Source organism: Macrobrachium nipponense, chromosome 33 (assembly GCF_015104395.2).
Source record: "Macrobrachium nipponense isolate FS-2020 chromosome 33, ASM1510439v2, whole genome shotgun sequence".
Taxonomy (NCBI): domain Eukaryota; kingdom Metazoa; phylum Arthropoda; class Malacostraca; order Decapoda; family Palaemonidae; genus Macrobrachium; species Macrobrachium nipponense.
Window position 1 is genome coordinate 26,911,670 of NC_087219.1, and position 72,089 is coordinate 26,983,758.

The window sequence follows — 72,089 nt, forward strand, 5'->3', positions numbered from 1 at the left end:
TGTGCACTAACAATAACTGACAGTAATGAATAAAATGCCAGATAAATTGGTTATTTATGATTTTTGTTAAAAGTTAACGTTTGTTTTAGATCCAGGCTTGTGCTGGCACGGGCTCTTGCAGCTTAGAGTAGCCCGTAATCAGCACAGAAGGGGACACCCGTAGATAAAATGTAAATATCAATTGAATGTGATGGTATTAAATTTACACAAATGAAAAATTAAGTTTCTACACCGAACGCAAAGTATTTTATCTTAAATTTCGTATTTTTATTTTAAAGTATCATAGTATTCTACGGACGTTACGTATGAAGGGAACAAGCTGATCGGATCATTTGTTAACATTATGGAACTTGTAAAATACATAGTTTGTATTTGTGTAGGATGAAATTATGTACTGCCTATCTTTCCGATAAGGCATAATAAAACTTATAATATTATTTAGTACACAGAAACGTTAGCTCAGTAAAAGAACTGTGCACTTCCATAGCTCAACTAGTTTTGCTGCCTGTGCAGTGTGCATACCTCGGGCCATACCTATAAATTTAGACAACTTTTCGTTATAAGGAAACAACAAAAATACCATTTTATTATGACCATCGCATTTGTATTCTTTAAGAATTGGCTTTATAGGAAAATAAATTACATCATTGGTTAAGGGACGTTTACCAAATTACCAATCGAATTTTGTTTTAATAATAAAAAACTAAATTTGGAGTATCTATTGATGACACGAAATTGAATTGAAAATTTAATGGGGAATAATACCTCTACAGGTTACCGTTTCTGTAATATATCATAGTGCATGATACCTTCAAGAATAAGAACAGGATCGAAAATTATTGACTAGATTTTAGCCACCAACTGGGTCTCTTTTATATGTTATATGTTCCTAGTAACTGGGTGGTTCCTGGGTGGCGAACGACTGTTGTTTCTGCGACAACTGCCACTTTGACAACCTTTGCTGGGAGAGATGAGGACCAAACGATCCAGGGACAGCCATTAATTAAGAAGATCCCACCGTTTGGCTAACAGATGCGGCGAAATAGCCATTATACATGACCGCTATATTCGCGACAATTCGATGGCTTCCTGGACTGTCACAGAAAAATGATAATAATAATAATTTGTCTAATTTAAGAAAAAAAAAAAAAAAAAAAAAAAAAAACTTTTTTTCATTTGGCTGAAGACGACCGTTGTGCAAAACGGTCCAAAGCTACTTCTTCAACCTTTTTGTATTTTTGGAGAAATACAGCATCTTATACATTATTGTGACTTCTAACTCATTATCTCCGGTCACGGTATAGTGATACACTAGATAATTTGTGAGTTTTCGGCCATTTTTTGATGGTGAAATGCCTTTTACTGCAACCTGACAGTGCTCTGTAAAGGTGAAACAAACTACACAGTACTATGTACACGCTGCAACTTGGAACAACTTGCGTCCATCGGTAGTCGTAAGAATATATTTCTAAAGTCTATCGCTCAGAAACAATTTTATCAATATGTGGTAAGGTATAAGGTTTTGTATATTACGAGAATTTTTTTGTGTAATCCGTGCATTTGTGGTAAAATACTATAATAGTCTGTGATTTTTCGATATGAATAAAAATTTATTACTCGGTCGCGCACGACCGTCCGATCGTTGACCAAGGTTTTTATATTCGTGTATGAACAAATAATTCTGAATTGCCTTATTTTATAAGGCATGATCTGATACCCAATTTGAAAACAAAACAATGCAAGGAAAGTAAATTATGTCTTGATTACAGGGTTCCTAGACATACGGTAAATTGACCCTCTTTACGATAACGTGCGTACGATATATATACGGCAATTCCCGATATATTTAAGATAATTACTGTAAATATACGATAATTTGAATCTTTTCGTCAACTTATAAGAATTTAGAACACTCAAGGCTATAAGGTATCAAAGGCCATTCACCGCTTGAAAATAAGTAAAGCTCAAAAGAGTAGATGGCAAATAAGAAGAGTTGGAAATGTAACAGACAAATATGTAATCTCTCTCTCTCTCTCTCTCTCTCTCTCTCTCTCTCTCTCTCTCTCTCTCTCTCTCTCTCTCTCTCTCTCTCTCTCTCTCTCTCTCGTTCGAAACGTTTTGGAGTGCAGCCATGTTTCTGTCAATTTTGTTTCACATTGCGAACACGTCCCATAGGATGGCTAATTGTTCCGATTTGTTTTAAGGCCAGTCATTGAATGTATTTAGTGGCGAAAAGAATTGATCAGTAAATCCAGGCGATTCTGCAAAGGGCAAAAGTTAAGTAAAAGTTTTCACTTGTTATAAAGACCCTATTCAAGTAGGCTTAGTGCAAATTATAATCTGGTCGAGAAGGATGTAAATGAATGATCAAATTATATATTAATTGTTTTCACATAGGGAATTGTCTATGAAGTTGGGATAATTTTGGGGCTCGTTTGCAATAGACAAAGCTGTTTGACAGCATTGAATATATAATAATTATTACAGGTTAGATAGCTTTTATGTCTTAATCATTGTCATTGCGCATAGCCTGTCTTATCTTGGTTTTCGCTTTAAGGATTTAGCAGATTTGTAAAGTCTGGCTCCTCCATCGGTAAAACAAACTTTTTTTTCTTCTTCTTCTTTTTACATTGCAATAAGCGTCTGTACCTTTATTTGATTTGAACTCCAGTCATCGTCTAAAGTTTCCACTTTGCATATTTGTCTGAGTTTAAAGATAAGTTCCTTAGACCATTGATGAAAAAAATTACATCTCTTCACTTAATTGTTTCTTACAGGTTTCACTAAATTAGCCTACTTAGGCCTAGGTCTATTAAATAGATTCGGGACAATCATGCCTGACACCAGTGATAGGGAATCAAAGTTTTCGGATTCTAATTAAAGTAAAAGGAGAAAAGTGAGCAAAGGGGGGAAAAGGATCAAAACAAAGTAAACCAAAATCAGCAAGACGAGTGTAAGATCCTACGGGATCTTAGTTGGACTTGAGAGGTTCTGGGCTGCCAGAACCCACTTGTCAGCTACAACCTCTGTGTGGGGTGAATTAACCATTAGCGCCCATGGCCCATTTCCTTACATTTAATACTCTTCACAAGGCCTCTTGTGACTATCCTGACAACAGCTTCACATCAAAATTCCTACTGCAAACAGACAGTAAACACAAACGTGTAAGTAAATTACTCTCAAGAAAATGACTATTACACAAACAGTAGGCTACGGGCCTTGATATGTGGTAGTCTTTAAACTGGCAAGATGTGCAAAGAATAGCAAAACAACAGTACAAAAGATAGAGTGGTGAAAATTCTTACCAGTCTAATGTTGTAAATGAGTATTCATTAATTTGCACCATGGTAGCGTACATGACAAAGTACATTTCCTCACTATGAACATGAAATTTCTCCTTTCGCAAATATACTGTACTGAGTTTTATGTTAAAACAAGTGGCCTCAGGTAGAACAGCAAAATAAGAGTCACCAAATGATGTTGAAATTCTATCATTAAACAAAATTAAACTAAATCATAAAAAAGCGTAAAATCACAAGTTCTTAGTAATTTGTATTTTTCCTATCTATACTCAGCCCAAACTACTACCGTAGGGGACTTATTCCTTAGGAGGCAGGAGTATCGAGGGAAGGAGGGCCTGGTCAATGGCTAGGAGGGCACCCGTCCAGAGGAGGGCCCAGCCCTGCCGGATGAGCTGAAGGGATGGGCCATACAAGGGGGTGCCCATAGGGGAGGGAGGAATAACTCGCCCGAGACACATAAAGCAATGGTCTGTATTCCACAAGATGCACACCCTCAAGGTCTTACCTGCCCAGTTGAGGGATCCTGATGAGTATGCCGAAGGCCCAGGAAGGGAGAATGGGGGCGGGGGGAAGGGATGGATGGTAACACACTTTACTCACCCCACCACTCATACCTCACGAATTATCTATGGTGGGCTAGACTTTCTGTTGGCCTGCCACCACCGGACCGATCTCAAATGAGTCGAGGGACTGTAAAGGTGGACTGCCTGTTCCACACTCCGGCCCGTAGGACCTGACTGACCACCAAGTTCTTCGAGAACGACGACATACGTACCTATACCCCTGATATCGCCAGAAGGAGATGGTATTCGTGTAAAACTTCACCTCTTGGCGTTCACCTAAAAGAATGTGACTTTCACAAGTGCCTTGGACTATTAGGTCTGTAACATCCGTACAAACGAATGTACATGCCTCTCGACCGGGTGAGTGATCTCTCGGTTAAACTGCTTGCATATTCAAATTCCTTTCTCACGTAAGCTGCCCCTTACAGTTCAGCCTGTCTCCAAGCGAGAAGTGATATGTGACTTCACTTAACATTACATTGGCACTTTAAACATATTATTAATCATTTTCCCTCTTTTCATCTGACATATATATGATAGATTTTTGCTGCCCAAAAGACAAGCAGCCTACATATTTAGTGTATATTTTTTTGTTTTTTGAGCTGGCCCTAAGTGAACTTTTCTTATCTGTATAAACTGTTCCTGAACAAAGGCATGCAATAGTAGGTGGGCCAAACTCCTATTAATTACACGCTTGGCAGGTTGTAGGGTACGACAAAGAGTGGGGTAGAAACAGTACTAACTTTATTACAGGTAAACACAGGTTATAAACAGGTGTGCGGACGAATATGTAGTTGCTGATGAACACTGACACAAAAATTACTGTATCTGACCTGGATCTGTGTTTCTTGACAGACCTATTTACAGGAATATTATTTGCTACAAATGGCTAACATAAGAATGATATATTGACAGCAAGGCCGAGAGGTGCTTAATACAATGATGTGAGGTACAATGCGGACAGAAAAACACTGTACATAAAATTCAGGAAAAGGCGTTGTCCTTGCAATGTCTTTTTTGTCCGCATTTATACAGCTGCTTGAACTGATTAAGCTGACTAATTGCTAGTCTTTGAAAAATAGCTCTTCATAGCCAGCAGTTTTATGATGGCATTAACATTCCTTGCACCTAGAAAGAGTGAGTTTGTTTGCAGCCTGAGAATGGAAATTTAGGGTTTCTATAGACATTAACTTTGCTCAAAGAAATACCTTAACTGTGGCATGATTGGTGCATGAAGACAGCACGTTACCCTGCATGACTGGATCTGGATGATTAAGTGATGGTAATGTGTGTATGGTAGTGTAAGGACAACGCTTATTCATAATTTTCTCTGTATATAATTCATCATTCGCGTTGTTCTTTCTTCCCCCTGAGAGAGCATTCAGCGGGCTTTCCGTCAGTGTATAAAGCTTGTATAACCACATATTGTGTACTTTTATATTTTGTATTTTATGTCTCTCAAGAAACACAAATCGGGTCTCGCCGACCCACTTTTACTCTCTCGCGGGTCGGTGACCACATTTCCGTCCGCATGCTGTATATTTATATTTCCCTTGACTGTAATAAAAATCAGTACACTTCTACCTGCCTCTTTGTCCACCTCTCACAACTGGTGACCCCGGAGTGACGGTGACCCAAGCGGTTTTGGCTCAGCCATTAAGGGACTCACTACCGCCGCTCACCTTCAGAGATCTTTAACGGACTCATACGGCGCCTCAGTATAGATCTCTGAAAGCTCCTACCGTGGAAATAACCAACGCCTCTAACGGACTAAATACGGCATACCTGCCCAAGGTGTGTTCAGGCGTTTCCTCAAACGGTTTGGCCCGCCATTCACGACCCAACGCAAGAGATCGGCGCCGTATCCCAAGGGAAGTCCTCCCACACGCAGCGAGGTGAAAACTCCTGGTGCCGCTTCCACCGGAGGTTCGGGAGATTCGCCAGGAGGTGCGAAATCCCTTGCACCTTCCAACAGTCAAAAAACGGCGACGGCAAACAAAACCAAGGCCGCCCGTGGCAACGGCCGCGTCGGAACCACACACCGTAGGGTTCTACGTCCGCGACGCGATCTCCGGCCGGAGGATGTTGGTGGATACGGGGCAATGCACTCGATATTCCCGCCGTCAGGAAAAGACCGTAGCCGCGAGCCCGACAAAACAACCTCCCTCGTCGCCGCAAACGGGACCCCCATCCGTTCCTACGGCACGAAGCCCCTCGAGATATCCATCTTGGGGCGAAACTACGTCTGGGAATTCACAATCGCGGACGTCAGGATCCCGCTACTGGGGGCAGACTTCCTGGCGCAGAACGGCCTCCTGGTTGGGACGTGGGCCGCAACGCCTCCTCGACACGGGGACATGCCTTTCCCTTCCACTGGCAGCAGGCCCGGGCGCCCCTACAATTTGTACCATCGCCCCCCACAAATACGGCAACCTCCTGCAGGAGTTCCCCGAAGTCTTCAAGCCGGAAACTTCGTCAGGCGGCGGAGGACGCCGCCCAAGCACGGGATATTCCACCACATAGCCACCACAGGCCCCCCGACACACGCGAAGTTCCGACGACTCCCTCCAGGCCGCTCCAGGAGGCGAAGCAGGCGTTCTCGGAGATGGAACGAATGGGCATCTGCAAGAAAGCATCGAGGCCCTTGGGCGTCGCCCCTGCACATGGTACAGAAACCTGACGGCACCTGGAGGCCCTGCGGAGACTACAGAAGACTCAACAACCTCGCTACAATCCCCGACCAATACCCCTTGGCCAAACATGCACGGATTTGACAGGGGCCCTTCATGGGGCGAAGGTCTTCACAAAAATGGACCTCTTAAAATCCTATTTCCAGGTTCCAGTGCACCCCGAGGATGTCCCCAAGACTGCCATCATCACGCCTTTTGGCTCCTTCGTTTTCCATTACTCAACCTTCGGCCTGAGGAATGCAGGGGCCACCTTCCAGCGCCTGATGGACAGCATCCTGGGGGACCTGCCCTTCTGCGTCTGCTACGTCGAACGATATCTTGATTTTTTCCAGGTCCTTGGAGGAGCACCTACATCACGTCCGAGTGGTCCTGAAGCGCCTGCAGGAAAACGGGCTGGTCGTCCGTTTCGACAAATCGCACTTTCGGCGCCGAGAAGGTGGACTTCCTCGGACACGATCTCCGCGACGGGCGTGCGCCCCTGGCCTCGAAGGTAGGCGTGGTGCAGAAGTTCCCAACACCAACCACGGTCAAGTCCCTGCAGGAGTTCATCGGAATGGTCAATTACTACCGCCGATTCATCCCCGCCGCCGCCCGCACCATGTCTCCTCTAACACAGGTCCTGAAGGGAAACCAAAGGCCCTAACGTGGGAGGCCGAACAAGAGAAGGCTTTCAACGAGACGAAGAGGGCCCTCGCCAGAGCGGCGACATTATGCCACCAAGACCCTGCTGCACCTTTACGCCTCTACCACCGACGCCAGCAACGTCGCCTGCGGGGCTGTCCTCGAGCAGGTGGTCCAGGGCGAGCCCAGCCACTCGCCTTCTACAGCAAAAAACTATCAGCCGCCGAGACGAGGTACAGCACGTTCGACCGCGAACTCCTTGCAGTGTACCAAGCAGTGCGACATTTCCGCTACCTCCTCGAGGGCTCCCCCTTTACGATCAGGACGGACCACCTCCCTTTGGTACACGCCTTCACCAAGGCGGGCGACGCTTGGTCAGCGAGACAACAGAGGCACCTAGCAGCCATCGCAGAGTTTCGGTTGCACCATCCAGTACGTGCCTGGCGAGAAGAACCCCGTGGCAGACGCCCTATCGAGGATAGAAATCAAACACCGTGCGTCTCGGGGTCGACTACGAAGACCTCGCCCGGGAACAGGCTGCCGACCCGGAGACTGCCGCATACCGCACTGCTATCACCGCCCTCAAGTGGGAAGACGTGCCTTTCGGACCCGCAGGCATGGACGCTCCCTCTGCGACATCAGCACGGGCCGCCCGCGCCCGCTGATCCCAGCCTCCCGAAGGAAAGCCGTGTTCGACGTCATACACGGACTCTCGCACCCCTCGGGCCGGACGACGGTGTGCCTCCTGACGGAGAAGTTCGTCTGGCATGGAATTCGGAAGGACTCCCTCAGGTGGGCCAGGACCTGCGTGCCTTGCCAAACTAGCAAAATCAGTCGGCACACGGAATCAGGCGTGGGGAAATTTCCGCAGCCGAAACGAAGATTCGGCCACATCCACATAGACGTCGTTGGCCCCCTGCCCCCGTCGGAAGGCGCCAGGTACCTCCTGACGGTAATCGATCGCTCCACCAGATGGCCCGAGGCAACGCCGATGTCGGAGGCGACCACGAAAGCATGTGCCGAAGCTCCTCGCCAGCTGGATCAGTCGATTCGGAGTGCCAGACGAAATCACGACAGACCGCGGACCAGTTTTCCTGTCGGAGTTGTGGACTGCCCTGGCCCGCCTAATGGGAACGTCGCTACATGCCACCACCGCCTACAACCCAGCAGCTAACGGCATGGTGGAGAGAGTCCACCGTTCGATCAAGGCTTCCCTGATGGCGCGCTGCACCGACGAAAATTGGAAGAGCCAACTACCGTGGGTCCTCCTCGGTCTCAGGACTGGCCCCGCCCGGGGCCAAACGGCGAGGCATCACCCGCGGAGAAGGTATACGGGGAGCCATTAACAGTCCCTGGCAAGTTCTTCCCAACCAATGCCGACGACGCTGACGTCTCCATCGCCAGGCTTCGGGAATCCGCCGGGAAGTTCACGCCCTGCGTCAAAACCTTCTCCGACAGAACCAAACGTTTCCTCCCGAAGGCCCTATCATCGTGCAAGGCACGTCTTCCGTCAGGGTACGACGCCCGCCGCCCGCCTCTAACGAGACCCTACCGCGGTCCCTTCCGCGTCCTACGACGCACTGACAAGGCATATCTCTTATCCATCAACGGTCGCGAGGACTGGGTCACAATCGATCGCCTGAAACCAGCCTTCATCATGGACGAGGACCTCGCAGACGCGGATCCCACAGGGCGCCTCAATCTTCCTCGGAAAAAAGCGACTCCTTCGATCGCCAAACCTCCTAGCCGTAGCCCGCGGCCACCCTCGAAAGACGGTCGAACCCCCCGAGGATCACCTCAGGGGAGGCATCCCGTCCCCGGAAAACCCCACCCCGAGGATCTACCACAACAACTAATATCACGCACCCGAGGGCGCCTCCGCCGTCCAGCTCGCTTCCGCGAGTGACTACCCGAAGTACAAAGAAGTCAGCCAACAATCATACCTAATTATTGTCTTAGGGGGGGAGTATTTGTAAGGACAACGCTTATTCATAATTTTCTCTGTATATAATTCATCATTCGCGTTGTTCTTTCTTCCCCCTGAGAGAGCATTCAGCGGGCTTTCCGTCAGTGTATAAAGCTTGTATAACCACATATTGTGTACTTTTATATTTTGTATTTTATGTCTCTCAAGAAACACAAATCGGGTCTCGCCGACCCACTTTTACTCTCTCGCGGGTCGGTGACCACATTTCCGTCCGCATGCTGTATATTTATATTTCCCTTGACTGTAATAAAAATCAGTACACTTCTACCTGCCTCTTTGTCCACCTCTCACAGTAGAATCTCCAGCATGACATGGTATTTTCTCTCAGGTGTCACAGGCATGTGTACATACAGGGGTGTTTGTCACCATGCGTCTTCTGGAAGAGAAAATTTGACATTCACGATTGATCTTTTGTGAAAAGCACATTTGAGCGTGCGACCTTAACATGTCTTTTAGTACCATTTCAGTGAATATCTTTATGGTGTGTCTTATGTGATGCGCATAATTTCAAGTCAAATTTTTGGTACTAGAATTTAATAGATGTTTCTACCTCTTCCCCAGGAATTCTTAATGGTCCTATGAGGGACTTTGGTGTGAAGACCATTCGGAATGGTGCATTTTACAGTACATTGATAATGACAGTTTTATGTGACTGAATTGTTTTAATAGATATGATTTTTGGTGGGAACTTGAGTGTGACCATATTTTTCAGTCCTAGAATATGGTGACGCCGTTTCCTTTTACCTATTTTTCAGTCAAACTTTGTGGCTCATATTTCTTGACTTCAACCAGTAATGCAATCGTTATATTTCAATTAATAAAGCTGTTTTTGTTTCCCTGCACTAGATTTAATTACCCAGGTAGCTTTAGTTGTGAACTTTAGAGACAGTACATAATCTGTACTTCTAGGCTTACATTACATTTGTTATTAAATTGCACTTTAGATCATGCCTTACTAGTAATTCAGGCAATTCAGAATTTTTGTTCATACACGAATATAAAACCTTGGTCGGTGTCTCAACTGTCATCCGCGACCAAGTAATAAATCTTTATTCATGTCGAAAACTCACAGTATATTATAGTATTTTCCCACAAATACATATATTACAAAAAACTCGGAATATACAAAATGTTATACCTAAATAAATATATTGATAAAACTGTTTCTAAATGATAAATTTAAGTAGAAATTTACTCGGTACAGACTACTGATAGACTCAAGGTCTGGCAGGCACCTGTAAGTTGCTAAAGGCTGCAGCATGTTTACAGTGCATTGTTTCCTTTTCATAGAGCACTGTCACGTTGCAGCAAATGGCATCCACCTTCGTAAAAATTGACTGAAAAATCACGTTCCCAAAATTAGCCACAGTGGCCTCAATTTGTAGTTGAGACAATTTAGTATATATCTTTTTTTTTCAGTTAATATCAGTTCACTTGAATTAGACTTCTAAAATGATAAAACTCCCTGCTCAGTAACGTGGTTTATAATAGATGCTGTGCTAGCTATAATTCAAGGAAAGAAAAATAAAGAGTAAAGATAAGTCACGTCAATATGGAGTTCATTATGATGAATTGACTAGATTTCTTGAGATTTTTCTGTTAAAGAATAAAATGGCAGAAGACGTTGCTATTGCACTTTTCCAAGGTTTCATCTGTCGTTATGGTATTCTGGAGGTACTTATTACAGATAATGGTAGAGAATATGTGCATAGGACTTAGAGTGCCTGGCTGAAATTATAAGGATATAGACAGTAACTATTATTCTGTATAGACCAGAAACCAATGAGTTATGTGAACGAGCCAATAGGAAAGTGAAGCTCTAGCTCAGAGTCACCGTAGGTGGTTAGAGGTCAAAATGAGACAGAACTGAACACTAACTGATTTATTATGTTGTTTTAGATTTTGCTGGCCTTATGTTGGCACAGGCTCTTGCTCCTAGAGCAGCCTGTAAGATTTATTACCTGGGTATGCGGTCTACATAGCAGTGTGCGGACGGAAACGGAGTGCCCAACACCCGAGTCTCGCGACCCGCACACAGGCAGAGGAGAATTTGTTTCTTAGCAGTTAATAAAATAGCAATAACAAAAGACAATGGACGTACATTGATGAATTACATATCAGCAGAAAGGCCAGGAAGTTCTACGTACAAACACGTATATATGTGATTCTCGCTGCTTAGCTAGATGAGATACAAGAACGTGATTAGTGGGTAAAGAAGGTTTTTACAAGTACTCCCCCTCCCCAAGACAGTTATCAATGATTAATAATGAATAATTAAATATGCATAATTAATAATTAATAATTTGAAGATTTGTACGGTTAATCATGATATCTTGTTGTTATCAGGAGCCGTCCCCAAGTTCTTGATATTTGTGGTTGTGGGGTAGTCTCGACTGTTGAGTTGTCCGGTGGGTTTACCAGGATGTCATACTTCATCTTGCCCCTGGGACGACCTCGACCACGTCTTGGGACGTCGGTTCCTTCGCATGAGGTCTTGATTTGTAGAGGAATTCTCGGATGTCTACCAATCTCCTTCCAGGTCTCGTTATCCATCAGGAAGGCTGGCTTTAATCTGCCGACGGATACCCACTTTTCCCACTCGTGGATGTTGACGAGGTAGGCCTTGGCGTTTCTTGTGATGACATGGTATGGGCCTCTGTATGGTCTGGACAGGGTTGGGCGGCGGGTGTCGTCCCTCAGGAAGATGTGTGTGGACGTTCCTAGGCCTTCTGGTTTGTAGTTGTGTCCTGTCCGTGAAAGTCTTCTGGCAGGGCACGAACTCTGCTATTTCCCTCAGTCTTCCAAGGGGAGTATCTCGGTCATCTTGTTCTATGGGAAAGAATTCGCCCAGTACTGCCAGTTCTTCCCAGTAGACTTTTTCTTCAGGAGATTCTTCACCATTTGGTTTTGGTGCTGTTTGAAGTCCTAGCAGGACCCAGGGCAGCTGTGCCTTCTGGATTTTGTCGGTATGCCATACCATCAGTGCTGCTTTTAACGAACAGTGGGCCCTTTCCACTATTCTGTTGGCATAGGCGTTATATGCCGTCGTGCTGTGGAGTGTTGTCCCCCTAGGCGTGCCAGGGAGACCAAGAGTTCTGACAGGAATGCCAAGCCCCTGTCAGTAGTTGTGTCGTCCGGCCCACTGAAACAACTTCTCCAACTTGATAGTAGGGCTTCCACGCAGGCGCTTGTCGATGCTTCAGCCATCGGGGTTGCTTTCAGCCATCTTGGGCAGTAGGTGGTAAAACTTAAAACTTGGCATATGTCGGTGGGCCCGTGGTGGTAGATGCCGTGCTTGGCCTTTATTCCCGGCACTTGGCATAGTTCTGGCTTGAAGACGTCTGGGAATTTGTGCAGGAGGGCGCTGTATTTGGATGACACAGCAGCACATACAGCGGGCATTCCCGGGCCGGCAGCGAGCAGGCAGGAGTGCCAGGTTCCGGTTTTTAGAAGGTGTTTACGGCAAATATCCACTAGCAGACCATGTAGGGGGAACCTGATGTCCGCGATAACGAAGGGCCAGTCGTACTTATGACCCAGAATGGATATCTGCAGGTCTGGGTTCTATAGCAGCGAATGGGGCTTCCGTTTGCTACTACTAGTGTGGCCGTGATGTTGGGTGGGCAGTTGCAGTCCTCCCTCGATGGCGGAAGGACCAACTGCATGGCTTCCGTGTCTACCAGCATTCGGCGCCCCGAGATCACGTATTGGATCAAGAATCCCACTGGGTGGGATTCCCTGTGGTTTGCGGCCACTGCTGTTATGGGTGGCTGCCCTGTGCTGTTTTGGGAACGCACAGGAAGCGCTGCAGTTTCTGGCGTTCTTTATGAATCTTCAGTGGAAATAACACCAGGCTGGATTCGTCCATGTCCTCTGCTGCTGCAGCGTCACTTTTTTTTTCTGTATGTTGTGTTGTGTATCCCCCTCCTCGACCTTTTCTTCTATCAGGCTGCATGCTGCGGGTGCTTCGGCGTGCTTGGTGGCCTTGTGGAGTTTATGCGCGATGCTCACCAATCTCTCCATTGGAAGTATTTCTGCCTTCATAATTTGCACCCTCACCTCCTCAGGAAGGTGCCACAGGAATATTTCTCATGATAGGCTTCTCCATTCTTTTGTCGAATTCGTCACAGTCCAGCAGTATCAGGATACCTCATAGTTCATCCCTCGATATAAAAACAACAGGTAGTCCACGCGCAGGTCCAGTGTATTTTTTATGTAACTGACCGTGCATAATCTGTGATGTCACTAAAACCTGTCGAAGTGACATTTTACATATGTAAACAAAGGTATAAAAGCAAATCCGCTTTAAAACAACTGGTAACTACGTCCCAATTGCACAAAACGACAAGACAGGGAAGTTTCAAGAAACTGTCAGTCTCTAGAAAGCTTCAGAAAAAAAAATCTTATTTGTGCAACATTTCCCCTATTCGATTTTTCCAATATCAACATTCACATGAACTGCAATATTTCATTTGTCCAAAATTGCATTCATCACTTAAATCTATGGAAAGATATTTATTCAATCTTATTTCAAAGAGCAAAAAAGGCAATTATCCCTATGTTCACATCAGTAAATTGTTGCTTCGATTGGTTTGAGTGATGTCACAAAATCACATGCGCAAATGAGTTCCAAATTCGTCACTAGAGTGGGACTACCTTGTCATTACTACATCGTGGTTCGTTCCAGGCGTCCTTGGGTGATGCGTCCCCCAGGGACTGGCTCATTAGGTCCAGGGCACGTTGAGGTCTCTGGGACGGGCATGGAGTATATCTTGATGAGCTTCCTGCAGAGGTCTTTGTATTTGATCTTTTCGTTTTCCGTCTGCACATCTAGCCAAGGTGTAATTTTATTAAACACTTCCTCGGGCAGCGTTGTCAATTTGATATTTGCTTTGGTTTCTTCGTCCGTGACCTTGGCTACAGGGAAATGTACGTCGGCCTGCAGGAACCATTAATTGTTACTATCTATATCCTCATAATTTCAGCCAGGCTCTATAAGTGTATCACATATTCTCTACCATTATCTGTACCTCCAGAATACCATACAACAGATGAAACCTTGGACAAATGCAATATCAACGTCTTATTTCGTTTTATTCTTTAACGGAAAAATCTCAACAAATCTAGTCAATTCATCATCATTTAGACCTAATGAACTCCATATTACTGTGGCTTCCTTGAATTATAGTTAACATAGCATCTATTATAAACCACATTACTGAGCAGAGAGTTATTTGTCATTTTAGAAGTCTGATGTCATTTTGTTGCCTAATTCAAGTGAACTGATATTTACTTAAAAATTTTTTTTTAAATAACTTTACCGGGCCAGTTGCTCCCTACTTTGTTTGTTGTTGTTTTGGTATCGCGACACCCAAATCCATCCGCCACGGTAAGTAGCCTTACTGTAACCCCTGTGGTTAGCGCGCGCAGCGCAACATTACCTCTTGCCAGAACATGCCGTGCCTGCCAAGAATCTTTAAATTTGCGGATAAGGCGCGAAGCGCCGTTCCGCCACGGCCTTTCTGACAGCACACATAAATCGATCGTCGCGGATATGTAGTAGCTCCCTACTTTGTTTGTTGTTGTTTTGGTATCGCCGCCATATTGGTTTTGGTGTTCTTCCGCCGATTTCGGTCGGCGGTCGAGTGGGCCCGCTAATCTGTAAGTGCTCCAACTACGTGAAAACGCCAAAGAACCAAAAAATCTGATGCATTTAATTTATTTCTGTAAGTGTAGCAAGAAATCAACTGGTTAATTGGTTTTGTGAATTATTAAATGAATTGTGAAATATTAAGACAAAAAAGTTTATTGGAAATTTTAAAATTGGATTTTAAAGTACATTCGAAAAAGGACAGTAACACTGCTGTAATTTTAATTTGTGAATATGTGTAACTACAGAAAAATATTACCATTAAAATACATAGATTATTTTCAAAATGTACAAGATAAAATTTTGGTTAAATTCTGGTAATTTTAAGTCAACTCTGATGCAATTCTGCATGTAATACTGTTAAAATTGTAAAATATCGTATATTTTCTCTAATATCAGATAAAAAAAAAACTAGAAATTGAGGCCGTGGCTAATTTTGGGAACTGGTGATTTTTCAGTCAATTTTTACGAAGGTGACTGAGTGCCATTTGCTGCAACGTGACAGTGCTCTACGAAAAGGAAACAATGCACTGTAAAGATGCTGCAGCCTTTAGCAACTTACAGGTGCGTGTCAGACCTTGAGTCTATCAGTAGTCTGTATAGAGTAAATTTCTACTCAACTTTTCGCTTAGAAACAGTTTTATCGATATATTTATTTGGGTATAACATTTTGTATATACCGAGAAGTTTTTGTGTCATTTATGTATTTGTAGGAAAATACTATAATAACCTGTGAGTTTTTAATATGAATAAAGATTGACTACTTGGTCGCGCACGACAGTAAGACACCGACCAAGGTTTTTATATTCGTATATGAACAATAATTCTGAATTGCCTGAATTAGTAAGGCATGATCTAATGCTCATTATAGTAACAAATGGAATTTTATCCTAGGAAAATAAGTTATCATTAGTTATGTACTCCTTTAAGTTCATAACTAAAGCTACCTGGGTGATGATTTTAAATCAAGTGCAGAGAAACAAAACTAGCTTTAGTAATTGGAAATATAACAGCTGTATTACTGGTTCAAGTCAAGAAATATGAGCCACAAAGTTTGACTGAAAAATAGTTTAAAGGAAACGGCGTCACCAGATTCCAAGACTGAAAAATATGGTCACACTTGAGTTCCCACCAAAAATTATATCTATGAAAACAAGTCAGTCACATAAAACTGTCATTATCATTGTACTGTAAAATGCACCATTTCGACTAGTCTTCACACCTGAACATTCTTCTCCAAAGTCCATCATAGGACCATTAAAAATTTTTGGGAAAGAGGTAGAAACATCTCTATTAAATTCTAGTACCAAACATGAATGCGAGACTTAAAATTATGCGCATCACATGAGACACACCATAAAGGTATTCACTGAAATGGTGCTAAAAGACATGTTAAGAGGGTCGCACTGCTCAAATGAGCTTTTCACAAAAGATCAATCGTGAATTTCAAATTTTCTCTTCCAGAAGATGCATGGTGACAAACACCCCTGTATACATGCCTGTGACATCTGAGAGGAAAATCTCATGATGTCATGCTAGAGATTCTGCCGCACCCACCATACCATCACTTGATCATCCAGATCCAGTCATGCAGGGTAACGTGCTGTCTTCATGCACCAATCATGCCACAATTAAGGCATTTCTTTGAGCGAGGTTAATGTCCATAGAAACCCTAAATTTCCATTCTCAAGCTACAAACAAACACACTCACTTTCTAGGTGCAAGAAATGTTAAAGCCATCATAAAAACCGCTGGCTACGGATGGGGCTTCTAGATCGAATATGAAGAGCTATTTTTCAGAGACTAGCAATTAGTCAGCTTAACCAGTTCGTGCACCTGTATAAATGCTGACATGAAAAATACCTGCCCAGTGTATACTTATTAGGAGCAGCTTGGCCCACCTACTACTGGATGCTTTGTCCAGGAACAGTTTATACAGATAATCTAAGTACACTTAGGGCCAGCTCAAAAAAACAAAAAATATACACTAAATGTGAAGGTTGCTTGTCCTTTGGGCAGCAAAAGTCTTATCATATTTATAAAAAAAAAAAAAAACAGCCACCATCACGGCTGTAATTATTATGAGATCGACTTTACAGTTCATTGTAGTGTCTCCTTGCATCTTGGGTTACTGACGAAAACGTAATATCGTGGATGGCCCGCAACTGCACAGTCTGTAGGTGAGTCTATATGTACTTGCTGCATTAAAAAAAAAAAAAAAACTGGCGAGGAATCAAGTTCTTCCTTATGGATGACAACAACTGCAGAATACCATGCCCACTGACACCCAAACCCGTGAAGACGAAGAACATACACGACCCACATCAGACTGCATCAGCTATGGCTTGGTGAGGACATGCCCTATTGATATTCTCATGAGTAATTGGGCATTTGAATTTTAGTCAGTCATGTCGTCGGTCATTTGGAAAAACAAATTATCAACCATATAACTATGCCTTTTGTCATTGCAAAGTGTAACTGTCGTTTACAAACCATTATCTAACTCCAACAGGTCCTGACACCCTCCCCCCCTCCCCTCCAAAAATTGTTCATCTAACACCACTGATGCAAAACCAACATGCTAAAACTGAATGTGCTATACAACTTCTGAACAAACCACTACTAGAAAAAAAACTTAGATCCTGAAAATCGACTCTAACATCTCCAAAAGAAAAATAGACTGAACTGCATCCGTGAAATATAATTTCCGACAATGACGAAACCAACAACCTCTGGAACTCATAATAAAATGCCCAACCAGGCAATTACAATATAATATCAAGCTTTCCCAACCGGGCACCACCCCTTCAAAAAAACTTCAAAAATGCCCATTATACTCTACAAGACTTCTGCATCATATTTAACACCCCTCCCCCCAACCAAAGACAGCACAGAAAATGTGAGCAGCAAATAATTTTAATAATAAAACTGGCAAAATTATGTACGCTAAATTGCTACAATTGCACAGAGAAAAAACAAATTACTGTTACAATGTTCTTTTGATCTTATAAATATGCCATTTTAGTTAACCCCGTATTATCATTCTGAACAACAAATATGCTCCCTCTCTTTAATTCCATAGCCTGAAACGGACCCTCAAACTTTGTCCCTAATTTATAATTTAACTTTTTCTAGACACTTATTTCATAAAAACCCTGTCACCAACCGCAACTTTAATACTATCTGCCTTTGAATTCCTTCTGTTAACTATTTCTTGTGTCTTAGACTCAAGATTCCTACTGAGGGACGCGTCTCGTTTTGGCCGTAGAAATTAACTTTCTTACGCCGAAGCCCTAAAAATCAAAACCTCTCCCGTATGCCGGGGCTGGTTGGGAGTGAGCGCGGAAGCGGAAAAAATATTTTTTTCAAAAAATCACAGCGCGCTTAGTTTTGAAGATTAAGAGTTCATTTTTGGCTCCTTTTTTTGTCATTGCCTGAAGTTTAGTATGCAACCATCAGAAATGAAAAAAATATCATTATCATATGTAAATAATGCGATACTATATGGTAGCGAAAAAAAAATTATACATAATTGTATTCAAATCGCGCTGTGCGAATAACGGTTAAAGTTAACAAGTTACTTTTTTTCGTTGTACTGTACACTAAATTGCGATCATTTTGATATATAATACATTGTAAAACAATAAAAGCAACACCGGAAAAATATTATCACAAAATGATGCACGAATTCGTAATGCGCGAACGTAAAATTTTTTTCACAAATTCACCGTAAATCTAAATATTGTTCTAGAGACTTCCAATTTGTTTCAAAATGAAGACAAATGATTGAATATTACGATACTGTAAGAGTTTTAGATTAGAATTGCAGATTTCAACCATTTCGGACGAGTTAAAGTTGACCGAATGTCGAAATTTTTATATATATTTTTTATATGCAAATATTTCCGAAATGAGAAAAGCTACAACCTTCAATTATTTTTTGTTGTATTCTTCATGAATTTGCGCATATTTTGATATATGAAACTCTATAAAACGGCTAATATGAAAAGGAGCAAATATTAGGATAATACGACGTACGCATTTCGGAGACTTGTGGCCGCGAATCGGCGCGCAGAGGGAAGGAAAATAATTTTTTTAAAAATTCACCATAAATCAAAATATTGTTGTAGAGACTTCGAATTTGTTTCAAAATAAAGATAAATGACTGAATATTACTAGGCCGTAAGAGTTTTAACTTACAATTACGTTTTTCGACCATTTCGTTTGCGTCAAAGTTGACTGTACGTAGTTTTTTTCCAATTATCGTGATTTGTATGCAAATATTTCGGAAATGAGAAAAACTACAACCTTTAATTATTTTTTGGTGTATTCTTCATGAATTTGCGCATATTCTGATATATGAAACTCTATAAAACGGCTAATATGAAAAGGAGCAAATATTAGGATAATGCGACGTACGCATTTCGGAGATTTTCGGCCGCGAAGCGGCACGCAGAGGGAAGGAAAATATTTTTATTCAAAAATTCACCATAAATCAAAATATTGTTCTAGAGACTTCGAATTTGTTTCAAAATGAAGATAAATGACTGAATATTACTAGGCCATAAGAGCTTTAGCTTACAATTACGTTTGTCGACCATTTCGGTTGCATCAAAGTTGATGGTACGTAGTTTTTTTTCCCAATTATCGTGATTTATATGCAAATATTTCGGAAATGAGAAAAGCTACAAACTTTAATTATTTATTGTTGTATACTTCATGAATTTGTGCACATTTTGATATATGGAACTCTATAAACGGCTAATATGAAAAGAAGCAAATATTAGGATAATGCGACGTACGCATTTCCGAGATTTTCGGCCGCAATGCGGCGCGCGGAGGGAAGGAAAATATTTTTTTCAAAAATTCATCATAAATCAAAATATAGTTCTAGAGACTTCGAATTTGTTTCAAAATGAAGATAAATGACTCAATATTACTAGGCCATAAGAGCTTTAGCTTACAATTACGATTGTCGACCATTTCGGTTGCATCAAAGTTGACCGTACATAGTTTTTTCCCAATTATCGTGATTTGTATGCAAATATTTCGAAAATGATAAAAGCTACAACCTTCAATTATTTTTTGGTGTATTCTTCATGCATTTGCGCACATTTTGATATATGAAACTCTATAAAACGGCTAATATGAAAATGAGCAAATATTAGGATAATATGACGTACGCATTTCCGAGATTTTCGGCTGCGAATCGGCGAGCGGAGGGAAGGAAAATATTTTTTTCAAAATTTCACCATAAATCGAAATATTGTTCTAGAGACTTCGAGTTTGTTTCAAAATGAAGAGAAATGACTGAAGATTACTAGACTGTTATGTATTTTGCTTACCCAAAAATACCAACATAAAAAAATAAAGAAACATATATATATATATATATATACACGTATGTTTATCTTTATTTATTACATTTTCCGATTCTGGTACGAATACATAAATAAAAGGAATGCAGGTGACACTTTTCTTTTTGCATACAATGAAATATCGTATTCATGCATAGGTACGGAGATATAAAATCTTGAAATAATAAATAAAAAAATAAATATAAAACAAATGCAGAATACTCACTCGTAATCCTGACTCTTCGTTCTATTCTTGTTTTCTCCCTCCTCCATTGAAGAGTCTTGCATTTTTTTCCTCTCGGCATGACGAGGTACAGGTGGAGGAGGGAGATGCGCGCCCTTACGGCCGCTAGGATAGGGCGCCGTTCCGTGCACCCTCCCCTGACCGCTGCTGAGTCGCACTCCAATAGGAGACCGCCCTGTGGTATTTGCGGTCACACTCCCCGAACCTGCATAGAGCTATCCTGCAGGTGCGACAGAAGAACCGGATGTCTCTCCTTCTGCCATTCATATGGCACACCCGGCACCGTTTCTGCCTGCGCCCTTCTAGGAGCTCCAGTGTGTGATCCCCTGGCATCAGCCGACACGGAGGGTCCACTACCCGACGAGAAGGGGTGCGGGCGGGGCCGTCAGCAGGGGAGTCAGCAGCAGGGGAGTCAGCAGCAGGGGCGTCGGCAGCAGGATGACCGAAGTAGGCCCTCCTAAGGTCTGCCCTTTCCTCTACGGGCAGATCTACAGCTCGGGGCAGGGGGGCAGACATGGAAGGCCACTCATCGGGATGAAAGTTGATGAGGGCATCCCTGGCTGCCTCGAGGAACTGTAAGTGGGTCATCCTCCGTAGATCGGAACCGTAGTACCCAAAGTAGAGTATGTAGGCATTTTGGAGGGCCAACTGCAGAATGTATTTCAGGAGCTTTTGGGTCCATCTCCTGGTTCTCCTGGCGAAGGGATAATACTGGATGAGTTGATCAAAGAGATCAACTCCTCCCATGTGCCTATTGTAGTGCCCAATGACGGTAGGGCGCTCTACACAAAACTGCTCATACACAACTCGGCCCTGTCAACGTGTCTTCTTCCGCTGTACGATCTCCTCTTGGACAGGTTCATGGCTCGTCGTAATCATGGGGACGAGTCGGACACCATGCCAACAGATGACGAAGACATCTCTCTTCCGCCGCCACTATGTGTCTCCTCTTGCCAAATGTTGCTGATGGCTAGCGAACCTCTTGAGGACATTCGGGGCCTCACGCACCAACTGAAGGGTACCATTGACGTGAACACCTGCTTCATACAGTTCCTGGGCCAGGGATACCGAGTTATAATAATTATCCATAATTATACAGGTGGTATCCCTGGTTACGGAAACAATCCACAAGCCTGAAAACAGTTTCACGCATCGTGGAGAAGACCGTGGAATTCACCGAAAAGTCCATGACGTAGCCAGTGTTGGCCTTGGTAATAAAAAAAAATTTCACTCCATATTCATATTTCTTCGGCTTCTTGGGGTCATACACTTTGATGCTTAGACGTCCTTTGTAAAGCATCATCCCCTCATCCAAAGAAAAGTACTTTCCAGGAATCACAAGAGTTTTACAACGTTCACGAATATATTCCAACACTGGGCGCACTAAAATGAGGCGATCAGAGTTATTCCGGGGTATGGCCCTTCGGTTGAAGGCGTTGAAATACCTGTCCAACGCCAGGAAAAAATCACGGGGTATAACGCTGGGCACATTGGGCGTACCTAAGAAAAAATTACGCCTCCAATATTGCCTGACGTCGGCAGCAGGCATCAATCCAAAAAAAACGTGGAGCCCCAAAAAATGCGCCATGTCAGTGAGGTTGCAGCCTCACCAGCGATACGATAATGTTGTGCGCAGTTCATCATGGCAGTACCTGGCGTAGTCCGCCGTCTCTGCTACCAGATACTCCAGCAATTCCCGCTTAAGGAAAAGCTGAACGAAACCCAGAGGAGTCAGGGGAACAGGTACGGTGAGCCCAGGATTTGCTGTGAGTGGATGCATGTTAGGTGGTGTGGGGTCCTCTGTCCACCCATCGTCGCTCTCGGACGACCGACCTTCACCTTGGCTGGCGCGACTATCCGACCTTCTACGTGCCGCGCACGAGCGCAGGCACGATTTCGCACACGAACCCCCCCTCACTGGCCCATCTCCCTCACTCAAGCCTTCGCTTTCTGTGTCATCATCGGCAACAAAACTAGAACCCAAATCCTCATCCTCCCCCTCCTCAGATTCCCCCTCATATGCACTAAAACTACTGAATTCTAATTCACTTTCGGGATGTGAGCCTCGAACGGACATTGGGGGCAAATATTCGTCGTCATCACTATCATCGAGAGTTATGTCCTTATCACTAGATGACCAACCGCCATCAAAATGAGGACTTGCCACATGCTCTTGATCGAGCTCTGATAAATATTCTTCAATGTCCCTTGGTTGGAGCTCTCCCAAATTCCTACGAATACCCCCCTAAGGATGGCCCGATGCTTCCTAGGGGTTACTAACGGCACTTGAGACACTCTAAAAGCACTTTCATCCACACGTGGTCGCACAGAACGGCGTTGAGGAGTGAGGTCAGGTTGGGTGCTTGGTCCTTCCCCAGCATCCAAGTCCAAAACTCCTAACACGATCCCTTCCGACAGGTAAAACGCGCCTTTCGCGTTCCATACGACGTTGAGGCATCTCTACGAACGTCCTGTAGCAACACAAATGTTCAAAGTCTCGCACAAGTTCAGTCAAACACGATTGCGCCAAAAGATCGCTGTCGGATGATGTGCCGATGATGCTGGCTGAAGCGAGAAGGAAGAATTTCGCGCATGCGCACTTGGGTCACGCTTGTAAACAAAACAACACCTCGATCCGTGAACTCCCAGCATCCCCTGAGCAGCGTGATTCAAAAGTTTTCGGCTGGTAGGCCTATAAGTATTTTTCCGCGAATTTAAAAAAAAAAAATTTTTGAGTCGACGTATAATACGTCCAATCGGCATACGGGAGACATTTTGACTCGACATTTAATACGTCCAATCGGCGTAAGAGGGTTAACAACCTAATCATATTGTGAAAACCAGAGAGTAAGACAGGTAGCAGGGTACTGATGATTTATTACAGACGAACTGAGTTGACATGGACAGGTGTGGACGGAGACATAGTGTCCGTCATGCACGCACGAACAAACATAAACAAAAAGGGACTGGGCCCCTGATGTGAATGTGTTTCTTCACAAACGAAAATACATGAATAATATTACATAGAGGGAACGGATTCCCAACATGTATACATCAAAAGAAAGGGAGTAAAATGCTCTACAGAATGGGTAAAGGAACAGCATGGCTTTATGTTGAGATGCAATAATAATATAGAAAAAGCATTGTCCTTACACTATTGCACTTTTCCAAAGTTTCATCTGTCGTTATGGATTCTGGAGGTACTTATTACAGATAATGGTAGAGAATATGTGAATAGGACTTAGAGAGCTGGCTGAAATTATAAGGATATAGGCAGTAACTATTATTCTGTATAGACCAGAAACCAATGGGTTATGTGAACGAGCCAGTAGGAAAGTAATTGAAGCTCTTGCTCAGTCACCGTATTTGGTGTGAGGTCGCAATGAGACAGAACTGAGCACTAACTGATTTATTATGTTGTTTTAGATTTAGCTGGTCTTATGCCAGCACAGGCTGGTGATCCTAAAGCAGCCCGTAAGATTTATTAAGTTGGAGATTAAGTTGGCCTTATGCCAGCATGGGCTCTTGCTCATAGAGCAGCCCGTAGGTAAGATATGTTACCTGGGCACTTGGTATACATAGCAGTGCACTCGTCATTGATTCTTCTTCTCACTCAAGTTCACCTGACGTTTGCAGCAGGTTTGTCGCAAAAAGGGGGATCCGTCCCTTTTCACGACTGCATCTATGATGAAATGCATTATTGAGCAGTAGTTTATTTATCATTTTAAAGTTTGAAGTCATTTTGTTGCCTAATTTAAGTGAACTAATATTTCCTTAAAAGGAAAAAAAAAACTTCAGATATATACTATCTGCAGGTTTTTTTTTTTACCTTATCAAATAGTAAACTATGTGAACACTGCAAAGAACCAGAAAATTTGATGCATTTAATTTTTTTCTGTAAGTGTAGCGAGAAAATGGTTAAATGGTTTTCTGATTTATTAAATAAATTGTGTAATATTAAGACAAATTAAAAGTTTGGTATATGGAGGAATAAAAAAATAAAAAGATGGTATGAGGTTGTTTTTAAAGTCTAGGATAATAAAAATAGATATACGTATAATGATAAAATATTATATTGGTAACTACAGAAAGATATTAACATTAAAATGTACAAGATAAATTTTTGTTAAAATTCTGGTAAATTTAAGTCAACTTTGATAAAATTCTGCATGTAATACTGTAAGGACAACGTCCTTTCGCTATTTTTATTCCACTGTAACAACCTGCTAAATTCTAATGTACATCATCTTATGTAGAATTCTCTGGCCTTTCCGCCGATATATAATTCATGTACGAACAACAATTGTACCCATAGATATCCATGTATATATGTCTGCAAGTAAACACAAATTTGGCTGGCCCAGACCCAGTTTCTCTCTGTTTGGGTCGGATACTACATATCCATCCACAGCCTCCTTTATAACCTGTGTTTACCTGTAATAAACATCAGTACCCAGTTACCTGTCTCTCTCTCTTTTCTTCACAACTGGTGACTTCCCAGAGTGGTTCGTGCTCAGTCATTAACAGACCCACACAGAGACTAGTCTTGATTTACGAACCCAACGCCATTAACGGATTATAAATGGAACCTCGTGCATTTTTATGTTTATCGACTTATCGACTATACCCAACACCATTAGCGGACTAAATACGGTGCCCTCACATGTTTGGTATGTGAGACAAGGGATGAGGATGGGTGCTGGTCAGCCAGCACAGAATTAGGCGGCAGTCCAGACACATCCACATTGTTGTAATGGCTTCCTTTGCCTCAACCGGGGGACGCCAGATACCCTCTCGACCCTCCGCACCTGCAGGCTTCCTCTGCTCCTTCCTCGATATGCTGCCACACCTGCGAGTCCCCAATGCCGCTGCCACACCTTTAGGCCTGCTCAGCCTGCCTGACACCACTGCCTGTAATCCTCCTCAGCCCATTGATACTGCTGCCATACCTGTGTGCCTGCTCTGCTGCCTAACACCACTACTTGTGGGCCTCCTTGGCCTGCTGACGCCACTGCCACACTTGCGGTCCTGCTCTGCCCGCCCGACACCGCTGCCGCACCTGGGGACTTCCTCAGTCCAACCTACGCTGCCACCACTGCACACAATGCAGCTCCCTCCGCAGTCTTGGTCCCCCACAGTCGACAGTCAAACCGCCCATGCAACTGCCCGGGGAGGCATCCTGTCAGCCAGCAATGCCAAAGGACTGCAGTCAATGACACCCCACAACAAGTGATCACGAGCACACGGGGTCATCTCCTACCTCAAAGATTTTTACCATCCAATCATTTTTTCATAATAATTGTCTTTGGGGGGAGGACTATTTGTAAGGACAACGTCCTTTTGCTATTTGTATTCCACTGTAACAACATGCTAAATTCTAATGTACATTATCTCATGTAGAATTCTCTGGCCTTTCCACTGATATATAATTCGTGTACGAACAACAGTTGTACCCATAGATATCCATGTATATATGTCTGCAAGAAAACACAAATTCGGCTGGCCCAGACACAGTTTCTCTCTGTTCGGGTCGGATACTCCTTTATAACCTGTGTTTACGTGTAATAAATTAGCAGTACCAGTTACCTGTCTCTCTGTCTCCTTACAATACTGTTAAAATTGTAACATATTGTATATTTTCTCTAATACAGTATAAAAAAAACTAGAATTTGATGGCCACTGTGACTAATTTTGATAACTGGTGATTTTTCAGTCAATTTTTACGAAGGTGAATGCCATTTGCTGCAACGTGACAGTGCTCTATGAAAAGGAAACTATACACTGTAAAGATTACTGCAGCCTTTAGCAACTTACAGGTGCGTGTCAGACCTTGAGTCTATCAGTAGTCTGTATAGAGTAAATTTCTACTTAAATTTACCGCTTAGAAAGAATTTTATCATTATATTTAATTAGGTATAACATTTTCCTTATACCGAGAAGTTTTTGTGTAATCTATGTATTTGTGGAAAAATACTATAATCTCCTGTGAGTTTTCAATATGAATAACGATTTATTATTTGGCCGCTCACGACCGTGGAGACAGTGACCAAGGTTTTTATATTCGTGTATGAACAATAATTCTGAATTGCCTGAATTAGTCAGGCATGATCTAATGTGCAGTTTAATAATAAACGTTATGTTATCCTAGGAGTACACATTATGTACTGTCTCTAAAGTTCACAACTAAAGCTACCCGGGTAATTAAATCTAGTGCAGGGAAACAAAAACAGCTTAATTAATTGAAATATAACGATTGCATTACTGGTTGACGTCAAGAAATACGAGCCACTAAGTTTGACTGAAAAATAGTTAAAAGGAAACGGCGTCACCAGATTCTAAGACTGAAAAATATAGTCGCACTCAAATTCCCACCAAACATCATATCTATCAAAACAAATCAGTCACATAAAAGTGGCATTATCAATATACTGTAAAATGCACCATTTCGACTGGTCTTCACACCTGAACATTCTTCTCTAAATTCCCTCATAGTACCATTAAGAATTTCTGGGAAAGATGTAGAAACATCTATTAAATTTTAGTACCAAAAATGTGACTTAAAATTATGCATATCACATGAGATACGCCATGAAGGTATTCATTGAAATGGTACTAAAAGACATGTTAAGAAGGTCGCACTGCTCAAATGAGCTTTTCACAAAAGATCAATCGTGAATGTCAAATTTTCTCTTCCAGAAGATGCATGGTGACAAACACCCCTGTATACATGCCTGTGACACCTGAGAGGAAAATCTCATGATGTCATGCTGGAGATTCTGCCGCACACACTATGCCATCACTTGATCATCCAGATCCAGTCATGCAGGGTAACATGCTGTCTTCATGCAACAATCATGCCATAATTAGGGCATTTCTTTGAGCGAGGTTAATGTCTATAGAAACCCTAAATTTCCATCCTCAGGCTGCAAACAAACTCTCTCTGTTTCTAGGTGCAAGGAATGTTAATGCCATCATAAAACCCGCTGGCTACGGACTGGGCTTCTAGATCGAACATGAAGAGCTATTTTTCAGAGACTAGCAATTAGTCAGCTTAACCAGTTCGTGCACCTGTATAAATGCTGACATGAAAAATACCTGCCCAGTGTATACTTAATAGTATCTTGGCCCACCTACTACTGGACGCCTTTGTCCAGGAACAGTTTATACAGATAATTAAAGTTCACTTGGGGCCGGCTCAAAAAACAAAAAATATACACTAAATGTGAAGGTTGCTTGTTCTTTTGGGCAACAAAAATGTATCGTATATATATATATATATATAATATATATATATATATATATATAATATCTATATATATTTATATATATTATATATATATATATATATATATATATAAATATATATATATATACATATATATATTATACATACATATATAAGCCACCATTGCAGCTGTAAATTATTATAAGATCGACTTTAAACAGTCCATTGTAGTGTGTCTCCTTGTATCTTGGGTCACTGACGAAAACGTAATATTGTGGATGTCCCGCAACTGCACAGGCCCATGGTGAGTCTATAGGTACTTGCTGCATTACAAAAAACTCTGGCGAGGAATCAAGCTCCTCTTTACGGATGACAGCAACTGTAGAATACCATGCCCAGTACCATCCAAACGTCTGTAGATCCTCCCAAATACGTAAAGACGTAGAACATACACGGCCCACATCAACTGCCCTATTGGTATTCCCATTAGTAACTGGTGCATTGGAATGTTAGTCATGTCGCTGGTCAGTAAAAACAAATTATCAACCCTATAACTAACCTTTTGTCATTGCAAAGTGTAACTGTTATGGACTAACAAACAATTACCTAACTTCAACATTTATTGGCCAACCCCCCCTTCAAAAAATATTGGTCATCTAACACCACTAACGCAAAGCCAACGTGCTAAAACTGAATGTGTTACACAACTTCTGAACAAACCAATACCTAGAAAAAACTGCTTATATGATTAAAATCGACTCTAAAATCTTCAAAAGAAAAATAGGTCGAAACCTTCAACCACCACCTGAATATATAAAACTGCAGCACATGCTGAACTAAAAAAAAAAAGTCCCTGTAAATAATAATAAAATCCCCAAACAGGCAATTATATGATATCAAACTTCCCCGGACCCAAAAAACTCCAGAAATGCCCACAAAACTCTACATGATTTCTGTAACATTTTTAACATAGATTATCTTTTAAAAAATGACAGCCCCCATAGATGGCAAAGAAAATGTGAACAGCAAATAATTGCAATAAAAAAACTGAGAACGTTACATACGCTAAATTGCCGCAATTACACAGAGAGAAAAACAATTTACTATTACATTGTTCTCTTAATCTTATAAATATGTGTCAATTTAGTGAACCCTGTATTATGATCCAGAACAACAAAACTACTCCTCTTTAATTCCACAACCTGAAACGGACCCTCAAACTTCGGCCCTAATTTATAATCCACCTATTTCGTGATATTTTTCACCAAAACCCAGTCACCAACGACAACTTTAATATCATCTGACTTTAAATTGCTTCAGTCAACAATTTCTTGTGTCTTAGGCTGTGTTTACACCAGGCGAGTCTAGTTTAGTCAAGTCAAGACAAGTCATATGACCTGAGTCCTTTTGAGTCAGAAAGTCAGAATTGAGCTCTCACTGAAATATCAGTGCTGCTTTGGCTGAGGTGGCAAAGGAGGAGGCGTAGACTTCAAAGATTATGGATTCATGAGATTAACCTTAAGAGGCCAGAGTTTGGAAACTTTGGACATTTATTCTCAGACTTGATAAACAATTCAGAGAAGTTTTATGACTTCTTCAGGGTGACAACTGAACAATTTAACCCTTAAACGCCGAAGCGGTATTTTAAAAATCATCTCCCATATTCCGGCGGCATTCGCGAGTGAGCGCCGAAGCGGAAAAAATGTTTTTTTTTTTAAATCAGCATGCTTAGTTTTCAAAATTAAGAGTTCATTTTTGGCTCCTTTTTTTGTCATTGCCTGAAGTTTAGTAAGCAACCATCAGAAATGAAAAAAAATATCATTATCATATATAAATATTGGGATATATGACAGCGCGAAAATAAAATTTCATATATAATTGTATACAAATCGTGCTGTGAGCAAAACGGTTAAAGCTAACAAGTTAATTTTTTTCGTTGCATTGTACACTAAATTGCGATCATTTTGGTATATAACACATTGTAAAACGATCAAGGCAACACAGAGAAAATATTATCACAAAGTGATGCATGAATTCGTAACACGCGGAAGTAAAAAAAAGCTGTTTTCAAAAATTCACCATAAATCGAAATATTGTGCTAGATACTTCCCGTTTGTTGCAAAATGAAGGTAATTGATTGAATATTACTAGACTGTAAGTGTTGTAGCTTACAATTGCAGTTTTCGACCATTTCGGTCGAGTTAAAGTTGATTGAAGGACGAATTTTTTTCTATTTATTGTTATTTAGATGAAAATATTTCAAAACTGGTAAAAGCTACAAACATGGGTTGTTTTTTGTTGTTGTATTCTACATAAAATTGCGCACATTTTCATATATAAAACTTTATGTAACGGCTGATTTAAAATGGTGCAAACATTACGACAATCGGACGAAAAAATTTATGATTTTTTCGGAAGAGTTACCGCGCGGTCGTAAGGAAAAAGTTTTATTTCATAAATTCACCATAAATCGAAATATTGTGCTTGAGACTTCCAATTTGTTGCAAAATAATGGTAAATGATAGCTTACAATTGCGTTTTTCGACCATTTCGGTCGAGTCAAAGTTGACCGAAGGTTGAAATTTTGGCACTTATCGTTATTTATATGAAAATACTTCAAAACTGATAAAAGCTACAACCATGGGTTGTTTAATGTTGTATTCTACATGAAATTGCGCACATTTTAATATATAAAACTTTATGTAATGGCCAATTTCAAATAGTGCAAACATTACGACAATCGGACGAAAAAATTTCTGATTCTTTTCGGAAGAGTTACCGCGCGGACGTAAGGAAAATGTTTTTATTTTCATAAATTCACCATAAATCGAAATATTGTGCTAGAGACTTCCCGTTTGTTGCATAATGAAGGTAAATGATTGAATATTACTAGAATATAAGAGTTTTAGCTTACAATTGCGTTTTTTAACCATTTCGGTCGAGTCAAAGTTGACCGAAGGTTGATATTTTGGCACATCGTTATTTATATGAAAATATTTCAAAACTGATAAAAGCTACAACCATGGGTTGTTTTTAGTTGTATTGTACATGAAATTACGCACATTTCCATACATAAAACATTATGTAACGGCTAATTTAAAATGGTGCAAACATTACGACAATCGGACGAAAAAATTTATTATTTATTCGGCAATTACCGCGCAGACGTAAGGAAAAAGTTTTTTTCATAAATTCACCATAAATCGAAATATTGTGTTAGAGACTTCCAATTTGTTGCAAAATGAAGGTAAATGATTAAATATTACTAGAATATGAGAGTTTTAGCTTACAATTGCGTTTTTGGACCATTTCGGTAGAGTCAAAGTTGACCGAAGGTTGAAATTTTGGCACTTATCGTTATTTATATGAAAATATTTCAAAACTGATAAAAGCCACAACCATGAGTTGTTTTTTTGTTGTATTCTACATGAAATTGCGCACATTTTCATATATAATAGTCCATGTAACTGCTAATATAAAATGGTGCAAAAATTATGTCAAAGAGACGAAATAATTTCTGAGATGTGTCGCTGATACTTTTTAGTGCGAGAAGAAAGAAATACGCGCTTGCGCGCCTGGGTAACGATTGTAAACAAAACAACGCCTTGATCCGTGAGCTCCCAGCATCCCCCAAGGCACATGATTCAAAAGTTTTTGCCTAGTAGGCCTATAACTTTTTCCGCTAATTTTTCAAAAAACTTTTTTTATTGACGTACCATACGTCCAATTGGCACCCAACAGACAATTTATATCGACGTTTAATACGTCCAGTCTGCGTTAAAGGGTTGATATGTTAGTGGAGTCAACTGCACCCTACATAAGAAAGCAAAATGCCATTTACCTATGTGCACTTTCAGTTGAGGAAAGAATGGCCATTTTCCTAAAGATTCATAGTGCTCACCACTCAGCAGACTTGCCGTAACTGATGAAAAAATGGGTCCGCCCTGGTCACTTACTCTGAATCGCCTTGACTCGCCTCAACTCAGCATGACCGAGCTAGCTTGGTGTAAACTCTCCCATTTGAATTAATGTGGCGATTTACGAAGAGTCACGAATCGTCTTTACTTGACTCGACTCGACTCGTTTGGTGTACCTGAACGCAGCCTTAGACTCTTCTTGAATCGCCACATTAATTCAAATGGGAGAGTTTACACCAAGCGAGTCGAGTCATGCTGAGTCGAGGTGAGTCAAGGCAATTCAGAGTCAGTGACTGGGGCAGACCCATTTTTGCATCAGTCACAGCCGGTGAGTTCGTTGAGAGGTGAGCTCTATGAATCCTTAGGAAAATGGCCAATCTACCCTCAACTAAAAGTGCACATCGGTAATTGGTGTTATGGAGGAGTTAAGGAGTTCCATTTGACAACGTCTGTGTGTGTGTGAGAGAGAGAGAGAGAGAGAGAGAGAGAGACGATAGAGGGGATGACGAGAGAGAGAGAGAGAGAGAGAGAGAGAGAGAGAGAGAGAGAGAGTGGGTAATTGGTGGTTGGATGGTTAACGACTGAATTGGCTGTTGCTGAGTTCTGAGTTGTCTGCTGGTGCTGTTAGAGATCAGAGTTCTGTGTTTGAGTGAGTCTTTTTGGTCAGTCTTTACTCAGAAGCTGTGGGAGACAGTAATGTTGGCAGCAGTCTAGTGAAGGCATTGAAATTCGTTTTGAGTTTGGAGTTGTGTTTTGTTGACTTGTTGTTAGTTATTGTTAAATTTGGGCTTGTTAGTGGGTGTGTGTGTGTGGCCTTTTTTGTGTTATTTTTTGTGTTAGTAATTGTTTGTGCAGTGGTCTTTTGTTGTGGTTGAGTTCCTTGTGGTTTGCTGTGTTGTTGAGTTGTGGTCCTTGGGTGTTGTGTTGTTGAGTTGTGGTTGTGTTCCTTGTTGTTGTTATGTTGTTGGGTTGTTTGGTTGTGGTTCTTGGTTGTTGTTGGTCTCGGTGACCTCAACCAGCGGACAGCACAGCATAGCCTGGAGTATCTGGAGTTGGGTAAGTACGTGTGTGTTTTTTGTTTTGTGTGTAGGTATAGGTTAATTGTCCTGCTTGTATTCTGTAGTGTGAAGAGGAAAGTGTGACTGAGGGTGGGTTTGGTAGCTAGATACATTAAGTTTATGTGGGGGTGATTTGCCACTTGCTTTGAAGCTTGTTATCCCCCCAGAGTGTTTTACTTTCTTATGTAGGGCGTATTTAACTCCACTAACATTTTAAATTGTTCAGTTGTCATCCTGAAGAATTCATAAAACTTCTATGGATTGCTTATCAAGACTGGGTAATTAGGAATAGATGCCCAAAGCTTCCAAACTGGCCTTTTACCATAAATCTCATGAATCCATAATCTTTGACGCCTACGCCTACTCCATCGCCGCCTCACCCAAAGCAACACTGAAATTTCAGCGAGAGCATTTGGGTACATCCTAGTCCCTGTTTAGCTTAATTCTGACTTTCTGACTCAGTCAGTGGGAACAGCACTGATTCAAAATGACTCGTCTTGACTCGACTCGACTCGACTTGACTCACTTGGTGTAGCTTTAGACTCTATCCTCCCTTGGATCATACCTCCCAGCCTGAACCCAGTGCATGGGGCTTCCACTTCCTCAACCGATGTTCACCCGGGTACTGTTGCTACCTTTTATCCAGAAACAGACTCCAACTAGTAAGAAAAAAAAAAAAAAACACTGTCAGGTATAGCATGGCCAGCTTCGCCACGGTCAGGTAACACGACCAGGTAGGTTAGGTTATGGTATGTTAGGTTAGTTTGATTCCTTTTATAATAGATTTCCTTAGTGAATTCCTTAAAAAATATATGGCTCTTTAGTAACTTACAGTCCTTGCAGAGTTATTGCTTAGAACAAATACTGCCATCCCACCCTCGACCATAGCTAATACGGCAAAATTGTAACCATTAAACACCCATAAAGCACGTTATTTTGGTGTTTTTAGTGCCTTGTTATCATTACTACTTGTGCATGGAAAATCCATTTTTTTCTGGTAGTTTTCTTGTTTTGTTGGGTCCTGCCCGCTATTATCTTCCGCAAATCACTCGTTTTCTTCTATTACCTCCCTTGCATCGCCCGTTTTCTATTTTCCCCGCTCAGTCATAAGCATGTTTCCCACACTGGAAGGGATCCCATTTGGCTTCGTTGTGATTTGTAAGGTAATGGTAACGGGTAAACTATACAATTGCGGAAGATAATAACATCAGAACACAACAAAATAACAAGAAAACTACCAGAAAAAATTGTTTTCCATGCAAAAACGGCTGGCTGGAGTCTTAACGAAAAAATTCTAAACTATACATTATATTCACGCTGCAACTGTTAACTACTTACATCTATCAGCAGTTCGTTAGCGTGGATTTCTACCTAAATTTATCGCCTTAAAAAGAATTTTATTCATATATTTAATTAGGTATAAGATTTTGTTAATACCGATATTTTTTCTGCAATCTATGTATTTGTGGTAAAATACTATAATATCATGTGAGTTTTCCATATGAATAAAGATTTGTTATTTGGTCACTCACGGCTGTTGAATCATCGACCAAGGTTTTTATATTCGTGTATGAACAAAAATTCTGAATTGCCTTATCTAATAAGGCATAATCTAATACCCAAATCAAAAGCAAATTAGGAATAACTTTAATTAACATTAATAAGATTTTATGTAATGAGGTATAAACTGATCTCAGTTATGAACTTGGATAGAAGGCAGTGGAGAAGGCGCATCAGGCAACTGACCCATGGGTAATGTTGATTGATGGCGTTGAATAGGAATTCCTTTCACTCTCCAAAATTTGTAATGGAATTTTTAAGTATTAGATCTGTCCGTACTTTTAATGGAAATTTATTTTTCCTAGTTTTAGCGCTTTTGATGAAGAAGCAGCAGTTAAAGTTATCTTTTGTTGGCCAACTGTTATTTACCTCCTAGGTACATCTACCCAACAATGATGGGGGCCTTTGGGAATTTGGGTTTTGGGTGGGAGAGAACACAAACAAAAGTGGCCATGTTTGTATTCTGGTACTCTTCGATGGATATGCAAACCATCAGGGAGCCATATGTTCCACGAAGGGGAGCAGCTGGGGGAAGGACGGGTGCTTTCACATACAAAGCATGTGAGAAGATACGAGTTGGAAATTGGGGCTGCTGTTGGGTAGAGTTCTGGGCATGCTTAAATAACATTCACCAACAGACCACTACTACACCAAAAGCATTAAACTATATGAAAAATAAATTTCCAAGGTAAAAGCTAGGTGTGAAGCAATTACTCGGAAGACAGAGAAGAAGAAGAAACAGTAAGGAATAGCGTCCACAGGTGTCAGCGGGAGGCCCTTGAGTGTGCGTTTGCGTGCCCTAATTGCAGAGAGGATTTATGTGAATATGTGCTGGCAGGTAAAATTGTGAGCGGCATACTGCATACAGAATCGAAAGTTAAAACAGGATATTTTAGAAAACTTTGAAAAGTACAATTCTGTGAGTGCAATCATGGCAAAGTGTGAGGCATTCGAGGAAGCAGTACGGGAATGCGGGGACCCCACACAAAGAGAGTTCAACGAGGTGGGCATCGAGAGGGAGGAGGAATTGGTGTTGCCACTGGAAGAAGTAGCGGCAATGAAAACAAATTACCAGAAAAAGATAAAAGATGTGGCAAAATCGAGCTCCAAGGCAAGAGGGAAATGTGAGTTTTGCGGGATTGCACACCTGAGGGGCCATGCCAACTGCCCTGCTAGCGCTGCGGAATGTTTTCACTGCAGAAAATCAGGACACTGCCAATCGTTGCTATGGTAAGATTGGCACTATTGCTGCATGCAGAATCGGCAGTGGACGAGAGGACATGCCAAAAACGACGTCAGCGGATGGTGGGTCTGATTGAGAGGCATTAAGTGTTGGCACTGCGTCATGCACTCAACTGAACATGGATGTTATGGTCTCAGGTGTTCAAAGTAATAAAAGTTGCAAATTAGAAGCTGTACCTGATACCGGGGCTGAGGTATGCATTGCTGTGTCAGTCCAGGCATGGAACCTGGGAATTGATGTAAAAAGTCTAAATAAAGCGGAAGTAAATATACAACATGTAGCAGGAGGTGTAATGGGTATTGTCAGGTTAACATCAAGTGCGGCAGCATGTCAACATGTGAGCGTATGTATTTTGTCAATGGGACACGAAAGCTGTTTCTGTCATTGAGTGCGTGCAAATCAGTAGGGTTGGTGGATCCTAATATCCCGAATTACACAGCTTTGAATATTCATGGGAATGAAATGTTGGCATAGGGGGGGATAAATGAGAGAGCCAATGAGCTGCCATACTCTCCCACAGAGGAGAATGTCCCCTTATTCAAGCAGTGGCTGCTGGAACGTTTCTCAGGTACAAACAACATACAATGTGAATAGAAGACCCTTTCCAAAAATGAGCAACAAACCGCACCACATACACCTGCTGCCAGGTGCAGTGCCGCACACTTACCATACACCAATTACTGTCCCTAAACATTGGGAGGATGTTTTAGCAGGTAACTTGCAACCTGTACCTACTGGGGAGGTAACTGAGTGGTGTGCCCGCATGGTGGTGGTAGGAAAGAGGGATGGCACTCCGAGGAGAACCGTTGATTTTAAAAACCTCAATGCATGCTGTAAAAGGAAAACGCATTATATGTTTGCACCGTTTGATATGGTATCAAGTGTCTCGATGCATACTTTTAAGACTACGGTTGATGCACACTGGGGATTCCGTCAGGTAGTGTTGGACGAAGAAAGTCGAAAGCGTACGATTTTTATAACCCCTTGGGGGAGGTATCGGTATTTCCGCACACCCATGGGGCACTGCGCTGCCCCCGGACACATACACCAAAAGATTTGATGATGTAATTTTGGAGACTATACCGTGGAGATTTAAATGTATTGATGATGTATTATCGCACGATTCTAGCATAGAAGCTTTTTGGCATACTTTTGATTTATTGTTAGCATATGAGGAATGGTGTAACTGAACCCACATAAATTCCAGTTTTGTCAGAGGGCCATGAATTTTGTGGGCTATAATGTTGAGTGGGACAAATATCTGCCTTCGGAGGACAAACTGGCTGCTATTAAGATCAGCTGGTCAATCAGTTGGCTCCCTTCGTTGCAATGGGCCCTGTCATGGCACCATTTCGGGAATTATTGAAAAAGGGGGCCAGTAAAAAATTGTATTGGGATGAAATTTTGATGTCTAAATTTGGATATGTTAAAAATGAGTTGTGTAGATTAATATCTGAGGGTCTGCATTATTTTGATAAGACAAGACCAACCATTGTTACGACTGACTGGAGTTAAGAGGGGATGGGCTTTGTCGTATTACAGCAATATTTTTCTTGCATATGTAATGATGCACCTTTCTGTTGTGTGGCAGCAGGCACCTTTCAAAAGAGGAATTGAACTACGCCCCTATCGAGGGGGGGCATGTGGTCTGATGTCTAAAAATAGCTCATCTCTTTTTGCTGGGCTGCTCTAACCTACTTCTGGTAACACCATTGCCCGTTGGTAAAGTTGTTTGGCAATCGAGAGTTGAAGCACATTGAGAATCCAGGATTGTTCTGCTTGGAAGAAGAACCCTTCAGTATAAATTCACAGTCAAATACGTGGCAGGTAAAAGAAATACTATTGCTGATACCTTATCCCGGTGCCCAAGTCTAAAGGCATCACCGAACGAGATAGACATGAAGGATGCAGAAGAGGTATGCGGGATAATGTGTGCTGCAATGATCGCGTCATTTCATGACGTGGATAGTGACGTCATAGTAATCGACAGTGAAGACGTTGAGCAAATTGCTAGCAAAGATGATTATCAGGTGTTATTGAAAAGAGTAAGAGACTACAACTGGCCAGAAAGTAGGAATATGGTTGAGCCTGCATTAAAGTCGTATTTTCAGGTAAGGGAACGGCTTAGCTATATCAATGGACCGGTCACTTATGCTTTCGACGAGGGGCACATGCATTTTGTAGTGCCGCAAGCTCTGAGGGAAACTGTGGCACATAACCTACACTCAGGCCTCCAAGGCGCTGACTCAATGTTGTGTAGGGCACGACAATCAGTGTATTGGTCTGGGATGGAGGCAGATGTACGAGGTGCAATGAGAATTTGCCATCCCAACAACGAGAACCATTCATTCCCACCCAACTGCCAGTGTATCCATATCAGAAAACCATAGCAGGTTTCTTTCAGTTAAATAATAAATCCTATTTAGCATATGCAGACAGATTAACTGGGTGGCTGGAACTGTCGCACTTTGGCAATGATGTGACTTCATCAAAGATCATCCCTGTATTGCGAAGGTTTTTCTTTTTTGAGTACCCCTGAGGAGATATCCACAGATGGGAGACGAGCTTAGCGAGTACTGAGATGTTGGACTTTTATAAGCAATGGGGGGTGCAATTGTGTATCTCGTCAGCACAATACCCCCAATCAATGGGCAAGCTGAGGCGGCTGTGTGCTATGTTAAGGGACAACGTTATGGGTGATGGTAGCCTAGACATTGATGCCACAGCAAAAGCCCATATGCAATACAGAAACACTCCTCTAAGAGATATAGACATGTCCCCTGCCCAGTTAACGTTGGGGAGGCAGGTACGGGACTCTATCCCAATGGTGAATGAATTCTTGTTTTTGGATAATCATTGGATAACAACAATATGAGAAAGAGAAAAGGCTATGGTCAAAACTTCGCAGAAAGAGAAGGAATTATATGACCTGCATGCACGGCAGTTGCCATACCTATGTGTAGGCAACCAAGTCCTCGTACAGGATTTAGTCAGTAAGAAGTGGGATCGATCAGGGGTGGTAATGGAAAAACTCCCATATAGACGTATTTAATCAAAACAGATGGGACTGGCAGAATGTCAAGGAGAAATTGCCGCAACCTGAAATACATAACAGCTAAGAGCCAGTGCCCAACTATAAAACCAGCTGGGAAAGTGCCATGTACTCAGGACCAGGAGGTTATGCTGACCCTAGCAGCCCCCCAACCCTTGGTAGGCGCAGTTCAAGGCCAACTAAACGCCTAGCTTGGATGAAGGACTACGAAAGTGGAAAATAGATTGCATTCTGTTTGTGGAGCTATTATTGTGTTTTGCTTCTATTAACCATTCTTGCTGAATTTTTTTCCCCTTCATTTTGTCTGTTCTTATTTGTGATATCCTTTATTTGCCTCTGATTTTGGCTTTTGAGTATACCTATGTTTTGTGGTAATGTGTGGCTTGGGGGAGGGGATGTAGGATAAGTATGTATCATGTTACTGGTGTGAGGACCAGAGAGTAAGACAGGTAACTGGGTAATGATAATTTATTACAGACGAACTGGGTTGACATAGACAGGTGCGGACGGATAAGTAGTAGTTTCACACTGAGAGCAGAAATGACTGAGACAGTTGATTTATGTTTCCTTGCAAGATAATAAGACATACAAATAATGAAATTACATGTGTTATACACAGGTGGAAAGGCCACAGAACGCTCTATAGAATGGTAAAAGGAACAATGCGACTTGATGATTGGATACAATAAAAAATAGGAAAAAGCATTGTCCATACAAATACTCCCCCCCCCCCAAGACAATGATTATGGAATAATTATTGGATGAGAAATATCTTGGAGACAGGAAGTGACCTCTTGTCCTTGTAACACTTGTTGTGGGGTGTCATCGAGTGTCAAGTCCTTCGGTGTTGCTGGCTGACAGGATGCCTCCCCTGGCAGTTGCCTGTGGGGTTCTTCTGTCGGCTGGGGCAACCGATACTGCGGAGAGAGCAGCATTGTGTGTCGTGGCGGCATGGGACAGGCCGTGGGGATCCCCAGGTGCGGCGGTGGCATAAGTTGGGCTGAGGAAGTCCCCAGCGCGGCAGCAGCATCCCGCGGGCAGAGCGGAACCACGGGTGAGCAGCGGCGTCACCAGGTCGACAAAACCTTCAGGTAGCAGCGTCAGCAGGCAGGGGAGGCCCACAGGTGTGGCAGTGGTGTCGGTAGGCTGAGGAGGACTACAGGCAACGGCGTCGGAAGGGTGAGCAGGTCCACGTGTGGCAGCGACGTCAGGCAGGCCGAGCGAGCCCCAGGAGCGACAGCAGCGTCAGGGGTTTGAGGAGACCCACAGGCAGAGACATCAGGGGTGCCGAGCAGGCCCACGTGCAGCAGGGATGCTGGGTAGGTAAAGCAGGATCCTGGGTGCAGCAGCGACGTCGGAAGGTTGCCTGGGGATTCACAGGTGCGGCAATGGCGCCGGGGGAAGAACCAAGGAGGCCTGCAGGTTCGGCAGGTCGAGAAGATATCTGGCATCCCCTGGGTGAGGCAAAGGAGGCCGCGACGTCGGATGGATGTTTCTGGACTGCTGCCTGAATTTTGTGTTGGCTGACACAGCACCCAGCTACCCGTCCTCGAAAAAAAACGCCAAAACATGCTGGGAAGCTGTGCCGTGATTAGTCCATTAATGGCGTTGGTGTCGTCCTCAAAATGGAGTTTTCAGAGACCTAAAGTGCGACACCGAATTGAGTCCGCTAAAGGTTCTCTGAAGGTGAATGGCCTTAATTAGTCCATTAAAGGCTGGGCCTAAATCGCTGTGTCACCATATCCAGGAGGTCACCAGTTGTGAGGACCAGAGAGTAAGACAGGTAGCTGGGTACTGATAATTTATTACAGACGAACTGGGTGACATAGACAGATTCGCACCGAGAGCAGAAATGACTGTGAGACAGTAGATTTGTGTTTTCTTGTAAACATACATTTGAAGATAATAAGACGTACAAGTAATGAAATTACATGTGTTATACATCGGTGGAAAGGCTGCAGAACGCTCTATAGAATGGTAAAAGGAACAGCGCAACTTGATGATTGGTTACTATAAAAAAAAGGGAAAAGCATTGCCCTTACATTTGTATCAGTAATACTACGTAATGAACGGAGTGTTGTTATGTCCATGGTTGGCAACGCATTATCTAACTCCGTCGCGCCAAGACTTTGGTTTGGCATGAACTCCAGTTGCCCTGTACCATCAACACGGGAATAGTGCCTCTTACTTACCCTGCCCATAGAGTATCCTATACATACAGATATAGGTAATACATACCATTTAAGTAGAAATTATGAAATTAATAGAAATTGCCTGTTCTATCAGTAAATACCAAATGGAATATCATTAAGAATAGTTGTTATTATCTGTTTTGAGAAATTTTATTTTTATAAATATAGACCTTGTTCCCAATGTATATATTTCACATATGTGTTACTATTATCTAAATATTCTAAATTAGTAGATTGTCATAATTTTTCATGTCAGTCTGGCAGGGGACCTCCCTTTAAAAGTTTTCATACTAACCAACCTACCTAGTACACCATTTTACGTGGCTGTGGGGCTTTACCCCCTGGATCCTCCTTTAAAGAAAACCATTTGCGTCCATCCTAGTCGCCTGTTGAGCTTGATTCTGACTTTCTAACTCAGTCAGAGGGAACAGCACTGATTCAAAGTGGCTTGAGTCATATGACTCATCTTGACTCGACTCGACTCTACTCATTTGGTGTAAACGCATCTTTAGACTGAAGATTCCTACTGAGGCACCTGTCTCTTTTTGGCCGTAGAAACTTATGACCTAATCATATCATCACAACAAGACGCAGTTGATAGCAAATTCACCCACCTAGCACTGGTAGCCAAACTATTCTTCAGATGGGGACATCACTATATAGTATCACTAACCATAGTATTAAAACTATGCTGGACCTGTGCGATATAGTACCGGTCCCAATTTGCATCATTGCCACCTACGGTGATTCAGAGAGCTTCAGTTACTTTCCTATTGGCTCGTTCACATAACCCATTGGCGTCTGGTCTATACAGAATAATCATTACTTTCTATATCCTCATAATTTCAGCCAGGCTAAGTCTTATTCACAAATTCTCTACTATCTTTAATAGGTAGCCTATCTCCAGAATACAACAGATGAAACCTTGGAAAAGTGCAATAGCAACGTCTTCTGTCGTTTTATTCGTTAACAGAAAAATCTCAACAAATGTAGTCAATTCATTGTCACTTAGACAAAATGAACTTCATATTGCTGTGGCTTATCCTTATCTATATTCTTACGTATTGGGCACAGCCTTGTGGTCCCAATCATAAAGGAAGGAAATTTAAAGAGGGAAAATATGGAAAATAGAGCCCTTAGATAACTATAAAAAGGATTGATTTGGTTCTGGGAGGTTGCCAGGAAACTCAGCTGATTAATTTACATTACGCTTATTTACAAACGAACATGGACTGATCTGGGATAAAGGCACAGCATAGAGCCACGTGGGCAGAGCGCTGTATAATGTATGGATCTCTCCTATCTTTCACAATAGGGGAAAGCTTGCCAAAATCAGATACTAATTCAATGCTGGTTTCCAAAATTGATAATAGGTATCTTGCGGTAAGGAAGCACTTGCGAGGAGACATAACACGTGACTCAGCAAACCTGGAAATTAGTCCCAGTTTAGACAAAATAAAATAAGGCCTTCTTGCACTGTATTTCAGCTACAAGGGCAGTCACTTTTATTTAATACACACTGGGGAGGAACTCTAGTGTTTAAATGAAATATTCAATGAAGACTTTGCTTGTCTGGGACGATCACAAAACGTGGCATGTGGCCACGAGACAGGAAAAGGAACAAAGGGATGTTCATTTGAGAATTAAAGAGAGTGAATGGGAAAATGTGGGAGTTTACGTGACTCGGAGGAAAAGAACTGGCAATATGACTGTAACTCAAGACGTTAGCCCCTTTTGTAGGCCTATAGGCAGGCTGGCTTGGACGTCTGTCCCGGGTCAAGGTCTGTGCTGGACTGAGAGCAAATTCAGGTGCAAATCCCGGGCAATGGGGCAGCTTCTACCCCGCTGTTGGCAGGCCATCCTGGGAACAGAACATATCACCAGCAAAGGTTCACAGGATAAAAGATCTTAGTAGTAGGCCCAAGAAGTCCTTAACTAGCTATATACTTCCTTTGGGGATATTCCTTAAGGCTTACAGGAGTCTTTATTCCCCCCCGCTACTAGCGGAAATGACGATCTCTGGTCTGCTTTGTGTTTTCTGCCTAAAGTCAGCTGATGTTAGGGGAAAAATGGCTGCTCTTCTAGAACTAAATAAAATTGAATGATAATGTGAAGACGAGGGGAGCAATAAACATAATAGCTCCCCCTGTTAAGAAGGCATTCACTCCCTTTCGGGCGTCAAGGCCTCGGCTAAACAGTTCTCCTACTCTAACTGAGGTTTTAGGGCAGCGATACGGCTAGCTACAATGGCCTACCTAACTTATAAGTGGAGATGCCAAGTGTACTAACTTACTGAATTAACGTAGTCTAGCCTAAGTGAGAACTACTGATCGTCTGTGACGACAGTCTACTCTACCCCTATGTAAGGTTACTTTGAAAATTCTACTTGCTACTACCCTAATGCCCTGGCACTAAATTATTAGCCTAACCTACTCATTACAATTAATTAGAGACGCAATCATTCCAGAATGTGGTACGCACAGCAGAGGTTTATTGACCTGAATTGTTAAAATACATAAGATGAGGTAATGATGCGTGAGGGTGATGAGTATTGTACCAGGATGGAAATTAAATGAGGTAATTATGATATTTAAGTAAGGGTTAGTATTACCAGTTCTAGGGTTAGAGGGTTAGTTTACTGGCAGAGATCAGGCTGGCTACCTTCTCTGGGTAGGTGCCAGGATCACTCTGCAAATCAATGTGACACTGTACCTAGGGCACAGGTGCCATGGAGAGCATGTGGCTCTTTGGTTAGTGTGTTAATGTGCGTCCCTTCTTCTTTTTACTACTCCAGGGCCAGGCTACACCAGTCCTAAGAGTAGACGGAGGCACCGACTCTGGGAAAAGGTCAGAATCGCCGTCAGGAGCAGAGGTAGTGGTAGCCCTAGGGACTACAGGCGAACACCCTACTTCGGCATCTGCAGCAACTGTCATAGAGGTGGAAGCTACTGCAGGGGAGGCCCTCACTGTGGCTGCTGCAACAGCCGTCATAAGGATAAGACTCCAGGCTGACTCCTGGTTGTCCAGAGAAGGTGTTACGGTGAGGTCTGCCGGAGGTTCATCCTCGGAAGACAGAAACATCTAGAGTTGGATAGTGGCAATGGGCTGTTTTAAGCTCCATGCCTGTTGGAGGATCACCTGTGGGAGTATCCTTGATTAGGTTAGGCGCCGGCGCTAGCTCGGGGCCAGGCGCAGGTCAAGGTTTGTGGTGGCTCTACGTCCAGGCTGGACTGAGCTTGGTACTGCTCAGTGCTGCCAAGTGGCATTAGCAGGGAGTTGACATCAGGCATACCTGGGACAGGTACCGGAGGTGCAATACCTCTCAGCTTGCCCGTGGTGACAGGAGACAGAGGTTTCTGTCTCTGGTGGAAGGCTGAGCCTTGTGGAGGATGGACAGTGTCCGCTGTTGGTAGCTTGCTAGGGCACCTAGGCCAATTAGTGGAGTGCCCTATTACGTTGTAGGTTTTGCAGCGGAACTGTGAGTGATCATTCTCCCTCCTTGGTAATGGGGGAGACTGTTGTTGGCAGTACTTCCGGGAGGAAGTAGGTCTTTGATGGTTCCTTGCTTTGGAGTGGTTGGATGTGGGGTTAGGGCCCCTATGTTTTTTGGAATAAGAGGGAGACTTCAAGTCGTGCCCTAGGAGGAGGTCACAACCTCCTGGAATGTAGCTTGCAACTGCAAGGGCACATACTTTGGAAAGGTAAGGTCTGGTGACCCTCAATTGGATGGGGGGAAGGATCAGTTTAATTAATATGACTGATGCCTTCGATTGTAATTAGTTGCCGTCTATCGACAGTAGCCCCAGGAGGGATTTGGTCTTCTCGTATTAGGGAGATTTGAGCGTTAGTCTTCAAAGGTTCTGACATGGCTTGGAGGATAATGGCTCTGGAGGGGTTTGATGGTTATAGGGCCCTTAGCTGGGGGTCCTAGTGAAGATGAACTGGTAACTGCCATCGCGATGGCGAGAATATTGTGATTAGCGCACTGTCCACAATTTGCAGACATGTGACCCTTGCGGCCACAGTCTCAGCAGAATTTGTTTCAGAACTTCTTCCTCGGACAGGAATGCCAAGCCCATGTCAGTAGTTATGTTGTCCGGCCCACCGAAACAACTTATCCAACTTGATAGTAGGGCTTCCGCGCAGGCGCTTGTCAATGATTTTGTCATTGGGATTGCTTTCAGCCATCTTTGGCGGCAGGTGGTAAAACTTAAAACTTGGGCATGTGTCGGTGGGCCCATGGTGGTAGATGCCATGCCTGGCCTGTGTTCCTGGCACTGGTATAGTTCTGGCTTGAAGAAGTCTGGGAATTCGTGCAGGAGGGAGCGCTGTATTTGGATGACGCAGCAGCACATACAGCGGGCATTCCCGGGCCAGCAGCGAGCAGGTGGGAATGCCAAGTTCCGATTTTTAGAAGGTGTTTACGGCAGACATCCACCAGCAGACCACGTTGTGCGAGAAAATCGGCGTCCAGCAGGGGGAATCTGACGTCCGCAATGAAGGGCCACTTGTACTTACGAACCAGAATGGATATCTGCAGGTCTGGGTTCCTTAGCAGCGGATGGGGCTTCTGTTTGCAGCTACTAGGGCAGCCGTGGCGTTGGGTGGGCGGTTGCGGTCCTCCCTCGACGGCAGAAAGACCAACTGCATGGCTTCCGTGTCTACCAGTATTTGGCGCCTCAAGATCACGTCGTGGATGAAGAATCCCACTGAATAGGATTCCCTGTTTGCAGCCACTGCTGTTATGGGTGGCTGCCCTGTGCTTTTTTTGGGAACGCAAAGGGAGCTCTGCAGTTTCTGGCGTTCTTTATGAATCTTCAGTGGAAATAAGACCAGGCTGGATTTGTCCACGTCTTCTGCTGCTGCAGCGGCACCTTTTTTCTGTATATTGCATGTGTATGCCCCTCCTCGACATTTTCTTCTATCAGGTTGCATGCTGCGGGTGCTGCGGCATGCTTGGTGCCCTTGTGGAGTTTATGTGTGATGCTCACCAATCGTCCATTGGAAGTGTGTCTGCCTTCATAATTTGCACCCTCACCTTCTCTGGAAGGTGCCACAGGAATATTTCTCATGATAGGCTGATCTCCCTTCTTTTGTCAAATTCATTGCAGTCGGGCAGCATCAGGATACCTCGTAGTTCATCCCACGATATAAAAACAACAGGTAGTCCCACGAGCAGGTCCGGTGTATTGTTTATGTAACTGACCATAATCTGTGACGTCACTAAAACCTGTCAAAGTGACATATTACTGATGTAAACAGGTATAATTGCCTTTTTTACTCTTTGAAATGCAATTTAATACCCAATATCCTTCCATAGATTTAAGCAATGAATACGATTTTGGACATATGAAATATTAGTTCATGTGAATAACGATATTGGAGAAATCGAATAGGGCATGTTGTTACAAATAAGGTTTTTTTTTTTTTATCTGAAATTCTCAAGAGACTGATGGGATCCTGGAGACTGAGGTCACATGACTTTTCGACGGTTTCTTGAAACTTCCCTGTCTTGTCATTGTGTGCATTTGGGATGTCATTATTTATTGTTTTAATATTGATTTGCTTTTGTCAGTTCTCCATTGGCGCGAGTCCGCCTTGCAGTTTATGTATTTTGTAAACTTTGCATACCTTAATTTTGTGATAAAATTGTGAACCCCAATTTTGTCACAATATTAAGCTATGTAAATTTAACAAAATACATGAACTGCAAGGCGGACTTGTGCCAATGGACAACTTACAAAAGCAAATCAACTTTAAAGCAATTGGTAATTACGTCCCAATTGCACACAATGACAAGACAGGGGAGTTTCAAGAAACCATAGAAAAATCCTGTGACCTCAGTCTCCAGGATCCCGTCAGTCTCTAGAAAGTTTGAAAAAAAAAACCTTATTTGTGCAACATTTCCCCTATTCGATTTCTCCAATATCGACATTCACATGAACTACAATATTTCACCTGTCCAAAATTGCATCCATTGCTTAAATCTGTGGAAAGATATTTATTCAATCGCATTTCAGAGTAAAAAAGGCAATTATCCCTATGTTTACATCAGTAAATTTTTGCTTTGACTGGTTTGAGGGACGTCACAAAATCACATGCGCAAATGAGTCCAAATTCGTCACTAGAGTGGGACTACCTTGTCATTACTACATTGTGGTTCATTCCAGGCGTCCTTGGGTGATGCGTCCCCCAGGGGCTGGTTCATGTGGTCCAGGGCACGTTGGGCTCTCTCTAGGACGGGCATGAAGTATATCTTGATGGGCTTCCTGCAGAGGTCTTCGTATTTGATCTATTCCTTTTCCGTCTGCGCATCTAGCCAAGGTGTAATTTTATTAAACACTTCCTTAGGCAGCGTCGTCATGGTGATATCTGCTTTGGTTTCTTCGTCCATGACCTTGTATACACGGAATGTACATCTGCCCACAAGAACCATGACGCAGTATTTTGCTGCGAGAATGGCGCAGCTTTATCAACTGAGATATCAAGGTTTTCGAAGGTGAGAGGGGGATGCAGAGGATCTGTGAGTCCTCGGCTTTACTATTAGGTTCCGTGTCGGGCATTTTGACTCTCACACCAAAACCTGAATTAATTGCTGTATTTAGTCCGTTAATGGTGTTCAGGGTTTGTCAGAAGTCAGAACTATACACTGTGTGGTTCAGTTAATGACTTTCTAAATACAGTCGATGTGAATCATAAATGGCAGGGCCAAACCATTTGAACATGCCAGAATGTAACTAGGAAGATGTGCCTTAATTAGTCTGTTAGTGGTGTTGGTGGTTTTCCAAGGGAGGAGCTTTCAGAAGCCTAAACTTTTTCGCCGTATGGTTCTGTTAAAGGCTTCTGAAGGTAAGCGCGGCCGTAGCAAGTCTATTAATGGTGAATCCAAAACCACTGTTTACCATCACTCCTCGGGTCATCAGTTGTGTGGTCACAATGAGACAGAACTGATTACTAACTGATTTATTATGTTGTTGTTTAAGATTAAGCTGGCTTTATGCCAGCACGGGCTCTTGCTCACAGAGCAGCCCGTAGATATGATTTATTACCTGGGCATGCGGTATATATAGCAAGTGTGCAGACGGAAATGTAGTGCCTGACCCCCGAGTCTCATGACCTGTACACAGACAAAGAATTTGTGTTTCTTAGCAGTTAATAAAATGGCAATAACAAAAGACACAATGGACATACATTGATGAATTTATATATCAGCAGAAAGGCCAGGAAATTCTACATACTAATGTATATATGTGATTCTTGCTCCTTAGCTAGATGAGATACAAGATCGTGATTAGTGGGTAAAGAACGTCTTTACAAAGGTCTTTACAAACTAGATGAGATACAAGATCGTGATTAGTGGGTAAAGAACGTCTTTACAAAGGTCTTTACAATCTAGATGAGATACAAGATCTCGATTAGTGGGTAAAGAACGTCTTTACAAAGGCCTTTACAATCTAGATGAGATACAAGATCGTGATCAGTGGGTAAAGAAGGTCTTTACAGTGGCATTGATGTAAATTGGGACTTGTATATTACACAGGGCCAGTATAGCATTAATACTACAGTTAGTGATACTGTAAGGACAATGCTTTTCCCTAATTTTTATTGTATCTCATCACCAAGCCATGTTGTTCCTTAACCATTCTATAGAGCATTCCGTGGCTTTGTCGCCGATATATCTCATGTAATTTCATTATTTGTATATCTCATTGTCTTTTAAATGTATTTCCAAGAAAACACAAATCCTTCCAGCCCAGACCCAGTTTGTCTCAGTTCAGGTAGGATACTACATATCTGTCCGCAGCATCCGTTATACCCTGTTTTTACCTGTAATAAATTATCAATACCCAGTTACCTGTCGTACTCTCTGGTCTTCACAGCTGGTGACCTCCTGGAGTCGGTGACAAAGCGGTTTAGGCCCAGCCTTTAATGGACTAATTACAGCCACTCACCTTCAGGGAACCTGTAGTGGACTCAATACGGCACCACATTTTAGGTCTCTGAAAGCTCCATTCCAAGGACGACACCAACGCCGTTAACAGACCCATCACGGCACAGCTTCCAGGCATGTTTTGGCATTTTTCGAGGACAGGTAGCTGGGTGCATGGTCAGCCAATAAACAATCAGACGGCAGTCCAGGAACATCCATTTGACGTCACGGCCTCTTTTGCCTCAACCAGGGGGCAACAAATACCTTCTCGACCCACTGAACCTGCACCCAGGGTCCTGCTTTACCCATCTGACGTCGCTGCCACACGTGGGCATGCTCATCCCCCCAGATGTCGCTGCCTGTGGGCCTCCTCAACCCCCCCGATGCTGCCATCACTCCTGGGTCTTGCTCAGTCTGCCCAATGTTGCTGCCACACATGTAGATCTGCTCACCCTTCCAACACCATCGCCTGTAGTCGTCCTCGGTCCACTGACATTGCTGTCGCACCTGTGGGCCTCCTCTGCCTGCCGCCGCCACTACCTGTGGGCTTCCTCAACCTACCGACGCCGCTGCCTCACCTGTGGTTCTGCACTGCCCGCCGGATGCCACTGCCGCACTGAGGACTTCCTCAGCCTAACCTATGCTGCCCTGCACCTGGGGGTCACCACAGCCCATCCATCGCCGCCACCACACACAATGCAGCTCCCTCCGCAGTCTTGGTTACCCTCAATCTACAGTAGAACCCCCAGGCAACCACCAGGGGAGGCATCCTGTCAGCCAGCAATGCCGAAAGACACTGCATTCAATAACGTCCCACAACAAGTGTCACAAGAACACGGGGTCGGTCGCCTCCTGCCTACAAGATATTTTGTTCATGAAACTTACCTGTCAGATATATATATAGCTGTATTTTCTGAAGTCCGACAGAATTTAAAAAACTTCCGACACACGCAGTGGTCGGCCAGGTGGTTAGTACCCATTCCCACCGCTGGGAGGCGGGTATCAGGAACCATTCCCATTTTCTATTCATAATTTTTCTGTCGCTGGTGCTGGAAACACCTGTTTCCAGTACCTCCGTCTCAGATTTTGGAAACTTCATTGCCGCTAAGTATCCTAATTGTCTTTTAATTTATTTACTTGGATTTGTGGCTAGGCATACGCTATCTTAAATTGATTTGAATTTGATTCATTTTTGCATAAGATATCTGAATCTAGTTAGGCTAGTTTCAGAGGGTGTTGTCTGCAAAGATAGGGTGTGGCTACCGAAAGCTTCGGTAGATCCGCACTTGGTATGCACGAGGGGTATGAGTCTTGCTTCTTTGTTGAGATTTGTCATGTAAGGAGTGTGAGACTTTGTCTAATTCCGTAAGGAAGACGTATGATTCGTATGTACGCAATTAATCAGTAAACATGTCTAATTCCGTAAGGAAAATGTATGATTCGTATGTACACAATTAATCATTAACAAAAGTCAGGGTAGTGAACCTGCTAACCTTCCTGTAGACTATTTTGCCTAACCCTGTAGTATGGCCTACGGGTTATGAATATGTCTGCGAGAGGTGATCGCTCTCCTTCATTGTTGTGAAGAGTGCTACTTCTGTTATTGTTTCTCCTAACCCTGTAATGTTGCCTTCGGGCCCTAAACAGTGTCTGTAGAGGTTATTGCCCTTTCTCTAATACTCTTTCGATTCGTATCTTAGAATCGAAAGTGCTTGCTTTAGAGAGCAATAGTGAAGTGGCTAAGTGCAGTGACAGTGCCCCTTGTGTAGTGGAGGGTGCGTCAGATCGGCCTTATTTCGCCTCTAGGCCGGGACCTCTGCTTGACTCCCAGGACCCGGGGAGAGAGCATGTCGAAAGCCGAAGGAGGGTTACGAGGAACCCCCACCGATCTGGCGTGCCTTCGGCAGTTTCTGATGAAAATCCCCAGACTGCCTAAGTGCGTGCACATGCACGAATCCTGAAGGATTGCTTCTCGTCCTCCGAAGCGTCCTCCCCGCGCAGGGGTTGGAGCTTTTGGAAGGACTCGCGCCCTCTAAATAAAAACTTTATAGAAGAGGACGCTTCACGTCCTCTCTCTCTCTCGTTATGCGTTCCAGTGAGAAGTAAGAAGGCGAACGTCGCCTGATCACGTGTACGTCTTTCCACCGAGAAATATGAAAGAAGTCTTAGTAGCAGGACGCTTTTGAGAAGCGGACCGTCCCGAGCTTTGTTACTGAGAATAAGAAGGCGTTCCCTCGCCCCTCGTATTCTCACACGATCAACCCTTCTCCTGAGACTGTTTCGTGCAGTCGGATTTCTCTCCGAGATGTATCTCGCTCTTCCCTGAAGGCAGTTTCTCTCGCTTGTTTTGACGCCTGTCAGGAGCGTGACGCTTTTCTGCACGCTTCTTTTGACGCTCGGCTTGGACGGGACGTTCGGATGGACGCCAGGCGCGCACCAGTGGACGCCGAGCGCGCGCCAGTGGATACCGAGGGCGCGCCGCGCGCGCCAGTGGACGCCAAGCGTGCTCACTGCTCGCCAGTGGACGCCGAGCGTGCGCGCCAGTGCACGCCAGGTGTGTCGCCTGGCTGAACGTTTCTGTTGAACTCTTCAAGCTCTTGTTTACGATTTGGGCCTCAAGAATTTTTACCTCTACCTTCGGTGATACCTTATACCTCACATGCAAAGAATGTGAAGTAAGCAGTGCTTCGGAAGAAGCTTAAAGTGAACAGACAACTTCGTCTTCGAAACCCAGCAAAACCTCGGGTTTCGTGAATTCAAGAGGTCTCTGTCAATATTATATATTGCTTTTCGCAAAGGTGGATGGAGTTAAGGAAAGCTCGAGGGAAGATCTCGTTTTCTCTACCGCAGTCAAGACTTTGCGATAAGGCAGTTACGGGTTATGTAAAGGCTCGATGTCCTGCACGTCAGGACTCTCGGCAACGTTCAGTAGGATTCTTGCAAAGGCACTCATCAAAAGGACGCTCTTCAGGAAAGCGCAAGACAGGACTTCCTTTGCCATACTCCCAATAAATATTAAGCTTTAGCAGGCATTAGTTGTGATACGGGAGAGGAAGCTGGTTGGAGAGTTTCTTCCTCTTCCCAGGATAATTTTGCAAGCTTTTTAGCCCATCTGAAAGGGTTTTTCAGATGATAGATTTTGTTAGTTTCTAGTCGGGACTACGCTGCCGAATTGAACATCGTCGTTCTACCTGCCGTAAGCCAGTCTTCTTAAACAAGGGGATTCTTGCCCCTTCCTCGTTTGAGACGGGAATCGGAAAAATAAAATGCTCGACTTCCTGGATTACGTTTTGTCAATTCAGTGACTTTCCCCCATTGACAATATACTATCGTTTTGTCAAGTAAGTGGGTATCCCCTCATTGACAAAATATCTCTTTGTCCCGTAAATGGGTTAGTTCTCATTGACAAACATCTCATTAACTTGATTTTGCGTAAGCGAATAAGCTCTTATTGACAAGATTCGGAAGAGCTCTCATTCGTCATTCGCAGACTCGTACAAGAAATAGACTTGTAGACTACGTCAATGAACGCTTATGTCCAATAACATAAGAAGCTTGAGCTGTCTGCTTCGTTTCTCTTAAGTTTTGTTCATGAAACTTGCCTGTCAGATATGTATATATGTATGTAGCTGTATTTCCGAATTCAGCTATATATATGTCTGCCAGGTAAGTATGAACAAACTTTATTGTGATATAATATCATATTTTGCCTTGCGTTATTTTACTACTGGTTGGTTCAAGTCATATACGCTTGCTGTAGTTACCTCTTCGGATGGCAGCCGAGAGGTCTGTCTATTATTTTAAGGACATTTAATCGTTACTCCCTGCAGCCTTCCAGGAGTTTCCGATTTATCTTTTACCGTTGTATGGTAGTGTTCTGACGACACAAACGCATCTATATATTTAGCGTTTTCTGTTTCGCTTAAATATACCAGCTTGAGAGTCTCTTTCTGCTCAAAAAATAACGGACCTATTTCTTCGTAGAATAGGGTAGCTGGCAACCCAGACATAAAGTTTAAGAGACGACGTTCGTAAGCTGCTGGCTGCTGCTGTGTCTGTCCTCCAGTCCAACCGAGCCAGTAACAGATCGTGCGCTGTCATGCGCGGTAGGTTACGTCTCTCTCTCCTGCGGGATTGACTGACTAACCGTATCTCTGTGCTGTGCTGGCGGTTACGTCTCTCCTGCGGGATTGACTGACTAACTGTATCTCTGTCCTACAATCACGGACTTTAGCCTAAGATTGAGGGGATTTCTTACGTGAATGAATAAACGTTGCATTCGTTTTGCCTTACTATGTTCAACAGAGTTATCTCTTAATCCTTTCGGTGCTCGTTACCGCACGGTATAGAACTACGAGTATACCGCAACATTGCACTTTTATATGCTCTCCTGCTTAGGCAAAGCGCAGCCTTATTAGGGAAGTAAGCATACTCGGGGAGGGAATGGATGAGCTTGCTGGGGACCATTTCCTTCCTGAAGAAGTTTGTTTCCTCGAATAGACTGCAATTCAGACCTCCACAGTTTTTTTTCCTACCGGGAAACTGAAATATTATTCAAGATCTAGGAATGATTCTGAACATCTCTCAGTGCGTCTATCACCTGAGGTGATAGAAAGAAGGTGCCGGACATCTGGATAGGGTTTCAGATGTCCTGGATCTTAATCTGAAAGAAGTAAAAGCAATTCGGTCGTCCCTCCAGTCCTCGAAACGAGTTTTTTGGAACCAGTGGTCCAGATCAACTCTGATATTCCACAGCTCTCTCATATCTTAAGAAGTATCTTCTCTCGGTCCCTGTTCGAGTTTACGAGAAAGAGCCTATTATAACAACAGGCGTAGAATGTAACGATCCTCTAGAGGTTCGTTACAGGATTGCAAAAGTCCGTACGAATCGTCTCGATCGACGGCAGCAACTATTGACTTCCGAGTGGAATCTTTCTTTAGAAGTAAGTTGAGAGTTGTGGAGACTTTAGGGACGCCCTTTCATTCTTCTCTTCGATATGTTGAGGACGAAGAGGCTTCTTCTTCTCTGCTCCCTTATTCTCGATCCGGGATCGGTACCATTAAACGCCATCCTATGATATTGAACGGGGATGGATATTTAGTCTCTTTTCCCCTTTTTCAATCGCTTAGGAAATGTAATAAGAGGATTTATGACGTCACAGGGAGCACATGACGCTGATCGCCCCATGTTGGCCTTCAGGATCCTGGATTCACAGAGGTCACATACTTCCTAGTTCACTTTCCAAGGACCTTTTCCGAGAGAGTCGGTCTACTCTAACTCGAAAGGTACCTATAACCTCTCCGCTTTGAGTCTGACTACGTTCAGACTATCGAGATGTTGACAGTAATAAGATTACCGTCTTCCATTTCCGTCTGAAGAATGGTATAAGCTGGCAGTCACAACTATTAAAGAATACGCAAATATGTTGTTGACGGCCTTTGGGCTCAGAGATTTGCGTCTGTCAAACAACAAAGCCCTTCACGATCTTTGAGTTCTGTGGAATCTCGAAACTCGCTCACCATCTACTTTTTGTCTCACCTGTTTTCTCGGAGTCAGACACTCGTGCGAGATCAGGCGACATATAGTAGCCCTGAGTTTCTTGTTGACGAAGTCGGTTGCGTTTATACACCCCCGATGATCGTGTAACATGAGACCAGGTTGGACTGTCAGGCATTCTTCCTTCGGGACTGAATCGCCTTTTTGCTGCTCGCTCCTTTCTCCTGGCACCAGAAGCTCGAGTCAGGAGTTGATTCGCTGACGACGTTGGGTTGCATTGATACACCCCCCAAGGTTTGCTTAGATTGAATCGCCCAGGCAGTCCAGACACTCATCCTTCAGCGAAGAATAGTGCCTTATGGTCTTCAGGGTACAGCCTTGCTGTCCTTGATTCGTCTGACTGGTCAACTGGTCGGTCACCTGACTTTAGTACAGACGGACTGACTGTGCATGTCCAGATCGAAGCTTTCAATATGGAACTTAGACATAGTCTGAAGTTCTTGATGTCAAAGCATTCGAACCTCTCCTACCTGTTAACTTCTTGCATGTGATCAGGAAGGCCTTCTTCTAACCACCCTAGATACGACAAAGAGGGTTAGTGAGATTTCAAGCCATCGTCTCAAGTTTTGGCTTTAGAGAACACAAGGCGGTGTGCTATCTAAGCCTTCCGTTGTGGCCTAAGAATGGAAACCCGTTTTTGTCCTTGGGCCAGGAGCTTGGAAGCAAGGATGGCACAAGTTAGTGGGCAGGAGCCAGAGAGAGTCCTGTGCCCTGTCGGGTCTCTCAAGTTTTATCTACATAAAACTCAAGAAAGTCGAAGTCATTCGGGCAATCTGCAGTGTTCCGAAAAAGACCAGACTTGCCCATATCGAAGAACACCCTGGCTTTAGTGTTAAGGAGTTCTTTCAAAAATGCTCCTTCATTGTGTTTGCACAAAGATTTGAAATCTTTTTATCTGAATGCTCACGAGGTGAGGGCGCGGCCTCGGAAGCATTTCAACAGAGAATGGCACTCAGCAACATCCTGAGTACCATGTTTTAGCGAAGCAACTCTGTGTTCACTTCACACTCCCTGCGAGATGTGAAGATGGCATATGAGATCTGCTGCTCGCTAGGGCCATACGTGTCTGCAGACACAATCTTGGGGGCAAGAAGTACCACTCATCCTATCCTGTAGAAAATGGTTAGGAAGAGCTCTTAATTTAGTTGTTGAGTCGCCGACAACGGCGACTTCTTAACTCTTAAGCCTTAGTTAACACACCTTAACTTTGGCTAGGTTGGTCAGGTGGTGATATATATATTTATATATATATATTTATTTTACTTCTTAGCCCTCATGGTATGGTCAATATGGTCTAGTCACATTGTGGTCACGCCCCCGTTGACAGATCATCTGGAGTGCACCAGCTATATAGGTCTCTACCTCGCTGGCAACTCTAGTAAAGCAGAAGCAGACTTGGGTGACAGTAATCACGAAGTCAGCTATGCTAACAGGTGGAACCAAGATGTAAATCATCTGCATGCATTTGTTTCCCAAAATCCTTCTATTCTGTCCCTTCCCACCTCCAAAGGTGGGATTCAGCTAATATAATATCTGCCAAGGTAAGTTTCATGAACAAAATGATATTGTTATGATACAATAAAGTTTGTTCATACTTACCTGGCAGATATATATAATCAAGTACCCACCCACCTCCCCTCAGGGGACAGTGGAAATAAAAATTATGAATAGAAAATGGGAATGGTTCCTGATACCCGCCTCCCAGCGGCGGGAATGGGTACTAACCACCTGGCCGACCACTGTGTGTGTCGGAAGTTTTTAAAATTCTGTCGGACTTCAGAAAATACAGCTATATATATATCTGCCAGGTAAGTATGAACAAACTTTATTGTATCATAACAATATCATTTTTCATCCAATCATTATTCCAAATCATTGTCTTGGGGGGCCAGAGTATTTGTAAGGATAACACTTTTCCCTATTTTTTATTGTATCTTATCACCAAGCAGTGTTGTTCCTTTAACCATTCTATAGAGCGTTCCATGTCCTTTCCGCCGATGTATAATTCATGTAATTTCATTATTTGTATATCTCATTATCTTGAAATGTATGTCTCCGAGAAAACACAAATCTTTCTGGCCCAGACCCAGTTTCTGTTCAGGTAGGATACTACATAACCATCCGCAGCCTCCTTTATAGCCTGTTTTTACCTGTTATAATTATCAGTACCCAGCTACCTGTCTCTCTCTGGTCTTCACAATACTATGGTGATGTCCCCATCCAGAGAATTGTTTGGTAACCCTGTGCAAGGCGTGTTAAATTTGCTATCGATTGCGTCTTGTTGTGATGATATAATTAGGATGTTACCTTCTATGGCCGAAAAGAGATGTGTGCTCTTAACTGTAAGTAGAGTAAAAGACAGCATTTTTGGCTGTAGAAAAAAAAACAATCTTATCAGCACAATGAGACTGAACTGATAGCAAATTGAACACGCTTTGCACCAGGCAGCCAATCAATTCTTTGAATGGGGACATTGCAATTTAGTACCAGTCCCAATTTACAATATTGCCACCTTTGGTGACCCAGAGAGCTTCAGTTACTTTCCTACTGGCTCGTTCACCTAACCCATTGGCTTCTGGTATATATCCACCATTATCTGTACCTCCAGAATACCATACAACAGATGAAACCTTGGACAAATGCAATATCAACGTCTTCTTTCGTTTTATTCTTTAACGGAAAAATCTCAACAAATCTAGTCATTTCATCATCCTTTAGACCTAATGAACTCCATATTGCTGTGGCTTCCTTGAATTATAGTAAACACAGCATCTATTATAAACCACATTACTGAGCAGAGAGTTATTTATCATTTTAGAAGTCTGATGTCATTTTGTTGCCTAATTCAAGTGAACTGATATTTACTAAAAAAAAAAAAAAATGTAATAACTTCAGATACATACTATTTGCAGTTTTTTTACCTTTTCAAATAGTAAACTACGCAAAAACTGCAAAGAACCAGAAAATCTGATGGATTTAATTTATTTTTGTAAGTATAGCATGAATCTGGTTAATTGGTTTTGTGAATTATTGGATGTTTTGTGTAATATTAAGACAAAAAAGTTTATTGGAAATTTTAAAATTGGATTTTAAAGTACATTCGAAAAAGGACAGTAACACTGCTGTAATTTTAATTTGTGAATATGTTTTGGTATCTGGCTAGCCCACAAAGCAGGAATAAAAGATAAAAAAGATGGTACAAGTTCGTTGTTAAATTCTAGGATAATAAGAAATAGATAGATACATGTATACTACAGAAAAATATTACCATTAAAATACATAGATTATTTTCAAAATGTACAAGATAAACATTTTGGTTAAATTCTGGTAAGTTTAAGTCAACTTTGATGCAATTCTGCATGTAATACCATTAAAATTGTAAAATATCGTATATTTTCTCTAATACAAGATTTAAAAAAAACTAGAAATTGAGGCAGTGGCTAATTTTGGTAACTGGTGATTTTTCAGTCAATTTTTACGAAGGTGGATGCCATTTGCTGCAACGTGACAGTGCTCTATGAAAAGGAAACAATGCACTGTAAACATGCTGCAGCCTTTAGCAACTTACAGGTGCCTGTCAGACCTTGAGTCAATCATTAGTCTGTATAGAGTAAATTTCTACTCAACTTTTCGCTTAGAAACAGTTTTATCGATATATTTATTTGGTATATACATTTTGTATATACCGAGAAGTTTTTGTGTCATTTATGTAATTGTGGGAAAATACTATAATAACCTGTGAGTTTTTTATATGAATAAAGATTGACTAGTTGGTCGCGCACGACAGTTAAGACACTGACCAAGGTTTTTATATTCGTATATGAACAATAATTTTGAATTGCCTGAATTAATAAGGCATGATCTAATGCTCATTGTAATAACAAATGGAATTTTATCCTAGGAAAATAAGTTATCATTAGTTATGTACTCCTTTAAGTTCATAACTAAAGCTACCTGGGTGATTAAATCAAGTGCAGAGAAACAAAACTAGCTTTAGTAATTGGAAATATAACAGCTGTATTACTGGTTCAAGTCGAGAAATATGAGCCTCAAAGTTTGACTGAAAAATAGTTAAAAGGAAACGGCGTCACCAAATTCTAAGACTGAAAAATATGGTCACACTTGAGTTCCCACCAAAAATCATATCTATCAAAACAAGTCAGTCACATAAAACTGTCATTATCAATGTACTGTAAAATGCACCATTTCGACTAGTCTTCACACCTGAACATTCTTCTCCAAAGTCCATCATAGGACCATTAAGAATTCTTGGGAAAGAGGTAGAAACATCTCTATTAAAATTATGCGCATCACATGAGACACGCCATAAAGGTATTCGCTGAAATGGTACTAAAAGACATGTTAAGAAGGTCGCACTGCTCAAATGAGCTTTTCACAAAAGATCAATCGTGATTGTCAAATTATTTCTTCCGGAAGATGCATGGTGACAAACACCCTTGTATGTACACATGCCTATGACACCTGAGAGGAAAATCCCATGGCTTCATGCTGGAGATTCTGCCACACACACTACACCATCACTTGATCGTCCAGATCCAGTCATCCAGAGTAACGAGCTGTCTTTGTGCACCAATCATGCTACAATTAAAGCATTTCTTTGAGCAAGCTTAATATTCATAGAAACACTAAATTTCCATTCTCAGGCTGTGAACAACTCTCACTGTTCCTAGGTGCAAGGAATGTTAATGCCATCATAAAAACCGCTTGCTATTGACAGGGTTTCTAGATCATACATGAAGAGCTATTTTTCGAAGACTAACAGTTAGTCAGCTTAACCAGTTCGTGCACCTGTATAAATGCTGACATAAAAAAATACATTCCCAGTGTATGCTTATTAGGAGCTTGGCCCACCTACTACTGGACACCTTTGTCCAGGAAGTTTATATAGATAATAAAGGTTCACTTGGGATCGGCTCACTCAAAAAGCAAAATAATATACACTAAATATGAAGGTTGCTTTTCATTTGGGCAGCAAAAGTCTATCTCATACACACACACACACACACACACATATATGTATATATTATATGCTGCTACTTTATTAATGCATATATCTTCTCTTTGACTGTATGAAGTGTTAGAAAAGAGTTTTGCAACATTGTCAGATTCCTTATTTAGCTTAGAGTTATAGGATGTCTAAAATGTATGTTCAGATTTCACATAACACAATTTAAGAAAGTATATAAAGTAGAATATAAAGAGAGAGAGATCAACTTTGTGGTTTCCACAACTTGTCATCACCTCACATTACTCACTCTCTCTCTCTCTCTCTCTTTGAAATATGGTGAATTGTGTCGTGAAATTGTGAAACAAGCTGCAGCAGAAAGACAATTGGTACCAAGGTAAAGTTTTGAATATTTATTAGTTGCAACTAATAGTTAAAGTGGTTTCAAGAAACAAGTTTAAATTTTTACTCGTTGCAAATTTTTGTGTTTTGTTTGTTTAATTTTTTCTTAAGTGATTTTTTTGTGCATTTATCTCTTTTTATTATTGAAGTGATTTTTTTGTGCATTTATCCATTTTTCTTATTGAAGTGATTTTTGTGCATTTATCCATTTTTCTTATTGAAGTGATTTTTGTGCATTTATCCATTTTCTTATTGAAGTGTTTGTTTTTATCTTATATTCAGTGTGATTAGTGCTTTTTAAAATTTTGGTATTTTCCACGTTTTTCTGTGTTTTCATTTGCATTCACAATTTGATGAACTCAGTTATTTTCATTAATTAATCATTACACATTTAATTTAATTCTTTTCAAGTTTTAGTATTGTTTAGCACTTGTGAATTAATTTCCAAATTTTAATTATTGCCTAACACTTTTGAATTTCGATTAAATTAATTTTCTTGAATTTTGTGATAAATTAATTTTGATTTAATTTTACTTAATTGATTCAAGAAATAAATTTTTTTTAAGTGTTTTCTTTTTCACCAGTATAAATATGATTTGCTTAGGTAGAAACATAGTGGTAATTGAGCTGTTTTCCTTCAATTTACTTGAAGTGAGTTAGAACCAGGGAAGTACTTAGACTTCTGAAATCAGGGAAATACTTAAGCTGGCCTCACACTAGGCATTTTTTTTCTCGAGCAGCGAGCCGTTGCAGCCGAGAATGAAAAACTGGGAGCTTTTAGCTCGAGATTCTAGCTTCCCAACAGCATAGTGTAAACAAACAAGATGGCTGCTGCTGATAAGACGTACTCTCCTGAGCCACTCTTGAACCCACAAACTTTTTTTGTTACTCTTGCATTCACGTAAGTTTCCGAGAAATAAACCACTGCAGCGCATCTTGCAACAGTCCGACAATTTCTGGGCGCCATGATGATATCAGCTGATCAGTTTTGTTTACTTTTTCCTACGGCTCCTCGAAACCACGAGTTCCTAGTGTGACGATACAACACTTTTGCTCGCGAGCATCGGCTGGATGCTGGCCAAAACCACGAGCAAGAAATGACTAGTGTGATACCAGCTTAAGACGTTTAAAGTTGTTAATGGAGTGATGCCCTTTAATCAATTTAACCCTTAAACGCCTATTGGACATATTTTACGTAAACAAAAATTGTCTGTCATGTGCTTAATTGATGTAAAATACATTGACTCATATAAAAGTTTTTTTAAGTATTTGCGGAAAAATAGTTATAGGCCTATTTGGCGAAAAATTTTGAATCACGCGCCTTGAGGGATGCTGGGAGTTCACAGATCAAGCTGTTGTTTTGTTTACAAGCGTTACCCAGGCGCGCATGCGCGAATTTCTTTCTTCTCGCACTAAAAAGCATCAGCGGCACATCTCAGAAATTATTTCATCACTTTGTCGTAATTTTTGCACCATTTTATGTTAGCTGTTACATAGAGTTTTATATATGAAAATGTACGCAATTTCATGTAAGATACAACAAAAACAACCCATGGTTGTAGCTTTTATCAGTTTTGAAATATTTTCATATAAATAACGATAAGTGCCAAAATTTCAATCTTTGGTCAACTTTGACTCGACCGAAATGGTCGAAAAACACAATTGTAAGCTAAAACTATTACATTCTAGTAATATTATATCATTTACCTTCATTTTGCAACAAATTGGAAATCTCTTAACACAATATATCGATTTATGGTGAATTTTTTGTAAAAACTTTTTAATTACGTCCACGCGGTAACTCTGCCGAAAAAATCAGAAATTCTTTTGTCAGATTGTTGTAATGTTTGCACCGTTTTATATTAGCCGTTACATAAAGTTTTATATATGAAAATATGTGCAATTTCATATAGAATACAACGAAAAATAACCCATGGTTGTAGCTTTTATCAGTTTTGAAATATTTTCATATAAATAATGAAGTTCCAAAATTTCAACCTTTGGTCGACTTTGACTCGACCAAAATGGTCGAAAAACGTAATTGTAAGCTAAATCTCTTACATTCTAGTAATATTCAATCATTTGCCTTCATTTTGCAACAAATTGGAAGTCTCTAGCACAATATTACGATTTATGGTGAATTTTTGGAAAAATAACTTTTTTCCTTACGTCCGCGCTGTAACTGCCGAATAAATCAGAAATTCTTTCGTCAGTTTGTTGTGTTTGTCGTAATGTTTGCACCGTTTTATATTAGCCGTTACATAAAGTTTTATATATGAAAATGTGCACAATTTCATGTAGAATACAACCAAAAAACAACCCATGGTTGTAGCTTTTATCAGTTTTGAAATATTTTCATATAAATAATGATAAGTGCCAAAATTTCAACCTTTGGCCAACTTTGACTTGACCGAAATGGTCGAAAAACACAATTGTAAGCTAAAACTCTTACATTCTAGTAATACTCTATCATTTACCTTCATTTTGCAACAAATTGGAATACATAAAGTTTTATATATGAAAATGTGTGCAATTTCATGTAGAATACAACAAAATATAACTCATGGTTGTAGCTTTTATGAGTTTTGAAATATTTTCAAATAAATCACGATAAATAGAAAAAATTTGACCTTTGGAACTTTAACTCGACCGAAATGATCAAAAACTGCAATTGTAAGCTACAACACTTACAGTCTAGTAATATTCAATCAATTACCTTTGCAACAAACGGAATTCCCCTAGCACAATATTTTGATTTATGGTGAATTTTTGAAAACAACTTTTTTTTACTTCGCGTTATGAATTCATGCATCATATTGTGATAATATTTTCTGTGTGTTGCTTTGATCGTTTTATAATTTGTTATATACCAAAATCATCGCAATTTAGTGTACAATACAACGAAAAAAATGAACTCATTAGCTTTAACCGGTTTGCTCACAGTGTGATTTGTTTACAATTATATATGGAATTTTTTTGCACTGTCATATATTCCAATATTTATATATGATAATGACTTTTTTTCTTTTCTGATAATTGCATACTAAACTTCAGGCAATGACAAAAAAAGGAGCCTAAAATGAACTCTTAATCTTGAAAACTAAGCGTGCTGTGATTTAAAAAAAAAAAAGTTTTTTTTTCCGCTTCGGCGCTCACTCCCGAACGCCGCCGGCATACAGGAGACACTTTCAGAAATACCGGCTCGGCGTTTAAGGGTTAATTGCATATGAGATTACCTCACACCTGTTTTAATGAACTTAGTCTGATTTTCTGCAATACTGGCAAGTTGTTTAAGGGATCACTGTTGCCTTTAGAGTATTAAGTCGTTTAGTACCTGTGATGAAGGTTCAGGTGTCTGGCTGTTGTGAGGTAACAATTAATGAATGGTAAGTGAAGTAACCAGATACTTGGCACTTCGTCACAATATATATATATATATCTATATATATATATATATATATTATATATATATATATATTATATAGATAGATAGATAGATAAAAGCCACCATGACAGCTGTGATTATTATGAGATTGACTCTAAAATCTTCAAAAGAAAAATAGACTGAAAACTGCATCTGAAATATAATTTCCAACAATGCCGAAACCATCAACCACCACCTGAATATATAAAACTGCAGTACATGCTGAAATAAAAACAACCAGTCCCTGTAAATCATAATTAAATCCCCAGACAGGCAATTACAATATGATATCAAACTTCCCTGTCCACCATAAAACCTTCAAAATGCCCACAAAACTCTACAGGACTTTTGTATCATGTTTAACATCGATTATCTTAAAAAAATACATGACAATCCTCAAGAATTGCACAGAAAATGTGAACAGCAAATAATTTCAATAAAAAAATGAGAAAGTTACGTACGCTAAATCGCTGCAATTGCGCAGAGAAAAAACAATTTACTATTACATTGTTCTCTTGATCTTATAAATATGTGTCAATTTAGTTAACCCCACATTATGAGTCCTAAACAACAAATCTACTCCTCCTCTTAATTCCACAACCTGAAACGGGCCCTCAAACGTCTGCCCTAATTTATAATTCACATGTTTCCTGACATTTTTCACAAAAACCGTCACCAACGGCAACTTTAATATCGTCTGACTTTTAATTGCTTCGGTCAACCATTTCTCGAGTCTCAGACTGTGTTTACACCAAGGGAGTCGAGTCGAGTCGAGTCGAGTCAAGTCAAGGCGAGTCATATGACACTAGTCCTTTTGAATCAGCACTGTGTCCCACTGACTGAGTCATAAAGTCAGAATTGAGCTCTCACTGAAATATCGGTGCTGCTTGGCTGAGGTGGCGAAGGAGGAGGCGTAGACTTCAAAGATTATGGATTTATGACATTAATCCTAAGAGGCCAGAGTTTGGAAGCTTTGGACATCTATTCTGAGACTTCATAAACAATCCAGAGAAGTTTTATGACTTCTACAGGGTGACAACTGAACAATTTAATATGTTAGTGGAGTCAACTGTACCCTACATAAGAAAGCAAAATGCCATATACTTACGTGGAATTTCAGTTGAGGAAAGAATGGCCATTTTCCCAAGGATTCGTAGTTCTCACCTCTCAGCGGACTCGCCATGCCAGATGAAAAAATGAGTCCGGACCAGTCAATGACTCTGAATCACTTTGACTCGCCTCAATTCGGCATGACCCAACTCTCTTGGTGTAAACTCTCCCATTTGAATTAATGTGGCGATTCAAGAAGTCACGAATCTTCTCGACTTGACTCAAGTTGACTCACTTGGTGTACCTACGTAAACACAACCTTAGACTCTTCTTGAATCGCCACATTAATTCAAATGGGAGACTTTACACCAAGCGAATCGAATCATGCTGAGTTGAGGTGAGTCAAGGCAATTCAGAGTCAGTGACTGGGGCAGACCCATTTTTGCATCAGTCACGGTAAGTTCACTGAGAGGTGAGCACTATGAGTCCTTAGGAAAATGGCCATTCTATCCTCAACTGAAAGTGCACGTCCGTAATTGGTGTTTTGCTTTCTTATGTAGGGTGCAGTTAACTCCACTAACATTTTAGATTGTTCAGTTGTCAAACTGAAGAGGTCATAAAACTACTTTGGATTCCTTATCAAGACTGGGAAAGTGGGAATAGATGGCCAAAGCTTCCAAACTCTGGCCTTTTACCATAAATCTCATGAATCCATAATCTATGACGTCTATGCCTACTCCTTCACCACCTCAGCAGCCAAAGCAACACCGAAATTTCTGCAAGAGCATTTGCATCCATCCTAGTGCCTGTTGAGCTTGATCCTGACTTTCTGACTCAGTCAGTGGGAACAGCACCAATTCAAAATGACTCGAGTCATATGACTTGTCTTGACTTGACTCAACTCAACTCTACTCACTTGGTGTAAATGCGTCTCTTTTTGGCCTTAGAAACCAATAACCTAATCATAACATCAAAACAAGACGCAATTGATAGCGAATTGAACCCACCTAGCGCCGGGTTGCCAAACAATTCTTCAGATGGGGACCTCATCATATAGTATATATCACTGAACTTAGTATTAAAACTATGCTGGACCTGTGCGATATACCAGTCCCAATTTACATCATTGCCACCTACAGTAATAATCATTACTTTCTATATTCTCATAATTTCAGCCAGGCTAAGTCATATTCACAAATTCCCTACCATTATCTGTAGCCCACCTCCAGATTACAACAGATGAAACCTTGGAAAAGTGCAATAACAACGTCTTCTCTCGTTTTATTCTTTAACAGAAAAATTTCAACAAATCTAGTCAGCTCATCATCACTTAGACATAATGAACTCCATATTGCTGTGGCTTATCTTTAATCAAATAAATATGTATATATATATATATATCTATATATATATAATATAATATATATATATTACACATATTTATTTGATTAAAGATAAGCCACAGCAATAGGAGTTTCAATTATTCTAAGTGATGATGAGCTGACTAGATTTGTTGAAATTTTTCTGTTAAAGAATAAAACGAGAGAAGACGTTGTTATTGCACTTTTCCAAGGTTTCATCTGTTGTAATCTGGAGGTGGGTTACAGATAATGGTAGAGAATTTGTGAATATGACTTAGCCTGGCTGAAATTATGAGAATATAGAAAGTAATGATTATTCTGTATGACCAGAAGCCAATGGGTTATGTGAATGAGCCAATAGGAAAGTAACTGAAGCTCTAAGAATCACTGTAGGTGGCAATGATGTAAATAGACACATATATATAAATACACACACACACACACACACACACACATATATATATATATATATATATATATATATATATTTCCTTGAATCATAGTCAGCATAGAATACACCTATTATAAATTAACCTCATTACCTAGCAGTATAATTTATTTATCATATTAGAAGTCTGATGTCAATTTCTTGCCCAATTTGAAAATATAATATTTCAGATATATACTATCAGTTCATTTTTGGTAAATGTTAATTATTGTGATTTCAGTTTATATTATTACGATGATTACAGCAAATATAATTGAATTCTACCGTCATTACGGAGTGTTAATAAAAAAAACTGGGTTTTTAAGATGAGGTATGGAATGCAGACTGGTTTATTTAAAGTCTTGAGGGTAAGTGCTTTTGTAAGAGTAATTCTTGGTGATTGCATGTTTCCAAGTAATTTCTTCGCAGCTTGTACCTTGGAAATTGATTTTTCCTACAGTTTTAGTATTTTTGATGTAGAAGTGGTCTTTGCTGGTTAACTGTTATTTGCCAATGCCCAGAAAACTCTACTTAAGCACCACCCCCCCAACCCCCAGTGGAACTTATGGCTTCTAGATGGTTTCCGTATCCATTCAACTGTACCAGAATACATACATGGCAATTTTGTTTACGTGAGGAGCCAAAATAACAGTTGACCGACAAAAGATAACTACCATTTCACCAAAAGCATAAAACTGTAGGAAAAATCAATTTCCAAGGTAAAAGTAGGCAAGGATCACTGCTTAGAAATACTTTTTTTCTTCTTTTTACCTTAAATTCTCTCAACTAGAATTTAAAGCCACTGTGGGTAATTTTGGGAACTGGTGATTTTTTTTAGTCAATTTTGATGAAGGTGTGAGGACCAGAGAGTAAGACAGGTAGCGGGGTACTGATAATTTATTACAGACGAACTGGGTTGACATAGATGGGTGCGGACAGAATCATTTATGCACGAACAAACATAAACAAAAGGGACAGGGCCTCCGCTGTGAATGTGTTTCTTCACAGATGAAAATACACGAATAATATTACATAGAGGGAACGGATTGCCGACATAAACATCAAAAGAAACTGCGTAAAATGCTCTACAGAATGGGTAAAGGAACAATGCAGCTTGATGATGAGATGCAATAAAAATATAGAAAAAGCGTTGTCCTTACAAATACTCCCTCCCCAAGACAATGATTATGAATTAATTATTGGATGAAAAATACCTTTGAGGCAGGAGGCGACCCCATGTCCTTGTGACACTTGTTGTGGGGCGTTATCGAATGCCGAGTCCTTAGGCGTTGCTGGCTGCCAGGATGCCTCCACTTGAGGTTGCCTGAGGGGTTCTAATATTGACTGTGGGCAACCAAGACTGCGGAGGGAGCTGCGCTGTGTGTGATGGCAGGGTGGGATGGGCCGTGGAGACCCCCAGGTATGGCAGCGACGTAGATTGGGCTGATGAAGTCCCCAGCGTGGCAGCAGCATCCGGCAGGCAGCACAGAGCCGCAGGTGAGTCAGTGGCGTCAGCAGGTCGAGGAAGCCCACAGGTAGTGGCATTGGCAGGCAGGGGAGGCCCACAGGTGCAGCAGCGGTGTCGTTGGGCCGAGGAGGACTACAGGTGACGGTGTCAGAAGGGTGAGTTGGTCCACAAGTGTGGCAGAGACGTCAGGCTGGCTGAGCGACCTCCAGGAGTGACGGTCGTGTGGGGGGGTTTGAGGAGGCCCATAGAAGCGACATCGGGGGTAAAACAGGACCCTTGGTACAGCAGCAGTGTCGGGGGGTTGCCTGGGGATTTGCAGGTGTGGCAATGGCACTGGGGGAAGAACCAAGGAGGCTGCAACGTCGTATGGACGTTTCTGGAATGCCGCCTGATTTTGTTGGCTGACTAGTGTAATGTATTAATCTCTTACTGATAATATTCTTATTACTCATGTATTTACTATACTGCATATATATATACAGTAATTATGTGTCAATTGTCCTGACTTAAACATTCGGAGGCTACCATACATTTTAGGACAATTAACTCAGGCTAGCCTGTACATGATAATTCAAACCATAGGCTAATATATAGGTACCTCATAGGCCTAGACTTCTATAATTCTTAGCCTATCCTTAGCTGGAAAAGGTACTTGACGTCAGAGATGGTCGAATCTTCATTGTTGTAATAAGGGTTGAGGGAAAGGCTGGCTCCCAGGGTTTTTTTTAATATCTCTACTTAACAGTAGGTGGATACATTGTAAAAGCAGACCCCTATACTGGTTCTTACACTGGACCCCTATACTGGTTCCCTGTAATACACAGTTCATTTAGGACGGCAATCTTGTGCCAAAGAGCATGCAGTCATTAGGCCTTTATGCTACTCAATAAATAAATACTCAATGTATTTATTTAGCTATAAGATTTTGTCTATACCAAGATTTTTTCTGTAATCCATAAATTTGTGGTAAAATACTATAATATCCTGTGAATTTTCGATATGATTAAAGATTTGTTATTTGGTCACTCACGGCTGTAGAGCCATCGACCGAGGTTTATATATTCGTGTTTGAACAATAATTCTGAATTGCCTTAATTAATAAGGCACGATAGGTGGACCGTGGGCGATACCAAAAACTTCCGTTCGATACGGTACCAAGTATTTATCCTCTTGGTATCGATACCGATACCCAAGTATGTACGATCTTAGTATCGCTGGTTTCGATACTGGTACCAAGTAGTTAGGAACTAACATCGGTTGTTTTCAGTACATATTTTCTTTCTAACCAAGGGGGAAGAAATGCATTTTTACATGTGAAAAAAAGATAAATGTATTTCTGAAAAAAAAAAAAACCATTTGTAAAATATGACCATTGAATATATATATATATATATATATATATATATATATATATATATTATATATATATATTATATATATATATATATATATATATATATATATATATATATATATATATATATATATTGAAGGAAAAAAATGACTTGAGATAAGAAAAAAAAAAAAAGACATTTCAATGTGCAAACACAATAAACAAAAAAAAAAAAAAAATGCAAAACGAACTGTTTAAGAATAAGAAAACTAGTTTAGAAAAAAATGCATATACAAATTCACATTATATAACAAAATGAAAGTACTTCTAGAAGAAAAAACCTTTGCAAAAATTTTACTAAGATATATATATATATATATAGATATATAATATATATATAGATATAATATAATATATATATATATATATATATATATATATATATATACTATATATCTAATAAAAGGAGCCCATAAAAACACCAAATATAGAGAAAAAGTACTATATTTCAGAGACTGCTGTCTCCCTCTTCAGGTAGATGAATGAGAAAAGTTTACAGAAAAGTGGTATTTATACCAAAGGTCCATCCACAAACAAGCCATTTTAAGTCACCCCGCTGATAATCTTCCTTTAATCTTCTTAAGGGTTGGTTGAATGAAGACGTTGTCGATCGTGTCCGAAATCCATGCTCCTTTGAGATGTTCATTACCTGCCTCTCTTTTATTAAGGCCGATTCCATCATTTGACTCTTGTACCGGCAGTTGCTGCTATAAATTACACGTGACAAATTCCAGTTTATTCGATGGTTATGTTCATTTATATGGTTGAAAATAGCCGAGTTCTGTTGTCCATACCTAACTGACCGTTTGTGTTGTATTAATCTCTGGGGAAGGGATTTACCTGTGTAAATCCGATGTAAGATTGGTCACAGTCCTGGCATGGGATTTCGTATACCCCAGAGTCCTTTGGAGATGTCTTTTGTTGGACGTTAATCAGGGATTTGGCTAAGGTGTTTGGGTAAGCAAATACAAAAGGGTTCGATTTTCCGAGAGGGTTGGTTATTCTCTTAATCGTGTCCAGGTGGGGAATTATTATTTTATTGTTGGGTGTATCTCTGGTCTTGTCTTTAGGGGGTCGGTAGAAAATTACGTTTGCTTTGTGAATTGCTTTCTCAATTATATGGTCAGGATATTTTAAAGACGAAAGTTGCTTGCGAATTAGTTCAAATTCTTTTTCCAGGAATTCTGGGGAACAAATTCGTAAGGCTCTTAAGAACAAGTTACTAGCTACACCTATCTTGATAGTACTGTCATGATAGCTAAAGTAGTGAATGTATGAAAGTGAGAACGTTGGTTTTCTGTATATGGTAAATTTGTATTCTGTCGTATCTCTGATTATTAAAACATCAAGAAAAGGAATTTTGTTGTCTGTTTCCCATTCAACTTTAAATTTGATGCTGGGCACTAATGTTTTTAATTTCGAGAGGAATTCATTGAAATTGCCCCACCTATTATCCCAAAATGTTAGGATATCATCCACGTATCTCATCCACAGCATGTTTTTGGGTTTTATTGCACGTAGATTCCTTGTTCACTAAAGTACCAGTAGATTCCTTGTTCACTAAAGTACCAGTACAGGACGTTCTTCAGTTTTTAAGGGTAAAATTATCCCCCTATTCAGATCATTTCCCATTGGCGCTTGACAAAATAATAAAGCTAGTTGAATTATGTGCATCTAATAACGTATTTTCATTCGGGGAATCATTCTACAAGCAAAAATTCGGGTGTAGTATGGGTAGTCCTTTAAGTCCTGTTCTAGCCAATCTGTACATGGAATACTTTGAAACTACAGTAATAAATGCAATAAAACCCAAAAACATGCTGTGGATGAGATACGTGGATGATATCCTAACATTTTGGGATAATAGGTGGGGCAATTTCAATGAATTCCTCTCGAAATTAAAAACATTAGTGCCCAGCATCAAATTTAAAGTTGAATGGGAAACAGACAACAAAATTCCTTTTCTTGATGTTTTAATAATCAGAGATACGACAGAATACAAATTTACCATATACAGAAAACCAACGTTCTCACTTTCATACATTCACTACTTTAGCTATCATGACAGTACTATCAAGATAGGTGTAGCTAGTAACTTGTTCTTAAGAGCCTTACGAATTTGTTCCCCAGAATTCCTGGAAAAAGAATTTGAACTAATTCGCAAGCAACTTTCGTCTTTAAAATATCCTGACCATATAATTGAGAAAGCAATTCACAAAGCAAACGTAATTTTCTACCGACCCCCTAAAGACAAGACCAGAGATACACCCAACAATAAAATAATAATTCCCCACCTGGACACGATTAAGAGAATAACCAACCCTCTCGGAAAATCGAACCCTTTTGTATTTGCTTACCCAAACACCTTAGCCAAATCCCTGATTAACGTCCAACAAAAGACATCTCCAAAGGACTCTGGGGTATACGAAATCCCATGCCAGGACTGTGACCAATCTTACATCGGATTTACACAGGTAAATCCCTTCCCCAGAGATTAATACAACACAAACGGTCAGTTAGGTATGGACAACAGAACTCGGCTATTTTCAACCATATAAATGAACATAACCATCGAATAAACTGAATTTGTCACGTGTAATTTATAGCAGCAACTGCCGGTACAAGAGTCAAATGATGGAATCGGCCTTAATAAAAGAGAGGCAGGTAATGAACATCTCAAAAGGAGCATGGATTTCGGACACGATCGACAACGTCTTCATTCAACCAAACCTTAAGAAGATTAAAGGAAGATTATCAGCGGGGGTGACTTAAAATGGCTTGTTTGTGGATGGACCTTTGGTATAAATACCACCTTTTCTGTAAACTTTTCTCATTCATCTACCTGAAGAGGGAGACAGCAGTCTCTGAAATATAGTACTTTTTCTCTATATTTTGGTGTTTTTATGGGCTCCTTTTATTAGATGGAATTCTTTTGTTACAGAACATTTTTACCAGTCATATATAGTATATATCTATATATATATTATAATATATATATATATATATATATATTATATGAAGAAAAAACTTCAAAATGGCAAGAGAAAATAAAGCAATTATTTTTGTTTTAAATAACTGTTCAAGAACAGCATCATTTCTACGTTCTCAGGTTTCAGACAGCTTCGTCTGTCACTGACCACTAAACCTGCTTGAGAAAATAGTCGCTCAGATGGGACTGATGTCGCAACATTTCCCAGATATTTCTTGGCACACTTGCTTAAATTACTCATGATATGTTCCCTGGTCTTCCACCAATCAAGAGGGTTTTTATCCCTTGTTATTGTTAATTCTTCGGAATGCCCTCCAAGTTCTACATGACATTCAGTTCCAGTAGATCGTTCTTTTTCTGCCTGTTCTCTTGTAAAGTCAAGTATTTTCCAAATACCGGTACCGGTACTCTTTGTTTGTGTTCTCGGACTTTCTGAAACAGTGTCTGTTGAAACGGAAGTT

At 41.4% G+C, this 72,089-nt stretch overlaps 1 protein-coding gene across 1 annotated transcript in view; it reads right to left on the reverse strand.

Annotated features, from left to right (window-relative positions):
• Window positions 1–71,695: 71,695 nt before the first annotated feature.
• LOC135202800 (zinc finger BED domain-containing protein 4-like) overlaps window positions 71,696–72,089 on the reverse strand; it is an 834-nt gene continuing 440 nt past the window's right edge. The window contains exon 1 of the mRNA XM_064232260.1: window positions 71,696–72,089. This exon is cut by the window's right edge and continues 440 nt beyond it. Within this exon, the coding sequence (XP_064088330.1) occupies window positions 71,696–72,089 (394 nt within the window).